Below are 72,089 nucleotides of genomic sequence, written 5' to 3' on the forward strand. Positions count from 1 at the left end.
GTACACAGGTACTCAACCTTTTCTCACTCCCAGTGCATCAAATACTAAAGCACTAGCAGAAGCCTATAGTGTCATTGCATACATGGTGAACAGCAGCTTTGGCTTATCAATGAAAGCCCATTTCCTTCTGCTCTCCAAAGCAAAAGGCAAACGCAATTAATGGCTTTGTGAATTTGGTGCTTCAAAGATATGATGTAAAAACCAAGCACAGTTCATAATAAAGGATATGGAAGTCTCTTCAAGTCTTTTAATTATACTTTGTGCACAATCATGTTGGCTGATCAAAACCCAAAAAGTTATGTGTCTACCTAAATGATATCATCTGATCCTATATTTTCAAACGTACATATTTTTCTTGCTTTATTATGTCTACTGATAAAAAAATACTCTTTTTCCCACCAAACCAGCATCACAAATAAACTTTTTTCAACCAATTTTTGGTCCCCTGCCTGATCTGAATCACTCATGCACGGTGCAAATTGGGCAGGAAATATATTGTAGAACCCTGGAGCTCCGGGCTCACGTTTATTCAGCTCACGCTTTTCGGCGTACGTTCAACACACTTAAAAAAAATCAAAACAATGAACATTGGTCTGTCCTGGACTTGCAGCTTTCGCGCCATCAGGTTCATGTTCACGTTGTTGTGTGTATCTCCCAACCTCCGCCAGCCATCTTGCACTCTCTTTTCTCTCTCGTCGGTTACGGGAGTCACTGCCGGTTTGACCCGCCTCAACCATGCCCACAACGCCACTTACCCCCACAGCCTGACTCAGGCCACGGAGTTGTCTGGCCTGCAGCTGACTATCTCCGTGGATGGACAGGTAATCCGCCACCACCATCTGTGTCCCCGGTCTGTGGACCACCTCGAATTTGAATGGCTGAAGTGCCAGATACCAATGAGTGATCCACGCATTGGCATGCAGTGGAGCCATGGGAGCGGGGCATGATAGGAACTGAGGGTAAAAGCGCTCCCCAGTAGGTAGTCTCAGAGGGTGAGCACAACCCACTTGATGTCCAGACACTCCTTCTTGATTGTGCTGTGCTTGGTCTCCCTTACCGAGAACTTCCGCCTGCTGTTCAGCATGGGTCGCTCCTCCCCCTCCACCACCTGGGATAAAAAGTCCCCGAGCATTTTGTCCGATGCGTCAGTCTGCAACACAAAATGTAGATAAAAGCCAAGAAAATGCAACAGCGGGCCCCCCCACAAAACCGCATTTACCTGGCAGAAAGCCCACTCGCACAGCTCAGTCCACTGGACTGGATTTGGTACTCCCTTTTTAGTGAGGTCAGTCGGCAGGCTGGTGATGTCTGAAAAATTAGGTACAAACCTCCTATAATAGCCCCAGGAACTGCCTCACCTTTTCGGTCTTGGGTCTTGGGCAGGCCGCAATTGCTGCTTTGTTATCAATTTGGGGACACATCTGCCCATGGCCCAAGTGGAAGCCCAGATACTGTACTTCCATCTGCCCATTTGCACACTGGTCAGGCCTGCCTGTCTCAATGATCTCAAGACAGCCCTCATATGTTGTAAATGCTGATGTCAATCACTACTATAAATGATTATGCGATCTAAATAAACAGCGGCACATGCATTGTGCGGGCAGAGGATTCTGTCCATGGGGTTTTTAAACATTGCTGGGGCTCCAAACAACCCAAACAGAAGGGGGATAAATTGGTGTAACCCAAAAGGAGTCGGAAAGGCCATTTTCTCTCCCATTTTCTCTCCCATTTTCTCTGCCAATACCCCTTGGTTAAGTCCACCAGGCCATCAGTTTGTGGATGGTAAACACTGATGCGAATCAGTTTAATCCCTAATAATTTGTAGAGCTCACATAGTGTCCATGACATACATGTAGTACCTTGGTCAGTCAGGATCTCTTTCGGGATCCCGACTCAGGAGATAACATGGAAGAGTGTCTCCGCAACACTGCATGCTGAGATTTAGTGCAGAGGCATGGCTTCTGGACATTGTGTTATATAATCATACAGGACTAACACAAAGCGTTATCCTCACGTAATGGCCTGACGAGGTCCATGCCAATTCTTTCAAAGGGGACCTTGATTAAGGGTAAAGCATTTTAAGAGCGAGGGAAATGAGAGATGCCTGGACCAGTGATCACTTCCAAGTGATCCTCCTTCAGCTGCATGGCGTGCATCTTCTGGATCCACTCTGCTGTTCCTGTCGGGAGTTGAGCGATGAACGGCTCCTGTACCACCAGCTCGATGATACATTCTGTGTCCTGCTCCTCTGCCATCAACCACTGGTGAAAGGAGTCCTTCAGCTGCTGTGCGTAGGTGAAAGGCCGGGTGCACTTGGGGAACTGCAGCAAAAGGAAGTGTTGGCAGTGCTCCTCCGGTGTCCGGCTGATGCACTGCAGAATACCACACTGGAATACTCCAGCTGTGTCCATGATGGCAGCTGCTGGCAGTGAGCTGGGCTTCCTCTGATAGCAAGAGGAGGAGTTGCAGAGCCCATTCCTCATTTGGCCATCCCCATGCAGCTGCCACATGCTCGAAGAGCTCCAGGAAGGCCTCCAGATTGTCCATGGAGGCCATCTTCATAAGTGTCACATGTGGCACGGTGGCAGGGGACACAGCTGGAGATGTGCTGGGCTGCAGCAGCTTCTGGAGTACGCAACAATCTCGGCTAGTGGGGAGGCTTCCATGGTGGTGTCGGAATCTACTTTAAATCCTGGTCTTAGGCACCACTGTAGAACCCCGGTGTGGGATAGTGTAGAGGAAGACCCGACACGCCTCCTGTTTGTCCACAGCGGATGCTTGACCACACCCACGCCACCACACATATCCTCTGTATCCATATCCTCTGTCACACCATCCTTTGTTTGTATCCATGTCTAAAATATTTCTGTTAACAGGGTAAAAAACTGCTGGTAATAAAGATTTCCACACATTTTTCTATAACCATGCAGATTAAATCACTGTCAGGAATGCAGCATTTCTCTAAAGGCTACAGAGTTTAAAGAAATACCTCACATATTGGATGCTACCATTGTAAAACAGTAACTGTATAAAGGTCATAATCAAATGACTTATGGCTCAAACAGCTGTTATATAGAGCTTTTATAGTATACAAATTGATCACACCCCACTAGTTAGCGTGATAAATGTGGTGTCATGCCTAGTAGTTACTGGCTAGAGAATTAAACCTTTTATTACGCAAACTTTTATGTAGCAAAGCTTAAACAAAGTATCAACACAAAGTGCTTATGCTTAGCCCTGCCCTGTGTAAAAAAAATAACTGTGAAAAAGAGTGATGGAAACATATTTTCACAGTAAGTCATTATGCCATAGTGAATGAGTCCTTGTGACTTCATGGCTACCATATATGATACTATTTCATATTGTTGTGTGAAATAGTATTAAAAAAAGTACTCAACTTACAGTAGAGTGATTTGTGTATCACAGGCCATCTGTAATGATAAAGGAATTTCAACACTGTTTGCGTATCACACATAGTGTTACGTTGCTAATTCCTAATTTCAGTTGCTTGCCCTAACATGGACAGAGTGCAAAAGGTATGGCATTCAAAATCTCACAGCACTGTGGTATTTTCTGATGTTAAATGAAATAGTATTGTCCCATTTCTTGTTAATTGTGGAGGTTGTTAATTGTCCAGGTGTCCCTGCCCCATTCCTCCATCTCATGTGCTCTTGACTCGACTGATGGTACTTGTGGCATGCCTTTGCTTTCTGTCAAGGTAAACGGAGAATGTTTTGAGTTCATTAAAATAAAATCAAATCCTTCAATGCATGTTCAGCATAGTTAACATTAGACAAGTATATAGTTAACATCAGTTAATTATATTTATTAGGAATGCCACCAAAAAAACTCCACCCAGAATGGTCAGAAACAGAAAAGGAAAGAAGCACAAAAGTTTGACCTAAAAAGATTAAATTAGGCCTACACAGTAGTGCCAAATCTAATGTGACAAGTACAATTAATGGTGAGGATAATTAGAAAATGAATACACATGCCATTTTTTCCTGCGCTGGTCAGTGGTCAGACAGGTTGTGGACGTGCGGGTGGGGTCAAGCGTTGTTTAGTGAATGGAGGGTGGAGCTGGGAAAAGTGAGTGATAAAAATCTACACCTGTGCAGGATTGCTCTAACTTGTTCTGTGTTTCAGTGAGGGGCAGCAAATATAAAGTTGGGAGAGACGAGAGGCATGGGGGAGAGAGAGAAGAACAGCACAGAGCTGAGTGTGTATGTGTGTAATGTGCTTTAAATCAAATCACTGAAAAGTGAAGAAAATAGTAAATGGAAATAAAGAGCCCCTATTGAGCCTGCCACCTGTCTCCTCATTTCCGGACCAACCCAGGAGATTGTCCCACTCGTGACGAAAGCCAGGAAATTGAGGAAGAGGAGTCGTCGTACCCCACATGGGCCCCATGTAGTTTAGCCCCTACAAGGGCTTTCTGCGGGCAAGCAAACTGTAGAAACCCACTGTGTTCTTGTCCACAGAAAGCCCACTTGGGCCCCCTTGTGGGTTAGCCTGTGCAGGCCCCGCTGCAGTTTTGCCCCTTGGCGCCCCAATGAGGGTTTTCTGTCGGCAAGCATACAGTGGATTGCCCATAGAAAACTGCCCATGTGGGGCCCACGGCAGTTTTGCCCTTTGGGGCCACCATGAGGGTTTACTGTGGGCAACCCCTTGTGTCAACAGCACAGGACAGTTAAAATGTTGTTTTAAGAATTATGCTCTATGGCCAGGGGTACTCTATTAGAACTATTTTATTTACGGTTCATATGAGAATGTTGAACTCAGAAGTCTGCAACAATGACAGTAAAATGTAAGCAATAAGTCCATGGCATAACAAAAACGTCATACATTCAACAGCCCATCACACTTCACAATTCATATAGCAACCATCAAGTAAAGAGGGCCTATTTTGGGTATGGGTAAATGATTCTACAACATAAAATATACACTGTATATTGTTCCAACAGTACTTCTGATGTATGTTGTATGTACAATTCTTCAGAATATTCTACTTTGGGCAGACCTTAAGGTAACTTTAAATTACACCTGATTAATCTGTCATTCAGCTGTGGTTCTGAATTAATTAATTAATTATATTAATTTCAAAGTTACAGCCTGTTTAGTATGAAATTCCCTCTTTTTGTTTCATTTGTGGATCCAGGCGCGGGGCCAGAGGAGCACTGGCCTGCTCCTCTGGCCCCAGCTGTAACCTGATTGGCCCCTGATGTGCCCCTGTTCTGTCACTCATTGTTGATCTACATCAGAAAACTTGCACACAGGAAAACCAGGAACTAGGACACAGGGAGCTATGCTAAAACTTAAAAAAACAAATACTACGCACAGGGCTAACAGTAACAGAAATCTCCCCGCAGATGTGAACACAGGCATGAACAAATATTTACACATATAATGCTTCAGCAACTAAGGGAAGAAAACATGGGAATTAAGCTAAATAATCAAGAAAATAAACACATGAGTATGACAAACACAGGAAATAAGCTAGACAACATAACAAATTTCTACACAGAAGGTCAGGGTGCCCTCTAGTGGCCCAAGGTTGAACTACCTGTGGGGGCCGTGACAGAGCCCCCCCTTAAGGCGCAACTCCTGAAAAGCCAACAGTCAGTTCCCGGAGCAGTAACCATGGTGAGGCCAAAGGGCAGAGCAATGACCACGGCAAGGCGAGGGGGGAGCGACAACCACGGTGAAGCCAGAGGGGGGTGTGCGACTACGTTGGTGAAACAAGGAGGTTGAACGACGTCCTCAGCAGGGGTGGATGGGGGGGCAAACTCACCAGCTGGGCAGGGCGGGGGGGGGGGGGGCACATCTTCAGAGAGGCAGGGGCACAGCGTGACATCCTCAGCAGAACACGAAAGTGGAGCGACGTTCTTGGTGGAACACGAAAGCCAAGCAATGTCCCCAGCGGAACACAGAAGCTGAGTGACGTCTCTCGCAGATCATGGAAGCCGAGCGATGTCCTCTACGGAACATGGAAGGGGGGTGACGTCCTTGGGAGGGTAGGGTTGATGGGGCGGCGTTCTCTTTGGGGCAGAGTGGGAGGGCAACGAAGAGTGTCCTGCTCTGGGCTCATGCTGTCTCCTCATCCTGTCTATCCCACTCAGCTTCTCAAGGTGGCATTGTCTCTCCTCGAGAGCCAGGACCCACTCCTGCCACAGCTCTGCCAGCTCTGCTGCATCCATGAATGGCTGGAGCATTCGGTCATAAGGAAGTGCATGGAGATGGATGCAAGTGCAGAACTTCTTTAATGAAAAAGCAAGAAACAAAGAAACAAACCAGGGACACATAGTGAAACCAGGACACAGGTAGCTAGGTTAAAACAAACAAACAAACAAACAAAAAAAAACAAATACTATGCACAGCGCTAACAGTAACAGACATCTCCCCCACATGTGAACACAGGCACTAACAAAAACTTACAAATATAATGCTCCAGCAACTAAAGGATGAAAACATAGGTCTTAAATAAGGTAACTAATCAAGTAATTAACAAACACATGAGCATGATAAACACAGGAAATAAGCCAGACAACAGAAGAAGTTCTACATGAAAGATTAGGGTGCTCTCTAGTGGTCCAAGGTTGAACAATGGGAGCCATGACAGCTAGTGCCAGCAGCAATGGAGAGAGCTAAAATGTATGTATAATCAAATAAGGCAGTTGGAAGAAGGACTCAGAGTCTTTACTTAAGTAAAATAATAAAATAAAAACATAAAAAAAAACAAGTGACAAGTTAAAGTCCTGCATTCAAAATTATATTATTGGATTATTATTACTGTTGCATCAATGTAACCAATACACATACCGGCTACATCCTTTGGCCAGCAGAACCCGCATCCTAGGACAAAAGGAGAGATGAGAGGAGGAAGAGGGAAGAGACGAGTGAGCAGGAGACACAGAGCAAGAGGGAGACAGTAGAGAGAGAGAAAAGAAAAAAGCTGGTTCCCCGGTCCCCAGACACGCTGTCATATGGTCCTCGGCCAGCCAGGAAGCTATGTCCCACAATGCCGGGTGCTGGAACTGGACATCCTGGTGGACAGCTACGGTTCCTCCCCTTTTCAGGTGGACGGCAGCTGCACCTCCGCCTCCTGGCGGACTGCAGCGGGTCCTCCGTCCCTAAGCAGACAGCAGCCACTCCTCCTCTTTACAGGCTGACAGCAGTGACTCCTCCCCTTTTCAGGCTGACAGCAGTGACTTCCCTGTCCTCCAGGAACTGCTCCAGCACCACACTTCCTTGGTGCCGCTATCCTCTCGCAGCGGCGAGGGCTCGCGGACAGCGCGTCCCTCCTCCCACCCGGGTTTCGGCGCCAGTGTAACAAACTTCAAAAGTGGGCAAGGAGGAGGTGAGAACCGAAACTTCAACATAAAATGTAACAATAAACAGAACTCAAACATAACAGAAACCACAAACGTAGCACAAACATAAAACCTATGTGCATCTCTCTCTCTCCCCTCAGGCGTATCCAGCCGCTCCTTTATCACTCTCTACCACTGATTAGACAACTCAGTGCCAGGCGTGCATCCTTACAGCCTGGCCTCTCCTTCCTCCTCATCACGCAGTTTTTCTGCATTGTGTAGTGACGTTATATTTCTTGTCTTAGCAATATTTCTGAGATGAAAGAAGTAATATCCTAGTAATATTATCTACATGAGCTTCAAATGAAAGACTGGAGTCAATAATCACACCATGGTCTTTTACTGCTGCACATAATGAAAGGGACATGTGGGACACCAAACTTTACCATAGTATGCCTGTCTCTGTGCTATGATGAGGACTAAATCCTGACTGATCCATTTCAAGAATGTTATTCCTATGTAGGTATGAGCATAACTCCTGTGCTACAATCTTTTCTAGGATCTTGGAGATAAAGGGGAGGTGTGATATTGGCCTATAGTTGGACATCTGACAGGGGTCGAGGTCAGGTTTTTTAATCGGGAGTTTGATAACAGCTAGTTTAAAAGATTTAGGTACATAGCCAGTGCTAAGGGATGAATTGATTATTTTCAGAAGAGGTTTGTTTCTGGAATTATCTGTTGAAAGAAACATGTAGGTAAGCGATCTAATATACAAGTTGATGATTTTGATGAGGAAATTATTGAATTTAGTTCGGTCTCTCAAAGGGGAGTAATTCTAATCGTTGATCTGTCATAATTGTATTATTATCTACAGGGTTAGTTGTCATGGTGTCTATCAAACATCCTGCACTCAACACATTGAATAAGCTGAATGTTTGACATGTTGAGTGTTTAATGTACCTTAGTCTAAGATTAGTTGAGGTTATGTTAGACAGATCTGGCATGCATGGCCTCCACTTGCTGTCTTTAGACATTAAAAAAAGCGTTCTTTGAGAAAATGAAAATGCAGCAGAAGGGAAAAGTGAAAGATACAACTGAAAACAATAGCACAAAATTATCCATGGAAAAGAAAAATCTGTATAATTTAAACGCTGACCCAGGCAAGAAACTCACAGCAAAAGATTCAAAAACAGGAACTACGTCACAGGAACTCACTGTGTATTCCTGAGATACCAGTGATCCTGACCCCTTCTGCTCTCTGGACCTGGATGATTCAGCCTAATGACCTAGTACTTGTTGGAGTTCTCATCACTTGGAAACCAATCACTGCTGCTGAGGATGAGATTATTGAGATTATTGTGGATGGTACCACTGAGAAACCATAAAGATGGCTAAGGACTGCAATTGCCACGAATAGTTTTGCACTCAAGTCTCCATCTGGTTGATAACTTTAAGAAAATAAACTTCATGTCCATGTGCAAAAGTGCAGTTGTGTAACCAGGAAATTCGTTATGGTTTTAACATGAAGTCTATTTTCTTAATTGCTGTGCATTCCATAAATTGCATAAAGAGAGAGGGACTAGTTTCATCCTGACTTCTACTACTTCAAGAAGTTTCATGCATTTCCAGTGTACCTCTCCTGTATACACTTTATCTTGTTTAATATCAAGGTTATATCGCTGCCTAACCATGCTTTCATTCCTAAAGTCAGTGATTTATCTTACACTTTCACTGTTTTAGAGCTGATGGCGTTTCTTCTCCCTTCTGTTCACACAAACCTGTGTTTCTGAGTATTACAGATTTACACAAATGGACTGAAAGCTTTCAAGAAAAGCAGTTCACTTTTGGAGTTCATGGCTATTTATCATAAGAAGATAATACAGTTTAAAATGAAATGCTTGAAACATTTTAGGAATTGCTCTAATATGCTGCCTGGTGAATAATTCCCTATGAAAATGTACACTGTGGAAATAGTTAATTTATCAAGAATGTATTTAAATGTAAAAAGTAAACCCAAACTTACTCTAATGACCTGTAGCCAATACCCAAAGTTATCTGTGATTATGCTACTTAAAGGCTTCTGTATATAAATTGCATCTCTATAATATTCTGAGTTAAAGTAATATTCCTGTGAAGATTTCATGGCAGTTTACAATGCTGAGTACTGCCAATGATATATGCTTTTGCACAGTGCATAACCTAAAAATATTTCTATATATCTAGTCTGGCCTAGCACCCTCAGTTTATCAGTGTGCTAGACTAGTTTAACTTTGCCAAACATTCTGGTGGTGATGCAAGGGCTAGTTGTACCCCATTCATACTTTCTCATCATATTTTAAGGTCATGCTCCTATTACAGCCCTTATATGAAGGTCTTAATAACATGCAAAATGCATTGTTAATTCAGTATCAGACAAGCAGAGTGAGTTAATCACTCAACCTGTGCTTTAAAAAGGTGCGATAAACCTCGATATCTAAACAAGACTGTGGCTGTGTCAATTTACAGAGATGAAATGTGTCTGTGCATTTGATTGCTGTTCATTTTATAGAACAAATATTCACTAGCATTGAAAAATTATTATTATTAGAATAGTGGTCCACATTACAATTTTAAGAACAAATGTTTAAAAACAACCACCATAAAAGTACAAAAGACAGGTTTTTTTGTAAACCTGTTTGTATTTGGCACTTTTTGGTTTGTAGTATGACTGTTTGTAACATTACTGACATTTTCCTCATAGTGCATATTAAATTATTAAATTATGTATCATATAATAGCAATATTTAGTTACATCATCAGAAGACTATTCATGAAAGAACAGTGATTAATGAAGAATCAACTTGGAATATTTGGAGAGTTATAATTAATTTAATGCACCTCCTAAACCACGGGTAAAACAGAGCATAAATAAATGGATTAATGGTGGAATTAAGAGAAAACATTATCATGAGTTTCTGAACAGTTCCTAAATGTGGTTCAATAACATCACCTAATAAATTGTAAATAAAATATGGCAGTAATAACACCATAAACACAGCCACTAAAATGCTGAGGACTTTGGCTGCTTTTCTCTCAGATTTCATTGAGTGTGAGGTGATTTTCTGTGTTTTAGGCCGTGTGTGATTATTAAGCTCTCTGATAGCAGTAGCATGTTTCTTAGCAATCACAAAAACTTGAGTATAGAATATAATTATGACAGAACATGGAAATATAAAAGTTATTACAAGATCAGTTATGAACCACAGGTCATTCGAAGGGAGAAAACACTCTCCAGGACACAGTACAAAACTCATGAAGGTTCCATTGAAATAACAGAATGCTATGATATATGCCAGACATATACACCAGTTCGAATAAACCACAATGCACATAGTCCTCATAGAAATTTTGTTTGTGTAGAAAAATGGGTTTGAGAGAGCCAAATACCGATCCACAGAGATCAGAGCAATATTATAGAAGGATAAGATCAAGAAGAAACCACTAATCAACCAAAAACAGATGCAGAAAGCTGTCCCAAAAATCCAGCAGGACTCGATCGTCCATATCAGCAACGACGGCATAATTAAAGCACCCACGAGAAAATCCAACACAGCCAGAGAGAGCACGAGCGTGTTGGTCGGTGTGTGAAGCTGCTTGAAGTGAAGAACAGAGATGATGACGAGCATATTTCCACACACTGTTAGCAGAACCACAGCAGCTGAACACACGTACAGTAAGATATAAACTGCAGGAGATACAGATTTCTCAGGACAGGAGAAATGCTCACAGAGACCAGACTGGTTAAACTCCGTCAGATTCATGAAGACATGCATTTTTAAAAAAAGTCTGTGTTACATTATGGTCAAATGAATTATAGGTCAGACAGCTCAGATATTTTTATAGTTTAGAAAGTAAGCACACCCCACCCCCAAGTTTGATTGACAGCTTAATGAATATGACGTCATGTCTTGGCGAAAACACCTATTATTATGTGATTCTTCAATTTATAATTAAGAAAACATTAATAGAAAACAAGGAATCAAAAGAAAAACAAAGCAGGAAGGCCACAAAAACTGCATGCACTTCACGTAGTGCGGACAAAGAAAAAAATTGCACATGCAAATTTGCAAAATATTTTGTGCCGAGTGTCTGTTCTCAAACTACGTCACAGACAGACTCACTGTTTAGTACACAGGTACTCAACCTTTTCTCACTCCCAGTGCATCAAATACTAAAGCACTAGCAGAAGCCTATAGTGTCATTGCATACATGGTGAACAGCAGCTTTGGCTTATCAATGAAAGCCCATTTCCTTCTGCTCTCCAAAGCAAAAGGCAAACGCAATTAATGGCTTTGTGGATGAATTTGGTGCTTCAAAGATATGATGTAAAAACCAAGCACAGTTCATAATAAAGGATATGGAAGTCTCTTCAAGTCTTTTAATTATACTTTGTGCACAATCATGTTGGCTGATCAAAACCCAAAAAGTTATGTGTCTACCTAAATGATATCATCTGATGTTCCTATATTTTCAAACGTACATATTTTTCTTGCTTTATTATGTCTACTGATAAAATCCCACCAAACCAGCATCACAAATAAACTTTTTTCAGCCAATTTTTGGTCCCCTGCCCGATCTGAATCACTCATGCACGGTGCAAATTGGGCAGGAAATATATTGTAGAACCCTGGAGCTCCGGGCTCACGTTTATTCAGCTCACGCTTTTCAGCGTACGTTCAACACACTTAAAAAAAATCAAAACAATGAACATTGGTCTGTCCTGGACTTGCAGCTTTCGTGCCATCAGGTTCATGTTCACGTTGTTGTGTGTATCTCCCAACCTCCGCCAGCCATCTTGCACTCTCTTTTCTCTCTCGTCGGTTACGGGAGTCACTGCCGGTTTGACCCGCCTCAACCATGCCCACAACGCCATTTACCCCCACAGCCCAACTCAGGCCACGGAGTTTTCTGGCCTGCAGCTGACTATCTCCCTGGATGGTCAGGTAATCCGCCACCACCATCTGTGTCCCCAGTCTGTGGACCACCTCGAATTTGAATGGCTTGAAGTGCCAGATACCAATGAGTGATCCACGCATTGGCATGCAGTGGAGCCATGGGAGCGGGGCATGATAGGAACTGAGGGTAAAAGCGCTCCCCAGTAGGTAGTCTCAGAAGGTGAGGACAACCCACTTGATGTCCAGACACTCCTTCTTGATTGTGCTGTGCTTGGTCTCCCTTACCGAGAACTTCCGCCTGCTGTTCAGCATGGGTCGCTCCTCCCCCTCCACCACCTGGGATAAAAAGTCCCCCAGCATTCTGTCTGATGCGTCAGTCTCCAACACAGAATGTAGAGAAAGTCAAGAGAATGCAACAGCAGGCCCCCACACAAAACCGCATTTACCTGGCAGAAAGCCCACTCGCACGGCTCAGTCCACTGGACTGGATTTGGTACTCCCTTTTTAGTGAGGTCAGTCGGCAGGCTGGTGATGTCTGAAAAATTAGATACAAACCTCCTATAATAGCCCCAGGAACTGCCTCACCTTTTCGGTCTTGGGTCTTGGGCAGGCCGCAATTGCTGCTGTCTTATCAATTTGGGCACATATCTGCCCATGGCCCAAGTGGAAGCCCAGATACTGTTCTGCCCATTTGCACACTGGTCAGGCCTGCCTGTCTCAACGATCTCAAGACAGCCCTCATATACTGTAAATGCTGATGTCAATCACTGCTATAAATGATTATGCGATCTAAATAAACAGCGGCACATGCATTGTGCAGGCAGAAGATTCTGTCCATGGGGTTTTTAAACATTGCTGGGGCTCCAAACAACCCAAACAGAAGGGGGACAAATTGGTGTAACCCAAATGGAGTTGGAAAGGCCATTTTCTCTCCCATTTTCTCCCCCATTTTCTCTGCCAATACCCCTTGGTTAAGTCCAGTGTCAAATAAAAACAAGCCACACCTAACCGATTGAGCAGTTCATCAATGCAAGGCATCAGATATGCATCAAATTTAGATACCGTGTTGACTTTTCTAAAGTCCACACAAAAATGGACCGACTCCTAGGTCTTGGGCACCAAGACCACTGGGCTGCTCCAGTCACTGTGGGACTCCTCGAATACTCTCATGTCGAGCATAGCCTTGAGTTCATCCCGAACCACATTTTTTTCAGGTAACCGGTATGGGTGTCTGTGTACAACCAGACCTGGAGGAGTCTCAATGTGGTGCTCTATGAGGTCAGGGAGAGGTGAAAACACATTGGAAAATTGTGCTTTCTGGGACAGGTGGTCTTCACAGGAGACTGGGGTGAATTGGGCTGCACTTTTTAGACTTACTGTCGCCAGAGCCACAGGAACCGCCTCTGTTCACAGATCATTTTCAGGAAAATGGGGTGGTATATTTGCAGTGCATTGCCTCTATCTGTTTGCCTGACCTCATAGTCGACTTCTCCATCAGGCCGTGTGACCTCAAAGGGTCCTTGCCACTTTGCAAGTAATTTAGAGCTCGATGTGGGTAACAAAATGAGCACTTCATCTCCCGGTGCAAATTCCCTTAGCCGAGTCCCCCCAATTTTTCCTAATGACATCCAAGACTCCAAGAGGCTTGTGTCTGTACAATAATTCAAATGGGGCAAACCCCGTGGAGGCTTGCGGGACCTCTCATACTGCAAATAACAGGGGCTTGAGTCACTTATCCCAATTCCTTGCATCATCGTGAATGAACTAACGAATCACGTTTTTGGTGTCTGATTAACCCGCTCCACCAGGCCATCAGTTTGTGGATGGTAAACACTGATGCGAATCAGTTTAATCCCTAATAATTTGTAGAGCTCACATAGTGTCCATGACATACATGTAGTACCTTGGTCAATCAGGATCTCTTTCGGGATCCTGACTCAGGAGATAACATGGAAGAGTGTCTCCGCAACATTGCATGCTGAGATTTAGCGCAGAGGCATGGCTTCTGGACATTGTGTTATATAATCATACAGGACTAACATAAAGCGTTATCCTCACGTAATGGCCCGACGAGGTCCATGCCAATTCTTTCAAAGGGGACCTTGATTAAGGGTAATGCATTTTAAGAGCGAGGGAAATGAGAGATGCCTGGACCAGTGATCGCTTCCAAATGATCCTCCTTCAGCTGCATGGCGTGCATCCAGGGACGTGGGCCGGTGTCACTGGACCCACTTTGCTGTTAATTTCGGGAGTTGAGCGATGAACGGCTCCTGTACCACCAGCTCGATGATACATTCTGTGTCCTGCTCCTCTGCCATCAACCACTGGTGAAAGGAGTCCTTCAGCTGCTGTGCGTAGGTGAAAGGCCGGGTGCACTTGGGGAACTGCAGCAAAAGGAAGTGTTGGCAGTGCTCCTCCGGTGTCCGGCTGACGCACTGCAGAATACCACACTGGAATACTCCAGCTGTGTCCATGATGGCAGCTGCTGGCAGTGAGCTGGGCTTCCTCTGATAGCAAGAGGAGGAGTTGCAGAGCCCATTCCTCATTTGGCCATCCCCATGCAGCTGCCACATGCTCGAAGAGCTCCAGGAAGGCCTCCAGATTGTCCATGGAGGCCATCTTCATACGTGTCACATGTGGCACGGTGGCAGGGGATACAGCTGGAGCTTCTGGAGCATGCGACAATCTCAGCTAGTGGGGAGGCTTCCATGGTGGTGTCGGAATCTACCTTAAATCCTGGTCTTAGGCACCACTGTAGAACCCCGGTGTGGGATAGTGTAGAGGAAGACTCGACACGCCTCCTGTTTGTCCACAGCGGATGCTTGACCACACCCACGCCACCACACATATCCTCTGTATCCATATCCTCTGTCACACCATCCTTTGTTTGTATCCATGTCTAAAATATTTCTGTTAACAGGGTAAAAAACTGCTGGTAATAAAGATTTCCACACATTTTTCTATAACCATGCAGATTAAATCACTGTCAGGAATGCAGCATTTCTCTAAAGGCTACAGAGTTTAAAGAAATACCTCATATATTGGATGCTACCGTTGTAAAACAGTGACTGTATAAAGGTAATAATCAAATGACTTATGGCTCAAACAGCTGTTATATAGAGCTTTTATAGTATACAAATTGATCACGCCCCACTAGTTAGCGTGATAAATGTGATGTCATGCCTAGTAGTTACTGGCTAGAGAATTAAAGCTTTTATTATGCAAATTTTTATGTAGCAAAGCTTAAACAAAGTATCAACACAAAGTGCTTATGCTTAGCCCTGCCCTGTGTAAAAAGAATAACTGTGAAAAAGAGTGATGGAAACATATTTTCACAGTAAATCATTATGCCATAGTGAATGAGTCCTTGTGTCTTTATAGTATATATAATACTATTTCATACTGTTGTATGAAATAGTATCAAAAAAGTATTCAATCTACAGTAGAGTGATTTGTGTATCACAGGCCATCTGTAATGATAAAGGAATTTCAACACTGTTTGCGTATCACACATAGTGTTACATTGCTAATTCCTACTTTTAGTCGCTTGCCCTAACATGGATAGATCGCAAGAGGTATGGCATTCAAACTCTCACAGCACTGTGGTGTTTTCTGATGTTAAATGAAATAGTATTGTCCCATTTCTTGTTAATTGTGGAGGTTGTTAATTGTCCAGGTGTCCCTGCCCCATTCCTCCATCTCATGTGCGCTTGACTGGACTGATGGGACTTGTTGCATGCCTTTGCTTTCTGTCAAGGTAAACGGAGAATATTTTGAGTTCATTAATATAAAATCAAATCCTTCAATAAATGTTCAATGTAGTGAATATTAGACAAGAATACAGTTAACATCAGTTAATTATATTTATTAGGAATGCCACCAAAAAAACTAAAATGGTCAAAAACAGAAAGGGAAAGTAGGACAAACTTAAAAAGATTAAAAAGGCCTACGTTGTAGAGCCAAATCTAACTTGACAGGTAGTATTAATGCTGATGATAATTAGAAAATAATTACACATGCCTTTTTTTCCTGGGCCGGTCAGTGGTTAGACATGTTTAAACATTTTGAGCAGTAAAAGAAGAGTGCAAATGTTGTACAGTAGACAGCCAATCACTGATCATCATTGTTGCCAATGACAAATCACTGATCACCATTGTTCCTAACAACAAATCTCTGATCAAAACTGTTCCTGCCAGAAGGTAGTTCCTGCAGTGCTATGTAGAAAGTGCAGAGCATGACAAGGCATGTATGGCATCATGGTCACCTACTGCAGCCAACGAAGTTTCCAGTTGTGATGACTGTCCACACTGCAATTAAACTTTCAAAGCCAAGAGAGTGGGATTGCCCCAGTGCAACGCTTCTCCCAGTCCATCACTCCATCACACACAGGTTCAACCCTTCACACAGAGGTTCTTCCCTTCAACCAAGTCCTGCACCAATGGGGGAGCGGTGAAGCGACAGGTAAAGATGATCCTCTGCTCATAGTCTGGTCAAAACTGCATACTGCGACTGGCAGATCATCCTTCAAGTGATCATACCATGAAGTTTAGTCCAAGATGGCGGCGCGGCAGTAGCACGCAGCAGCCACTCCGGATACAAAATGGTGCTATTTTTGTCTTTAGCCCGACTTTTAACAGCACATGGACATCGGAGCTACCGGTGTTCGTGTATACAACCGCCAGACACTTCTAAACTTCAGAAATAACACTACAGCTACTCTGCATGATGATCTGCTGGAGAAGCTACGCGATATCAGTTTGCTGCGGGGACCAGGCCTCCAGCCCGTGGCATTGCCTGATGCCGTTGGCCGGGGGAGGGGACGTCGCAAGCGGTGCATGAGAAAGCAGAAGCGTGGAAAGAGGGCGGGGGTCCATGCTAGGCTAAAAACAAACCCTAGCTGGCCGGCTCTCCCGTCCATCCTGCTCTCCAATGTCTGCTCCCTGGACAATATACTGGATTACATCCGAATCCAGCAAACTACGCAGCATGAGTTTAGAGACTGCTGCGTCTTTGTTTTCACGGAGACGTGGCTCAGTGACAGAGTTCCGGACGCCGCCATTCAGCTAGACAGGCTAGCCTCGTTTCGTGCCAATAGAAACACAGCTCTGTGCGGTAAGGCTCGCGGCGGCAGCTTGAATGTTTACATCAACACGGATTGGTGCAAGAACTCGGTGCTAATTTCTAGTTACTGCTCATCGCTGGTGGAGTTTGTGACTGTTAGATGCAGACCATTTTATTTACCACAGGAATTCACCACTGTCCTCATAATCGGTGTATACATTCCCCCCAGCGCTAATGCTAAAGACGCGGTCTGTGAACTGTATGGGGCTATTAGCGAGCTGCAGAATTCAAACCCTGACGGACTGTTTATTGTTGCCGGAGATTTTAACCACTCAAATCTCAAGTCAGTGCTCCCTAAATTCCATCAGCATGTGGACTTTGCAACAAGAGGGAAGAACACGCTGGACCTTGTTTACACAAACATCCCTGGCGCGTACCGTGCGGAGCCCGCCCCCACCTCGGCTACTCAGACCACATCTCTGTTATGCTAATCCCAGCATACAGACCGCTTCATTCAGAGCGCACACAGACATGCTTTAAAGGCTCAAGCTACATTCTTCTCACATTCATGGTGAACTGAAAGAATTCCAACTAAGACTGTACATTTGAACAGGAAAAGATAGTGTTTACTATTATTTCTTTCAAAGTTTTACCATGTTGAGTAATTTGAAGGTGCAAACCTTTTGTTAAAATCAGCAATCTTTTAAACACAGGGAATTACATGCAAATCTCCTTTTCACTCTTTGATCTTTGCATGTAATCTCACTCTGTGCTTACTAACACGGACACTCAGTCAGTAATCTCCATTTATGTTGAGGAAGATATGTGGCCACATATCTCATGTGGTTCGTTATTCATTTTTATACGCTCAATGTGATCGTGCACATGGACACACAAGCTTTCAAGCAGAGCGAGTGTCCACACACACACAGACAAGCAAGCTCTGCATTAACTTTTTGTCATAGCTACTTCTTCATTACTTGATCTTCTGACCCTCTAAACCACACCCCCATTTTCTCTGTGATCTCAGTGAAATGCTTACATTTGCCTGTGCCATGTCTACTGCTGTAATACTGCTTAATATTCATGCTGACACTTTATTACTATTGCTGATTTGCTGTCTCTCCTAGATTGTTTTGATTTCAAGCAGCATGTTTTTTTCTCCGCACACACAGCCACACTCTTGATCTGATTTGTATTTCTATTTCTTATCATATGCTTATTGGAAAATCCAAAATATCCTACTGTAACCTTAAATCTACCAATACTTAATCCTTCTTAGTCTCCATTTGCACTTTTTCTATTTCTGACATTTCTAAACTTCCCTTTCTCTGTTGAGATTCTGTCCACCTATAACTAAGTCATCTCAAAAGCTTTAGAGGAACATGCACCAATTATGACCATACAGTTTCTCTCTTCCCATTCCTCTCCTTGGTTTACTCAGGAGCTCCGGGCCATGATTTAAGTTAACGCACTTCTTGCATGCTTATCAGCTGTTGGTAGTACTGGTACAGCTCTTTCCTGGTCTACCCCATATCTCATGGATTGGCAACATTTTATTACAACTGGAAATTACAAATCCTTTTCTGCTCCTGTTTATCAAGGTGTCCCTCATCATTGCCACAGCTTTCACTGTTTTGCAGATGATGCACAGCTTTATATTTGCACCACTGCCACTACAGCCCTTCCACCATCTTCGCTGCTAGTTTAAAGCCATGATATCAAGGACTGAATGCACAATATTTACCTCAAACTCAACACAGATAGTTCTTGTAGTTGGTCCTAAAGCTTTAGTCTCTAAACTCTCATATCTATGCTTATCACTGATGGAGTCCTTGTCAAATCATCCATTACCATTAGCAATCTTGGTGTCATCTTTGACCAATCACACTTCCCACATCAGTTCCCTCACTAAAACTGCATTTTTCACCTTTGTAACATTGCTCAACTCTGACCCATAACCACCTTTAAGGATGCTCAAACTCTATCCCATGCCTTTATTACTTCCCACCTTGACTACTGCAATGCTCTTTTTACTGACATCCCTACCAAAATAATCTCCAGATTACAGTACATCCATAATTTGACTGCTAGAGTTCTCACTCACACTAAATGTTCTGCTCACATTTCAACCACTCTAAGTTATACTGGTTACCCATCTCCTACCATATTCAATACAAAACTTCAGCTACAAAGCCTTACACAGCCATGCTCCAGGTTATTTGTCTGAACTGTTTTTTCCCTATACTCCCACCTGCGTGCTAAGGTCATCTGGCTCCAGTTTAATCTCTAGATTCAGACTTTCCTTCATGGTCAGCAGGTCCTTCAGTGTTGTTGTACCCAAATTATGAAATTCCTGAAAGCTCCCCCATCTCCTCCTTCAAAACACAACTGAAAACTCATCTCTTCACTCAGTGCTATCACTCCCTGTTTGAACTGTGTAGCTCCAGCCCTAAATCACCTCATGCTTTACCCATTTTGTTAATTAGCAAATTTTTAGCAAATGTTAATGCACAGAAAAATATTCATTAGCATTAAAAAAAATAAGTATATTTTTAAAAATTAGTATTGCTTCTATTGCCTTATTATCGTATATTACATTTTTACAGGGAAATTACAATTTTAACATCAAATGTTAAAACAATCACTATAAAGGTACAAATGAATCTTTTATTTTCTTGGTAAAAATCTGTTGGTCTTTAACTCACTGCATGTTAATTTGGAAGAAGTGAAAAAAATGTCATGAAAGGACATTGATTAATGCAGAATCAGTTTGAAATATTTGCAGAGTTACAATTATTTTAATGCACCTCCTAAACCACGGGTAAAACAGAGCATAAATAAGTGGATTAATGGTGGAGTTAAGACAAAACAAGATTGAGACTTCTTGAAATGTTTCTGTTTGTAGTTCAATAACATCGCCTAACAAGCTGTAAATAAAATATGGAAGTAAACACACCAAAAACACAGCCACTAAAATGCCGAGGACTTTAGCTGCTTTTCTCTCAGATTTCATCGAGTATGAGGTGATTTTCTGTGTTTTAGGCCATGTGTGATTATTAAGCTCTCTGATAGCAGAGGCATGTTTCTTAGCAATCACAAAAACTCGAGTATACAATATGATAATGACAGAGAGTGGAAATATAAATACTATCACAAGATCAATTACAGTCCAGACCTCATTCAGTGAGAGAAAACACTCTCCAGGACACATTACAGAACTTGTGAAGGTTCCATTGAAATATATGAGTGCTAAGATGTAGGCCCCCAGCAGACACCAGTCAAAAACAATTACAAAATGAGTGATCCTCACAGAGACACTGTTCATGTAGAGAAAGGGGTTTGAGAGAGCCAAATACCGATCCACAGCAATCAAAGCGATATTATAGATTGATAAGATTGTGAGGAATCCACCAATCAACCAAAAGATGGTGCAGAAAACTCTTCCAAAAATCCAGCATGTTTCAATAGTCCAGATTAACATCAGCGGCATTGCAAAAATGCCAACAAGGAAATCCGACACAGCCAGAGAGAGCACGAGCGTGTTGGTCGGTGTGTGAAGCTGCTTGAAGTGTAAAACAGAGATGATGACAAGCAGATTTCCACACATTGTTAGAAGAACCACAGCAGCTGAACACACGTACAGTAAGATATAAACTGCAGGAGATACAGATCTCTCTGGACAGGAGAAATGCTCACAGCGATCAGACTGATTAACCGCCGTCAGATTCATGAATACAGCATTTTTCTAATGAATCAAATGACTTACGGCTCAACCAGCTCTGGTGCTTTTATAGTTTAGACAGTAATCACACCCCACTAATTTGAGTGACAGCACAATAGATATGATGTCATGCCTTGTTGGAACAAAAGGCCTAAACTAAATATCAACAGAATGTTTCCCCGTCTCATGTGTTCTTGAATGGACTGATGGGACTCGTGGTTTCTGGTTCCATACCTCATGTCTCCATTGCTAAGAAGCAAGGGACATGGCAAAATTCAGATGCATGGGTTGCTTTCCTGGAACAAACACAGGATTGGAAACCTATAGGTAAAGGATGATACTCACCAACAACCAGTGCCAGTAGATATCTGTTAAATAAGTCAGTTATTTAAGTAGATCACAGTATTTTGTTAATGCTCCTGGGAACCAGAATCTTACTACTATTCCTCTGCTTTTTAACACTAATGATACCTTTACACAATACCGTTTCCTTGCTGCAGGTCCTCTGTGTCTTTGGGCAAAGGATGAGATTGATATGGATGAAGGAAGCAACACCTCTTGTGAGGCCTCCCCAGTAAACAGCCTGCTACTTCCTGTCTAGAGGTCTTCAGGGATGTTACATTTTGTACAGAATCTGAGGCTAGTAAAAGAACGTTCTTTTACACGTACCCTTATAGTGGCTAACCCATCAAATATATTATTTTCAGTACCGGCAAATGATGCCAGATTTTCAGTTATTTGTCTAGCTAAGGCTTTTTTTCAGCATTTCTGTATACGATGCTTGACAATATTGGTTTGCCTTTACTTTCTGTGGAAAGTAATGACTTGGACCATTATGCCACAAGGCTATGTAGACTCACCCACCATCTTTTCAGAAGCATTAACTACCACATATATTAATGCAGAGTTCAGTGGGAATATTTGCAGAGTTATAACAGCAATATAATATATAATATAACAGCTATATTTAGGCACATTATCAGAAGGTATTAAAAAGCCTTTTCATGAAAGAACATTTATTAATGCAGAGTCTGTTTGGAATATTTGCAGAGTTATAATTAATTTAATGCACCTCCTAAACCACGGGTAAAACAGAGCATAAATAACTGGATTAATCGTTGAATTAAGATAAACCACAATCACAAGTTTCTGAAATGTTTTTGTCTGTATTTCAATAACATCACCTAACAAACTATTAATAAAATATGGAAGTAAACACATCAGAAACACAGCCACTAAAATTCCAAGTACTTTAGCTGCTTTTCGCTCAGATTTCATCGAGTGTGAGGTGATTTTCTGAGTTTTAGGCCGTATGTGATTATTAAGCTCTCTGATAGCAGTGGCATGTTTCTTAGCAATCATAAAAACTCGAGTATACAATATGATAATGACAGAGAGTGGAAATATAAATGAATATATAAGGTCAATTACAGTCCAAACCTCATTCAGAAAGAGAAAACACTCTCCAGGACATATTATAAAACCCTTGAAGTTTCCACTGAAATAAAAGAGTGCCAAATTATAGGCCACCACCACACACCAGTCAAAAACAATTACAATACAAGTGATCCTTACAGACACTCTGTTCATGTAGAGAAAGGGGATTGAGAGAGCCAAATACCGATCCACAGCAATCAAAGCGATATTATAGATGGACGAGGCTGTGAGGAAACCAGTTATCAACCAAAAACTGGAACAGAAACTTCTCCCAAAAATCCAGCATGACTCAATAGTCCAGATTAACATTGGCGACAATAGAAAAGCACCCACGAAGAAATCCGACACAGCCAGAGAGAGCAAGAGCATGTTGGTCGGTGTGTGAAGCTGCTTGAAGTGAAAAACAGAGATGATGACAAGCAGATTTCCACACATTGTTAGCAGAACCACAGCAGCTGAACACATGTACAGTAAGATATAAACTACAGGAGATACAGATCTCTCTGGACAGGAGAAATGCTCACAGCGATCAGACTGATTAAACTCTGTCAGGTTCATGAATACAGCATTTCTCTAATGTATACAAAGTTTTAAGAAATACCTCATATATTGGATGCTAACATTGTAAAACTACAACAAATCACAATCAAATGACTTCTGGCTCAAATGGCTCTGGCGGTTTTATAGTTTAAAAAATACTCACGCCCCCTGAGTTTGAGTGGCAGCATATGAATACATATGATGTCATTCCTTGTTGAAACAAATGGCACAGAAGTGTGTTTGCTCCATCTATTATAAAAAACTATACATATTAATACATATTCTACATATTCTACTATACATATTCTACATATTAACCTGTGCAAAGAAACATAAACATCCCAAAATGTGTTACATTTTTGTTGCAGCAGCATCACTACAAAGACCACTAACAGACTTAATAGCATCATTCAGAGCACAGGTTTCTCTTTAATAAAGAGCCACGACTACTGGGACCTTGAGCAGGGCCCTTAAACCTTGCCGTACTGTTGAACACTGGTCAAACTCACAGCCATCAAACTCAACGAATTCCACCTATTTCATGGCACAATCAGTGCACAGAGGAGGACACTGAGTTACAAGTTTTAGTCAAGCACAGCATTAGCTCCTCCAGCTGAACTTGGATACTGTAACGAATCCGGCCTCTGTGGGTCCCCCTGATCGTCACCAGAGGTCACCATCACCCGAGTATTGACTTTCCCCTCGAAACTACATTTCCCATCACCCCGCACCCAGCACTGATTACGAGCTCACCTGCAGCCTATTACCGGGACTACTTAAGCCTCCGCCTCTCGCTCACTCACTGCGAAGTCTTGTTTTGCCCCGGCTGACATTTCTGAGCGTTTATATCTTCTCTGTTGGATTACCGTGTTTGACCTTGGACTGTTTCTTCTCGTTTCTGATTCCTTGCTGCCTGCCCTGACCATCTGCCTGTTTGATCACTCTGCCTTTGTTTTGCCTCTGATTACCCTGTTTCGCTGTTGCCCGACCACGCCTGTACGACTGTGTCTGCCTTTTATTAAAACGCTGCTAATGGATCCCCATTCTGTTGACTCCTCGTTACAGATACTTGCACTGCTCTGTTTTTCGTCTATATGAATAGTCGCATACACTGTCACTGAACTTGTTTCACAGTAATTACAGTAAAGTTACTGACTCTTGATGAGACATATGCCACATTAAACATAAAATGTAAAAGGTTTCATCCAGAAGGGTTCACTTCTAATTTTCATAAAGGGGAAAAATTCTCGATTTTTGACAGGTTAAATCTGAATGCAGCTAACCATCCGCCCAACATAATCACCGCTATTCAGTGAGTGCTGTATGATAGCAAATGGTGTGCATTCAGTAAACAATGATTCTCAAGCTGCCTGGTGCTCAATCTGCACCATCACCAACTACAAAAGTAGAACCAGCCATGTTCAACCCTTACAACTCCCATACTTGTTTTTGACCTAAACAGATTCTACTGCCAATTTGAACAACAATATCCAATATTCAAATAACAACCCCTTGTCCTCCCTTTCCTTTCTTGGGCCTATTCCCAGCATGTTCAGGTCCCTGTAGTTAGCCCATATCTCTGATATCTCTCTTAGTTCCCCAGATTCACAACCCAGCACCTCTGTGAACGGCCATGACACCTCTCATCTCTCAGGTCCAAGTCTGCAAAATTTTCAAAAAACAAAATGTTTGGAAAGCTGCAAGACCAGGTAGAGTATCACCAGGTATACTAAACACTGTGCCAGCCAACTGGCCCCTGTTTTCACCACCATATTTAACCTTGGGAATATGTACTGTTCCTAATTGCTTTAAGACATCAATAATTGTTCCAGTTCCCAAAAAAGATAACATGTCTATTTAAATGTCAAGAAACTTTTGGTGGAAGCGGGGGTGTGGTCAAGTGCCGATTTGTGAATGGGAAGTCACAACACCTCTTGTGAGGCCTCCCCAGTAAACAGCCTGCTACTTCCTGTCTAGAGGTCTTCAGGGATGTTACATTTTGTACAGAATCTGAGGCTAGTAAAAGAACGTTCTTTTACACGTACCCTTATAGTGGCTAACCCATCAAATATATTATTTTCAGTACCGGCAAATGATGCCAGATTTTCAGTTATTTGTCTAGCTAAGGCTTTTTTTCAGCATTTCTGTATACGATGCTTGACAATATTGGTTTGCCTTTACTTTCTGTGGGAAGTAATGGACTTGGACCATTATGCCACAAGGCTATGTAGACTCACCCACCATCTTTTCAGAAGCATTAACTAGAAAAGTAGAATGTTTCCACCCAAGAAATGGCAGTGTATTGATTATTCGGATGTTCTCTTACTCTGTTCATTCACTAAAAGAGCCTGTAAGGAAGACAAACTGCATTTGCTCTGTTATTCAGCAGATAATGGACACAAGGTGGTGCCACATAAATTGCAGTTGGTTTCTCAAGACGTGAAATACTTTGGCCATATTCTTTCCCCCGTAGGTGGTAGGTGTTTAGGCCTAGATCGAATTGCAGCAATTATTTCATTGCCAAGACCCAAGATGAAGCAACAGATGAGGACTCTATTGGGCATGGCTGGCTACTACCACATGTGGATAGCTGAATATGCTGAAATTATTCAACCATTGTAAGACTTAGCTCATGGACTATTCTGTCAGAACCTCTATCAAGCAGCACTGTTGCACCACAAGGGTGCGTACTCTCTCCGATACTATAATCATTACAGTCCACTGACTCTATTAACTGCTAGAGCAAGGACACAGGGCCAAAAAATTGTTATTGAAAACTCATCTGGGTAGCCACCTGTTTCAGAAGCTGCGAATAGGTAGGCACTACTGAACCAAGAGAACTCATCACCACAACAGCTTCTTCCCATTTACTATCAACCTCAATTTTTTGAGTTCATTAATACAAAATCAAATCTATAAATGTATGTTCAACATAATGAACATTTGAGAAATACATATATAGGCAACATCAGTGAATTATATTTATTAGGAATGCCACTGAAAAAAAAAAAATCTACCCAAAATGATCAAAAACAGAAAGAGAAAGAAGGATACACACGTTGACCTAAAAAGGTTAAATAGACCTACAGTGTAGTGCCAATCCTAGCATGTAGTACTAATGGTGAAGATAATTAGAAAATTAATAAACATGCCCTTTTTGCTGCTCTGGTCAGTTGTCAGACACGTTTAAACACTTTGACCAGTAAGAGAACAGTGAAAATATTGGCCATGTGGACTCTAGACAGTGGCTTTTTAAAAGACTATATAGAAAGTATCAAGTCACAACAGAGTTGTGAATTTTTAGACCACTTTATACAAATTTTTTGTGATTTTATTAAAAAAAAAAAAAAAAAGAGCCGAGTGCCAAATTTACCTGTTAGCAACTGTCCTGTACTCAGTAAGGCTATCCATCTCACATTACACATTATCCTAAACCACAGGTAAAACAGAGCATAAATAAACAGATTAATAGTGGAATTAGGATAAAGCATGATAAATATGTAAGTATTATTTTTCTTGTGCAAAGGTGAGCAAAGCCGATTTTGTGTATGTAATTAATATACACTAATCTTTACATATCAAATATCCTGCTCTATTTTGTACAATTAAGGGATGTAGTAAACTATGTGACACTATGTGTTCCTGGGGATTAACCAATCACTATTCAAAACAAGCAAGTTGGTTTAAGCTTTTTTTAAGCATTTGATGATATTTATTTGGATGTATTAAATAAGCATGCTGGTAATGAAAGAGGTTAGTATTAGTTATGTTGCTAATTGAATTTAAAGTAATTAAGCCTTTTACGCAGTATTATCTTTCTTGTGCAAACCATGTACTAACACATAGTCTGCTAATAAATAGTGCTACCAGCTGATGCAATCTAAACTCCCTGGTCCTTCCATTCTATAATCCCTCAAAACCAGTCACACAATGCAGAGCCTTGCTAGGGAGCCAGTCGTTGGAAAGAACAAGGGTTACAAATAATTTATGAATAGTTTCTAGCTTTAGTCTTTAGCTGCTTTTCTCTCACATTTCAAGTGTGAAGTGATTTTCTGTGTTTTAGGTCATGTGTGATTATTAAGCCCTCAGATAGCAGTGGCATGTTTTTTTTTTATTAATCAAAACATGAGTATGCAAAACCTCATTCAGAAAGTAAAAACACTCTCCAGGACACGTTACAAAATGCATGAAGTTTCCGTTGAACTAGAAGTGTATGACATACACCATTAACTAGAAACCTCAAGTGTTTCTACCCCAAAAATGGCAGTGTTGATTATCTCTTACTGTGTTCATTCACTAAAAAAGAGCCTATGAGGAGGACAAACTGCATTTGCTCTGTTATACAGCAGATAATGGTCACAAGGTGGTGCCAAATAAATTGCATTTGGTTTCTCAAGAGTTGAAAAACTTTGGGCATATTCTCTCCCCCAGGGTAGGTGTTTAGGCTTAGATCGAATTCCAGCAATTATTTCATTACTAAGACCCAAATGAAGCAACAGATGATGACTTTATTGGGCATGGCATCTACTAAGCAAGTGAGCAAGCTTCAAGTGTTATCTGTGTAACCCTTCTGTACACACTTTATCTTGGGTCACACTAAAGATACACTGCCACCTAACCATGTTTTCCTTCTTAAAGTCAGTGACGTATCTTACAGTTTCACTATTTTGGAGTTGAAGAAGATAATACAGTTTAAAATCATGTAATTGTTACATTTTTCAGGAGCAGCTCAAACACACTGCCTGGCGAATAAATCCCTCATGCAAATATTCACTATAAAAGTATTTAAAAATCTATCCAGAAGCTATATAATCTTTTGAAAACTAATTGACTGTATCTATGTTAGGCAATACTGATGTTATTTTTTTTTCAAAATTCATACTTTATCTTTTTATTTTAATGTCACATGTACATTAGTCATATTTATGATTTAAATTAGGCCTAAGGTTTTTTTTCCCCCATTCATACTTTTAATGTCACATGCACACCGCAGTCATAATATGAACGTTTCAAGACTTAATAACATGCAAACTGTATTTGTAATGCAGTGTCAGAAATCACAGGCATTCACTCAGCATTCTCATCAGCCATTAAAATGCCTTAATATGCCTAAATATCTGTACAACACTATAGATTTGATGATATACAAAGAAGAGATTTGTCTTTGCATGTGAATGCAGTATGGAAAATTATTTATTAGCATTGAAAAATAAATATAATTTTACTATTGCTTAATAAAATAAAATTGAAAATAAGAAATAAAATTGTAATTTACAAAATTCTAAATTAGAATAGTGATTCTTTTGTCAACATCAAATATTTATAAAAATCACAATGAAAGCACAATTTTATCTTTTTCTTTTGAAAACCTGTTTGTCTTTGGCCTATATATGTTAATATTCACAGTATGTTATTATGTTATTATCACTGTCATGCACCAGGAGGAACCCAGGGCCCACTGCAGCAGTGTAAGGTCTGACAATGGCTCTGAGGATTTCATTCCGGTACCTAACAGCAGTAAGGGTACCGTTGGCTAGCACGTGGAGGTCTGTGCGACCCTTCAAGGATATTCCTCCCCAGACCATCACTGACCCACCCCCAAACCGGTCATGCTGGATGATGTCGCAGGCAGCATAACATTCCCCACAGCATCTCCAGACGCTTTCATTTCTGTCACATATGCTCAGTGTGAACCTGCTCTCATCCATGAAGAGAACAGGGCGCCATTGGCGGACCTGCCAATTCTGGTGTTCTCTGGTAAATGCCAGTCGAGCTGCACGGTGCTGGGCTGTGAGCACAGGTCCTACTAGAGGACACTGGGCCCTCATTCCACCCTCATGGTGTCTGTTTCTGTCAGTTTGGTCAGAAACGTGCACACCAGTAGCTTGCTGGAGGTCATTTTGGAGGGCTGTGGCAGTGCTCCTACTGTTCCTCCACACGTCCAGCTCTCCTTGTGTAATGGCCCGTCTCCTGGTATCTCCTCCATGCTCATGAAACTGTGCTGGGAGACACACCAAACCTTGCGACGGCACGTATGGATGTGCCATTCTGGAGGAACCGGACTACCTGTGCAACCTGACTGGGTTGCAGGTACTGCCTTATGCTACAAGTAGTGACAAGGACCCTAACAAAACACAAAACTAGAGACAAATCATTCAGGAAGGATAAGGAGAGAGCAATTATCTGTGGCCACCACCTGCAAAACCATTTCCTTTTTGGGGGTTGTCTTGCTGTTGCCTCTCCAGTGCACCTGTTGTCACTTTCATTTGCACCAAAGCAGGTGAAACTGATTCACAATCACTTATGCTTCCTAACTGGACAGATCGATATCCCTAAAGTTTAATTGACTTGGTGTTAAACTGTAATGATTAAGCGTTCCCTTATTTTTTTTTAAGCAGTAAAATATACTGGTGGGGGGGATTTGATTTTTTCAGAAGTTAATTTATATATAATATAATAGCAATATTTGGCCATATCAACAGAAGTAGTAAAAAAAAGTTTATTAATGCAAAGTTCAGTTGGAATATTTGCAGAATTATAATTAATTTAATGCACCTCCTAAACCCTCAGTAAAACAGAGTCTGAATAAATAGATTTTGGTGGAATTAAGACAAAACCTGTTTAGAAATTCTGTAATGTTTCTGTTGTAGTGTGATGACGTCATGTAATAAACTAAATAAAAGATAGAAAAAACACACAAAAAACCTACACCCAGAACACATTACAAAACTTATGAATTTTCCCTTAATATAAAGAATGCTGTGTTTATACACCAGACACACACCATTTAAAGAAAATGACAGTACGCATAGTCCTCCTATAGATTGAGTTTGTTTACAGAAATGGGATTGAGAGAGTGAATTATTATTATTGAAATTCTTGAGACTTTTGTATTTTTGTTTGTTATCCAGTTTTGACCTTGCTATGACTAATGGATTTTTGGACTCTTGAGATTTTTGTTCCTTTGTTATCTTGTGTTTTTGTTGCCCATTATACCTGCGTGGATTTACTTTTGGATTTTTTGGAACACTCTGGTTCTATCTGGCATTTTGAAGATGCTCCCCCCTAGCCCCTGGGCCCGTGTGGCACAAGGGTAGAGCATCAGCCTCTCACCCCAGAGACCCAAGCTCAAGTCCCACCCCTGATACAAAATACCAAAGAAACCTCTCCCCAAATATCCAGACCATATAATAAGTAAAATGATGCTCTTATATTATATAAAATAATACAATACAGTCCATATTTTATTATGTTTATGGTGGGAATTGGATTTGTTTTAGAAGCTTAAATTATATCTAATATAAACGCAGTATTTGGGCACAGCATCAAAAAAAGTGAAAAAAAAGACTATTTATGAAAGAACATTTATTAATGCAGAGTCTGTTTGGAATATTTGCAGAGTTATAATTAATTTAACGCACCTCCTAAACCACGGGTAAAACAGAGCATAAATAACTGGATTAATGGTTGAATTAAGATAAACCACAATCACAAGTTTCTGAAATGTTTCTGTCTGTATTTCAATAATATCACCTAACAAACTATTAATAAAATATGGAAGTAAACACAGCAGAAACACAGCCACTAAAATGCCAAGTACTTTAGCTGCTTTTCGCTCAGATTTCATCGAGTGTGAGGTGATTTTCTGTGTTTTAGGCCATGTGTGATTATTAAGCTCTCTGATAGCAGTGGCATGTTTCTTAGCAATCATAAAAACTTGAGTATACAATATGATAATGACAGAGAGTGGAAATATAAATGAATATACAAGATCAATTACAGACCAAACCTCATTCAGCAAGAGAAAACACTCTCCAGGACATATTATAAAACCCTTGAAGTTTCCATTGAAATACAAGAGTGCCAAATTATAGGCCACCACCACACACCAGTCAAAAACAATTACAATACAAGTGATCCTTACAGACACTCTGTTCATGTAGAGAAAGGGGTTTGAGAGAGCCAAATACCGATCCACAGCAATCAAAGCGATATTATAGATGGACGAGATTGTAAAACCACAAATCAACCAAAAACTGGTACAGAAACTTCTCCCAAAAATCCAGCATGACTCAATAGTCCAGATTAACATCGGCGGCAATAGAAAAGCACCCACGAAGAAATCCGACACAGCCAGAGAGAGCAAGAGCATGTTTGTTGGTGTGTGAAGCTGCTTGAAGTGAAAAACAGAGATGATGACGAGCATATTTCCACACAGTGTTAGAAGAACCACAGCAGCTGAGCACACGTACAGTAAGATATAAACTGCAGGAGATACAGATCTCTCTGGACAGGAGAAATGCTCACAGCGATCAGACTGATTAAACTCTGTCTGGTTCATGAATACAGCATTTCTCTAATGTATACAAAGTTTTAAGAAATATCTCATATATTGGATGCTAACATTGTAAAACGACAACAAATCACAATCAAATGACTTCTGGCTCAAATGGCTCTGGCGGTTTTATAGTATAAAAATTACTCACGCCCCCTGAGTTTGAGTGGCAGCATATGAATACATATGATGTCATTCCTTGTTGGAACAAATAGCACAGAAGTGTGTTTGCTCCTTCTATTATAAAAAAAACCTAAAAGTTCTACATATTAACCTGTGCAAAGAAACATAAACATCCCAAAATGTGTTACATTTTTGTTGCAGCAGCATCACTACAAAGACCACTAACAGACTTAATAGCATCATTCAGAGCACAGGTTTCTCTTTAATAAAGAGCCACGACTACTGGGACCTTGAGCAGGGCCCTTAAACCTTGCAGTACTGTTGAATAAACACATCAGCCAAATGGGTAAAAGTAAATGTACTGCAGGGTCAGACTGGACATGCTGGATAGCAGAACACTGGTCAAACTCACAGCCATTTCATGGCACAATCAGTGCACAGAGGAGAACACTGAGTTACAAGTTTTAGTCAAGCACAGCATTAGCTCCTCCAGCTGAACTTGGATACTTGCACTGCTCTGTTTTTCGTCTATATGAATAGTCGCATACACTGTCACTGAACTTGTTTCACAGTAATTACAGTAAAGTTACTGACTCGTGATGAGACATATGCCACATTAAACATAAAATTTAAAAGGTTGTCATCCAGAAGGGTTCACTTCTAATTTTCATAAAGGGGAGAAATTCTCGAATCTTGACAGGTTAAATCTGAATGCAGCTAACCATCTGCCCAACATAATCACCACAATTCAGTGAGTGCTGTATGATAGCAAATGGTGTGCATTCAGTAAACAATGATTCTCAAGCTGCCTGGTGCTCAATCTGCACCATCACCAACTACAAAAGTAGAACTAGCCATGTTCAACCCTTACAACTCCCATATTTGTTTTTGACCTAAACAGATTCTACTGCCAATTTGAACGACAATATCCAATATTCAAATAACAACCCCTTGTCCTCCCTTTCCTTTCTTGGGCCTGTTCCCGGCACCTTCAGGTCCCTGTAGTTAGCCCATATCTCTGATATCTCTCTTAGATCCCCAGATTCACAACCCAGCACCTCTGTGAACGGCCATGACACCTCTCATCTCTCAGGTCCAAGTCTGCAAAATTTTCAAAAAACAAAATGTTTGGAAAGCTGCAAGACCAGATAGAGTATCCCCAGGTATACTAAACACTGTGCCAACCAACTGGCCACCACCACTTGCTGACATCATCTCCTCTCTCGCCAGCCTCCACCAGACCCCGCATCAGCTGCACCAAGACCAGGAGCAGTGAATCATGGAGCTGTTCGACGCGGAGGCAACGGATCGGCAGGTGCTCCAGGGCCTGGTCCGGCAGGATGATCGGGAGGCAATTTTGGAACTGTACGAGCTCTCTGCGGTGGCGTGGGGCTGGCCCGAGGATCAGTGGGCGGCCCGCCTGTTGCCGCTCCTGACGGGTGAAGCCCAACTCGCAGCCCAGCAGCTGCCAGTCGCCAACATGCTGGTCTACTTGGACCTGAAACGGGAGGTTTTGCAACGGGTTGGCTGCACCCCAGAACATCACCATCAGCGCTTCCGGATGCTGACTTTCCGTGAGCTCAGCCACCTATTTGAGTTCATCCAGAAGCTCCGGGACACCTGCTGCAGGTGGCTGCCGAGGATGTGATCGACCTCGTGGTACTGGAGCAGTTTGTCGCCCAACTTCCAGAAGGGACGGCGGAGTGGGTCCAGTGCCACTGACCGGTGTCGCTCGAAGAGGCTGTCCAGCTGGCAGAGAACCACATGGTGGCATATCTGGGGGCAGGTGAGCCCCTTCCTTCTCCCTCTCCCTCTCTCTCACTCTCGTGTCTCTCTCCCACCTTCTCGCCCTTTACCTGTGCCTGCTCCACGAAAATGGGGGCCAACTCGTGCTTTCCCTACCCCTTCCTCTCCCCCTGTGTCTGTCTCCTCTCTCCCCCAGGTGGATGAATCTGGGGCCACAGGTGTGGGAGTAAGATCCGGGCCGGTGTGCTGACGCTGCGGGAAGCCCAGGCATACCCAAGACCACTGCCCCGTGATGGAGGTGGGGGCACTGGTCGGGATCCCCGATGCGCCGCAGGCCACCCCAAGTCGGGTGAGTCGGGACGTACCGCATACCGTTGAGTGTTCAAGGGGGTACATATCACGCACTGGTGGATTTGGGATGTAATCAGACCTCAATCCACCAATGCACAGTTCAACGTGAGGCATTGGTAAAGGCACGTTTGGTGAAGGTGAGGTGTGTGCACGGGATGTTCACAAATATCCGCTAGTGCCGGTCATTATGCACTTCTGGGAGCAAAAATATAGAGTAGAGGTGGCGGGTTAATCCTTGCCTTACCCATCCACTAATCCTGGCGACTAATTGGCCAGGGTTCCGAGAATTAGCAAAAGAAATTTTGTGGATGGGTCCTGCAGTAGTGGGAAACGGTGTTGGATGCGTTCAGCATTGGCTGGGGAGGCGGTGCCGGGGCCGTCGACATCAGCTCCATGTCAGGGGGACATAGAGAGCAGGTAGCTCTGCTCCTCCTTTGTTGGTGGGGATTTCCCTTGAGGATTTCCTCTTGGAGCAGTTTGCGATGAGATCCTCAGGCGTGCCTTCGACCAAGAGAGAGTAGTTGATGGTCAGCAAATTCAGCCTAATGCTGCGCTGTCCCACCCCTATTTTTCGACTATTAAAGACAGGTTTTATCAAGTGACGCAGGACATTCAAACACAAGAGGAGTTGACCTGGTCGTTGGTTCCTTTTCCACTCAGATTGGGTTACACCAGTTCCTGAACCTTCCTTTTAGGTTGTTTTGGGCCCCTGACGTTCCAGCGACTCATGGACAGAATCCTCTGCACTCACGCTGCTTATGCTGCTGCTTATTTGGATGACATTATTATCTACAGTAATGATTGGCAGCGGCACATGCACCACCTGAGGGCAGTCGGTGGCAAGCCGCATGGCTCCCCGGCCTGAGTTGGCCGGTGGGGGTATGTGGAAGCGAGGGCGTGGATGAGCACCGATTTGTGAATGGAGGGCAGAGCCGGAGAAGGTGAGGCAAGGCATGCACACCTGCGGGGAATTTGACTAACGAGTATTCTGTGTTGCAGTGAGCAGGGGCGAGGATAAGAGAGAGAGAGATGAGCGCCTTGAGAGAGAGAGAGCGCATGAACCAGCACTGAGCCATGTGTGTGCGGGTGTATGCGTGTGTGGAACTTAAATAGACCACTGAAACCGGACGAAAAAAATTGAGAATAAATTGCCTCTGAGTTGTTCTAAGCCCGTCTCCTGCTTCCTAATTTCTGCCCGAACCCGTGAGATTGTTACACTATTACAACAAGTAATCTGTACTGCTGAGAAGCTCATCAGCTATCTGCTCAGTCCCATCAACTGCCAGAAGTAGTAGCAAAATTATATTTATTTTTCAATGCTAATGAATAATTTTCTGTACAGCATTCACATGTGAAGACACATCTCATCTTTGTAAATCAAATCTACAGTGTTGTACAGTGTCTCTCCGTCCCAAATCACGGACGTTACAAAATTGCAAGTGGAGTTTTCTGATGTGTTCTTGCCTCTCCTCGGTCACAATGATTTCATAGAGCACCACGTAGAGACAACTCCAGGGTATTAGTATGCAGCTGCCCCTATTGTCTGCCCGAACACAAGAAAAATGTGGTTCAGGAGGAACTCAAAGCTATGCTCGACATGGGAGTACTCGAGGAGTCCCACAGTGACTGGAGCAGCTCAGTGGTTTTGGTGCCCAAGGCTGATGGGACTGTCTGTTTTTGTGTGGACTTTAGAAAAGTCAACGCTCTGTCTATGTTTGATGCATACCCAATGCATCGCATTGACGAACTGCTTCATTGGTTAGGTGCGGCTTGCTTTTATTTGACACTGGATTTGACAAAGGGATATTGGCAGATCCCCTTGACTCCAATATCTCATGAAAAAAAACAGCCTTTTCCACTCCGATTGGGTTACACCAAGTCGTGACCCTTCCGCGACATTCTAGTGACTCATGGACAGAATCCTCTGCCAGCATGCTGCTTATGCCGCTGCTTGTTTGGATGATATTATTATCTACAGTAATGATTGGCAGTGGCACATGCAGCACCTGAGGGCTGTCCTAAGATCGCTGAGATGAGCAGGACTCACGGTGAACCCAAAGAAGTGTGCGATTGGATGGGTGGAAGTACGGTATTTGGGCTTCCACTTGGGTCGTGTGCAGGTGCGTCCCCAAATTGATAAGACAGCAGCGATTGCAGCCTTCCCGAGACCCAAGACCAAAATGGAGGTGAGACAGTTTCTGGGGCTGGCTGGCTATTATTGTAGGCTTGTGCCTACCAGCCCGCTCACTGATCTCACTAAAAAGGGGGCACCAAATCCGGTCCGGTGGACAGAGCCGTGCCAGCAGGCTTTCACTCAGGTAAAAGCTGCACTGTGTTGTGGACCACTGTTGCATTCTCCTGACTTCTCTCTCTCCCTTTTATTTTGCAGATGGATGCATCGGACAGAGGGTTGGGGCCTGTGTTGTCCCAGGTGGTGGAGGGAGAGGAGTGCCCCGTGCTGTACATCAGCCGCAAGCTCTTCACGCGAGACATGAAGTACAGCATGATAGAGAAGGAGTGTCTGGCCATCAAGTGGGCAGTCCTCACCCTCTGATACTATCTGTTGGGATGGGCCTTCACCCTCTGTTCGGACCATGCTTCGCTCCAGTGGCTCTCCTGCATGAAGGATGCCAACGTCTGGATCACTCGTTGGTATCTGGCACTTCAGCCATTTAAGTTCGAGGTGGTCCACAGGCCTGGGGGGTGCAGATGGCTGTGGTGGATTTCCTCTCTCTGCGGGGGGGAGTCAGCGGCAAGCCGCATGGCTCCCCGGCCTGAGTTGTGCACCGATTTGTGAATGGAGGGCGTAGCCGTAGAAAGTGAGTGACAAGGAATGCACACCTGCGGGGAATTTGACTAACGAGTATTCTGTGTTTCAGTGAGTGAGGGCGAGGATAAAAGAGAGACAGATGAGCGCCTTGAGAGAGAGAGAGCACGAACCAGCACAGAGCCATGTGCGTGCAGGTGTATGTGTGTGTGGAACTTAAATACACCACTGAAACCGGACAAAAAAATGAGATTAAATCGCCTCTGAGTTGTTCTAAGCCTGCCTCCTGCTTCCTCATTTCTGCCCGAACCCGTGAGATTGTTACACTATTACAACAAGTAATCTGTACTGCTAAGAAGCTCATCAGCTACCTGCTCAGTCCCATCAACTGCCAGAGCAAGGACACAGAGCCAGAAAATTTCTGGCTCGTGAATAATTTTCTGTACAGCATTCACATGTGAAGACACATCTCATCTTTGTAAATCAAATCTACAGTGTTGTACAGATATTTAATCATGTTAAGGCATTTTAAGGAATGTTAAGGCAACTCTGGTGGTTGATGGGACTGAGCAGGTAGCTGATGAACTTCTCAGCAGTACAGATTACTTGTAATAATTTCTTGACATTTAAATAGACATGTTATCTTTTTGGGAACTGGAACAATTATTAATGTCTTAAAGCAATTAGGAACAGTACATATTCCCAAGGTTAAATATGGTGGTGAAAACAGGGGCCAGTTGGCTGGCACAGTGTGTAGTATACCTGGTGATACTCTGTCTGGTCTTGCAGCTTTCCAAACATTTTGTTTTTGAAAATTTTGCAGACCTGGACCTGAGAGATGAGAGGTGTCATGGCCATTCACAGAGGTGCTGGGTTGTGAATCTGGGGAACTAAGAGAGATATCAGAGATATGGGGTAATTACAGGGACCTGAAGATGCTGGGAACAGGCCTAAGAAAGGAAAGGGGGGGACAAGGGGTTGTTATTTGAATACTGGATATTGTTGTTCAGATTGGCAGTAGAATCTGTTTAGGTCATTAGCAAGTATGGGAGTTGTAAGGGTTGAACATGGCTGGTTCTACTTTTGTAGTTGGTGATATCTGTAAAGCTGCTTTGTGACAATGTCCATTGTTAAAAGCGCTATACAAATAAAATTGAATTGAATTGAATTGAATTAACCTGTCAAGATTCGAGAATTTCTCCCCTTTATGAAAATTAGAAGTGAACCCTTCTGGATGAAACCTTTTACATTTTATGTTTAATGTGGCATATGTCTCATCACGAGTAACTTTACTGTAATTACTGTGAAACAAGTTCAGTGACAGTGTATGCGACTATTCATATAGATGAAATACAGAGCAGTGCAAGTATCCAATTACTTACACCGTGAATTTGTACAAAGTTGTTTCATTAAACTCTAGACGTAAATGCTGGATTCATGAACCTGATGCAGTTAAACCAATCTGATCATTGTGTGCCTTTCTCCAATCCAGAGAGATCTTTATCTCCTACAGTTTATATCTTACTGTATGTGTGTGCACCAGAAATATACCAGTGTTGTTATATCTGCAATCTTGCAACACTGCTTGACCAATCAAATTGGTGGAACAGTAACTGTTGTATAATGTTATCTATGTACTTATCTAATGTTAGCTAGGTCGACCATACATTGATAGATTTTATTTAATATTAGGGAACTCAAAACTTTCCCCACATACCTTGACAGAAAGCAAGGGCACTCCATGAGTCCAGTGAAGAGAATGTAAGCTAGGGGAAGGGGCAGGGCTTTCAGGAAGTGTTAGTTAATATTAGATAGTTCGTAACACCTGTACAAGTCATAAGAAATGGGACACGACTTTTTAAGTTTCCCTAAAGTCAGACAATACAACTGTGTTGTGAGATGTTGAATGACACACCCCTACTTGCACTTTTTCCATGTTAGTAAGTGACTAAAAGACAACTTTAGCTTGACAGAATAAAACACAACATCCTTATCAAGAGCAATTTACATTTATATAACTGAGCAGTTGAGGGTTAAGGGCCTTGCTTAACAGCCCACCAGTAGCAGCTTGGTAGTGCTGGGATTTGAACTCACAACCTTCCAATCAATAGGCCAAGGTCTTAACTGCTGAACTACCAACAACAAATAGGGTTGAGAGTATATCCCATCAACAGTTCCTATTTATGATAATCATACTGTGTCTTATAGTGTCAACATGTAACAATATGTTCCTTTACTGTAGCTGGAGAAATTTTTTTGGGTCCAAGCCATGAAGAGACAGGGACACACAATCAATATGGAATTATGATTTATTCTGAAAATGTTTTGTTACCCATTCCTACACATATTCTTTATCCAGAGGGCAGGTTCTCAGTATGAAAACTTTGTGCTGATATTTAATTGAGACTTTGTTACACACAAGTTTGCATAATGACAGGTTTAACTCTCTCACTAGTAAATACTAGGCCTTTTGTTCCAACATGGCATGACATCATATGTATTCATATTCTGCCACTCAAACTCAGGGGGCGTGACTAATTTTTAAACTATAAAACCACCAGAGCCATTTCAGCCATAAGTCATTTGATTGTGACTTGTTGCAGTTATTGTTTTACAATGTTAGCATCCAATATATGAGGTATTTCTTTAAAAACTGTAGTAAGTATGAACCTGACCAAGTTTAACCAATCTGATCGCTGTGTGCATTTCTCCTGTCCAGAGAGATTTGTATCTCCTGCAGTTTATATCTTACTGTACGTGTGCTCAGCTGCTGTGGTTCTTCTAACAATGTGTGGAAATCTGGTTGTCATCATCTCTGTTTTTCACTTCAAGCAGCTTCACACACCAACAAACATGCTCGTGCTCTCTCTGGCTGTGTCGGATTTCTTCGTTGGTGCGTTTGTAATGCCACCAGTGTTAATCTGGACTATTGAGTCATGCTGGATTTTGGGGAGAGGTTTCTGTACCAGTTTTTGGTTGATTACTGGTTTCCTCACAATCTCGTCCATCTATAATATCGCTCTGATTGCTGTGGATCGGTATTTGGCTCTCTCAAACCCCTTTCTCTACATGAACAGAGTGTCTGTAAGGATCACTTGTATTGTAATTGTTTTTGACTGGTGTGTGGTGGTGGCCTATAATTTAGCACTCACATATTTCAATGGAAACGTTATGAGTTTTTTAATGTGTCCTGGAGAGTGTTTTCTCTTTTTCAATGACTTTTGGGCTGTAACTAACCTTATATATTCATTTATATTTCCATTTTCTGTCATTATCATATTGTATACTCTAGTTTTTGTGATTGCTAAGAAACATGCCACTGCTATTAGAGAGCTTAATAATCACACACGGCCTAAAACACAGAAAATCACTTCACACTTGATAAAATCTGAGAGAAAAGCAGCTAAAGTCCTTGGCATTTTAGTGTCTGTGTTTCTGATGTGTTTACTTCCACATTTTCTTTACAGTTTGTTAGGTGATGTTATTGAAATACAGACAGAAACATTTCAGAAACTTCTGATTGTGGGTTGTCTTAATTCCACCATTAACCCGGTTATTTATGCTTTGTTTTACCCGTGGTTTAGGAGGTGCATTAAATTAATTATGACTTTGCAAATATTCCAAACAGACTCTGTATTAATAAATGTTCTTTCATAAATAGCCTTTTTTCACTTCTTTTGATGATGTGCCTAAATATTTTTTTTTTTTTGAGATAAAGAAGTAGTAGTAAAATTATATTTATTTTTTAATGCTAGTGAATAATTTTCTGTACAGCATTCACATGTGAAGCACATCTCATCTTTATAATGTTAAGTCATGTTAAGGCATTTTAAAGGAAGATGAGAATGCTGAGTGAATGCCTGTGTTTTCTGACACTGCATTACAAATACAGTTTGCATGTTTTATAAATGTCTTAAAACTTTCAAATTATGACTGCAATGTGCATGTGACATTAAGAGTATGAATGGGGGAAAAACCCTTTGGCCTAATTTAAATCATAAATATGACAAATGTGCAAGTGACATTAAAATAAAAAAGATAAAGTATGAATTCAGAAAAGTTAGAAAAATAACCTTTGACTCAAAATCAGTATGGCCTAACTTAGATAGAGTCAATTAGTTTCCAAAAGATTTAAATAGATTTTTTAATACTTCTGTAGTGAATATTTGCATGAGGGATTTATTCTCCAGGCAGTGTGTTTGAGCTGCTTAGGAAAAATGTAACAATTACATGATTTTAAACTGTATTATCTTCTTCAACACAAAAACAGTGAAACTGTAAGACAAGTCACTGACTTTAAGAAGGAAAGCATGGTTAGGTGGCAATGAAACCTTGGTGTGACCCAAGATAAAGTGTGTACAGAAGGGACACAGCAATAATACTTGAACCTTGTTCACTTTCTTAGTAGCATCACTTCAACTCTGGAATTGAGCTCAGCTACCTGTTGCTAATCACTCACCATTACATAAATAGGACTCACACACACGCACTTCGCGAAGTAGCGCTCAGTGTTTGCTCACCTGACATTACCAACCCTTTATCCTGTGCATTGTTGTTCTGGTTTTGATCTTGCTTGATTTTTGGATTTGCCCTGTTTATGTGGACATGTTTATGTTTGCTGATCACCTGACTATTGCCTGTTTTCTGATTACATCTTTGCCTCACAATTTGGATTTGGTTGCCAGTTCTATAATAATTGCTAACTGTACTTGAATCTGCTTCAGTCTACTCTTCCTGACAAGTAGATATCAGGATAAGTATGAGAACAATTTTTGTTTCACTAAATATTTATCAAAATCAGTGCCAGAACTTTTTTCACAAATACCAATTTGTGAATGGAGGACGCAGCCGGAGAAGCTGAGTGGTAAGGAATGCACACCTGCGGGGAATTTGACTAAGGAGTATTCTGTGTTTCAGTGAGCAGGGGTTAGGACAAGAGAGAGAGCACGAACCAGCACAGAGCCATGTGCGTGTGGGTGGCTCTGTGTGTGTGGAACTTAAATACACCGCTGAAAGCGCAAGAAAAAATAGAGAATAAATCACCTCTGAGTTGTTCTAAGCCTGCCTCCTGCTTCCTCATTTCCTCCTGAACCCGTGAGATTGTTACACTGGTGCTGAAACCCGGGACACTTGAGGAAGACGCCGTCATAGCGCCCTCACCACTGGCTGACATCATCTCCTCTCTCACCAGCCTCCACCAGACCCCGCATCAGGCCCTTCTCCAGCTGCACCAAGACCAGGAGCAGTGAATCACGGAGCTGCTCAATGCAGAGGCAGGAGATCGGCAGGTGCTCCAGGGCCTGGTCCGGCAGGCTGGCACCGCAGCTGTGGAGCCGCGTCGCTCTCACCAAGATGGGACCGCAGGATAATCGGGAAGTGTTTTGGAACTGTATGATCAGTGGCCCTAGGATCAGTGGGCTGCCCTCCTGTTGCTGCTCCTGATGGGCGAAGCCCAACTCTCAGCACAGCAGCTGCCAGTCGCCAACATGCTGGTCTACTCGGACCTGAAACGGGCGGTTTTGCAACGGGCTGGCTGCGCCCCAGAACATCACCATCAGCGCTTCCGGATGCTGACTTTCCGTGAGCTCGGCCACCCGATCACGTTCACCCAGAAGCTCCGGGACACCTGCTGGAGATGTGTTCGACCTCGTGGTACTGGAGCAGTTTGTCGCCCGACTTCTGGAAGGGACGGCTTAGTGGGTCCAGGCCACTGAATGGCGTCGCTGGCAGAGGACCACATTGTGGCATATCTGGGGCAGGTGAGCCCCTCCCTTCTCTCTCTCTCACTCTCTCGTGTCTCTCTCCCACCTTCTCACCCTTTACCTGTGCCTGCTCTATGAAAATGGGGGCCAATTCCCCCGAAACCCATTCCCCGGTGCTTTCCCTCCCCCTTCCTCTCCCCCTGTGTCTGTCTCCTCTCTCCCCCAATCCGGGGCCGCAGGTGTAACCAGACCTCAATCCACCAACACTTGGTTCAAGGTGAGGTATTGGGAAAGGCACTTTGATGAAGGTGAGGTGTGTGCACTGGGATGTTCACGAATATCCGCTAGTGCCGGTCATTATTCATTCTGGGAGCAAAAATATAGAGTAGAGGCAGCGGGTTAGTCTTCACCTCACCCATCCACTAATGCTGGCGACTAATTGGCCGGGGTTCCGAGCATTAGCGAAAGAAATGTCATGGCCCGCTTCTATATGTCAGCTGGTGAATCTGCCGGCCACCCCAGAAGCGCCCTTGCACCCACTCCCATTAATCGAGGTCCCCTTCAAAAGAATTATCATGGACGTCATCAGACCATTGTTGCTTTATATTGGTTCTAGTGGACTATGCAAAGGGATACCCGGAAGCAGTGCCTCTGCGCAACATCTCTGCGCGTAATATTGTGGAGGCACTCTTCCGTGTTATCTCCCAAGTCGCGATCCCGAAAGAGATCCTGACTGATCAGGGCACGTCGTTTATTCAAGATTCAAGATTCAAAGCGTTTATTGTCATGTGCACAGTGAGGAAACCAAGTTTCCCTGAACAATGAAATTCTTTCTTTGCTGTCCACATTGAATGCCAAGATAAACACAAACTATGTAGAAATAAAAATAAAAAGACATACACATACATACAAACAAACATAATAAAGTGTAGCTATGTTACAGAAGTAGAAATATAGATTAAGTATATAGAAATATAGACTATGTACATCTGTATGTGTGAGTGTGCAATGTTGACTTGTGCAAAACAATAGTACAGTAACATGTGCAATATTGACTTGTGCAAAACAATATTACAGTACATGTAATAACAGTAATGTGTTCACATGTAGCAGTAATATGAAGTATATCTCTATGTGCAATATTGACTTATGTACAAAACAATACAATACAAATACAACAACAATAGTACAGTAGTCTGTAGCAAATTGAGTGCAAGTTTGCGGTCCCTCACTGTAGTGCTGCCATACCACACAGTGATGCAGCTGGTCAAGACGCTCTCAACAACACAGCTGTAGCAGTTGTTGAGGATCTTAGGCGACATGCCAAACTTCCTCAGCCTCCTTAGGAAGTACAGCCGCTGTTGTGCTTTCTTAACCAGCTGGGTGGTGTTGAGTGTCCAGTGAGGTATTCGCTGATGTGGACCCCCAAATATTTAAAGCTGCTTACCAACACTATGTGAGCTTTACGAGTTGTTGGGGATTAAATCAATTTGTGCCAGCGTTTATCGTCTGGAGACGGATGGGCTTGCAGAACGATTCAATCAAACGTTGAAAAACATGATTCCTAAGTTCGTTCATGACAATATGCAAAATTGGGATAAGTGGCTAGAGCCCCTGTTATTTGCAGTATGAGAGGTCCCACAAGCCTCCACAGGGTTTTCCCCATCGAGTTATTCTATGGGCAGAAGCCTCGCAGTGTGCTTGACGTGATTCGGGAAAACTGGGAAGGGGGACACACTTTAAGCCACATAACACGGGAGAATTTGCTACAGGCGCAAGAATGTTAATCTCGGGTGCATAACAGGGGTACTTGGCTACGAGAGGTTGCACCAGGAGTTAATGTGCTCGTTTCACTACCCACATTGAGCTCGAAATTACTTGCCAAGTGGCAAGGGCCCTTTGAGGTAACATGATGGGTTGGGGATGTTGACTATGAGGTAAGGCGAATGGATAGAGGTGAGGCGCGGCAGGTGCACCACCTTAACCTCCTTAGACCGTGGAGGGAGGCGGTTCCTATGGCTTTGGCGATGGTTGTTTTGGAGAGGGAGGAGCTAGGATCAGAAGTAACTCTAAAAACCACGGCTCAATCCACCCTGGTCCCTTATGGAGACCACCCCTCTCTGTACTGAATCACGGACGTTACAAAATTGCAAGCTAAGTTTTCCGATGTGTTCTCGCCTCTCCTCTATCACAGTGATCTCACAGAGCACCACATAGAGACAACTCCAGGGGTAGTAGTACGCAGCTGCCCCTATCGTCTGCCCGAACACAAGAAAAATGTGGTTCGGGAGGAACTCAAGGCTATGCTCGACATGGGAGTAATCAAGGAGTTCCACAGTGACTGGAGCAGCCCAGTTCTTTTGGTGCCCAAGGCTGATGGGACTGTCTGTTTTTGTGTGGACTTTAGAAAAGTCAATGCTGTCTATGTTTGATGCATACCCAATGCATCGCATTGACGAACTGCTTGATTGGTTAGGTGCGGTTCGCTTTTATTTGACACTGGATTTGACAAAGGGATATTGGCAGATCCCCTCGACTCCAATATCTCGTGAAAAAACAGCCTGTTCCACTCCGATTTTCGTGACCCTTCCTTTTGGGTTGTTTCGGGCCCCCGCGATGTTCCAGCGACTCATGGACAGAATCCTCTGCCCGCACGATACTTATGCCGCTGCTTATTTGGATGACATTATTATCTACAGTAATGGCAGTGGCACATGCAGCACCTGAGGGCTGTCCTGAGATCGCTGAGACAAGCGGGACTCATGGCGAACCCAAAGAAGTGTGCAATTGGATGGGTGGAAGTACGGTATCTTCCACTTGGGTCATGTGCAGGTGCGTCCTCAAATTGATAAGACAGCAGCGATTGCGGCCTGCCCGAGACCCAAGACCAAAATGGAGGTGAGACAGTTTATGGGGCTGGCTGGCAATTATTGTAGATTTGTGCCTAACTATTCAGATGTCACCAGTCTGCTGACTGATCTCACTAAAAAGGGAGCACCAAATCCGTGCCAGCAGGCTTTCACCCAGGTTAAAAACTCTGCCCGAACCCGTGAGATTGTTACACTATTACAACAAGTAATCTGTACTGATGAGAAGCTCATCAGCTACCTGCTCAGTTCCATCAACTGCCAGAGCAAGGACACAGAGCCAGAAAATTTCTAATCATGCCACCCATCCAGGATACCATCTGTTTCAGAAGGTGTCAACAGGCAGGCACTAATAAACCAAAGACCCCCAAGAGAACTTGCCACAACAACAGCTTCTTCCTGTGTGCGATCAACCTCATCCACCAAGACCAATGATGTTTTAGATAGATAGATAGATAGATATAATTTTTTGATCCCATGAGGGAAATTCTTGTGTTACAGCAGCATGGTCAGTAGCAAGATACAACACGTACACATACAAAATATAAAATATAAAATACAATAAGTTAAATAAAATGTAGTAGTGCATATATGGAACACAGTTGTAGATTTAACCAGATTTACATCAGTATTTACATAAGTACACTTGTGAAAACTGGCAGTGAATAATGAATATGAAGAACCTTGAGAATGTAGAATATAATGACCGCTTTCAAAATGATCGCTTCCTTATAGTAGTGTAATGTGAAAGTGTGATCATCTGTCACACACAGGTGAGCTGTTGTACAATGTTATTGCGAATGGTAAGAATGAACTCCTGTAACGTTCTCTGTGACAACGAATTTGAATGAGTCTTTTGGAGAATGAGCTCCGCTGACTCTGTAGTGTGTTGTAGAGTGGGTGAGATGGATTGTCCATGATGGAGAGCAGTTTGTTCAGTGACCTCCTGTTCCTCACTGACTCAAACGTCTCCAGTTTGTGTCCAATGATAGATCCAGCCTTGCAAATAAGCTTGTTAATCCTGCTGGTATCCCTGGCACTGATGCTGCCCCCCCAGCAGACAACAGCACAGTAAATGGCACTGACCACCACAGACTGGAAAAAGATCTCCAGCATCTTGTTGCATACATTGAAAGATCTGAGCTTCCTCAGAAAGAAGAGTCTGCTCATTCCCTTCTTGTACACAGCGTCAGTGTTGGTCCTCCAGTCCAGTCTGTCATTTAAGTGTACACCCAAATACTTGTAGTTATTAACAATTCCAACTTCCTCACCCATGATGGTTATGGGCTTAATCCAAGTTTTAGTTCTCTTAAAGTCCACCACCATCTCCTTGGTCTTTGTCACATTTAGGAATAGGTCATTCTTAGTGCACCAGTCCACAAACTTATCCGGTAGTCCCCTGTACTCCGACTCCTGTCTGTCCCTAATACACCCCACCACTGCAGAGTCATCAGAAAACTTCTGCAGGTGGCATGATTCAGAGTTGTACTGAAAGTCTGAGGTGTACAAAGTGAACAAAAATGGAGACAGGACAGTCCCCTGAGGTGCTCCTCTGTTACTGACCACCATGTCAGACAGAGAGGCCCCCAATCGCACAACCTGGGGCCTATCTGACAGGTAGTCAGCAATCCAGGAGATGGTGGATGTGCTGACACTCATTCTGAGCAGCTTCTCACTCAGCATGAATGGTTGGATGGTGTTGAAGGCACTGGAAAAGTCAAAAAACATGATCCTCACAGTACCACCATCCAGGTAAAAGTGAGTACGCTGCAGCAGATAGATGACCGCATCATCCACACCCACATGACGCTTGAGGAGTGGTGTGGCACCAGTTTGGCTAAAATTAGTCTCTCCAACACTTTCATGACATTTGACGTCAGGGCAACCGGTCTGAAGTCATTGAGGCCAGATGGGGTGGCTTTCTTAGGTATCAGTACTAGACAAGATGTTTTCCATAGCACCAGTACTCTTTCCTGCATCAGACTTAGATTGTAGATGTGCTTCAGGATACCAGACAGCTGAGTAGCACAGGATCTAAGAACCATGGGACTAATACCATCAGAGTCTGCAGCCTTGCCTTGATCAAGTCTCTCCTGCTGTCTTCTCACCTGGTTGGTCGTCACAGTAAAGTGAGAGGGTGTGGTCGGTCCAGTTGAGGAAGGCAGTGGGAGGTTGTGTTCAGGGACACTCAGCAGGATGTGGTGTTGCTGTAGATGTGTACTTGGTGTCTGCAAGGGTGTCAGGACTGTTCCTGTGTGGGATGGCCCAGCAGGGGGTCCTGTGCTGAACCTGTTAAAAAACACATTCAGTTCGTTGGCACTGTCCAAGCTGCCCCCCTGCTGACGGTCTTTCATGCTAAATCCTGTGATCTGCTTCGTGCCCATCCACACGTCCTTGATGTTATTTTGCTGAAGATTTCTCTCCAGCTTCTGCCGGTACGAGTCTTTACACTCCCTCAATCTCATTTTTAGTTGCCGCTGTATCCTTTTTAGTTCTTCCTTGTCACCAGACCTGAAGGCCCTCTTCTTCTTGTTCAGCAGATCTTTCAGGTCACTGGTGATCCAAGGTTTATTGTTCGGATAACAGTGTATGGTCCGAGTAGGGATAATGGTATCGTGGCAAAAGTTAATATAGTCTGTGACACAGTCAGTGATACTATTAATGTTATCCCCATGTGGTTCACAAAGCACATTCCAGTCTGTGGTCTCAAAGCAGTCTTGCAGGGTCTCACTGGCTTCCTGTGTCCACCCCCCCTCACTGTCCTTGTGGATTCAGGCTGCCTTTGAACTGCAGGAACATACTGAGGTGTTAAAGAGACGAGATTGTGATCTGAATTACCGAATGGGGATAGTGCAGTGGCTCTGTAAGCATCTCTGATATTTGCATACAGACAGTGCAGTGTTCTATTTTCCTGCGTGAAACAGTCAACAAACTGGTGAAAATTTGGGAGAGTAGAATCCAGATTCACATGGTTAAAATCTCCGGTTATGGTCACAAATGCCTCAGGATGTTGACACTGTAGTCTAGCAACAATGCTGTGTATGGCGTCGCACGCTGCTGACTGATCAGCTGACGGTGGGATGTAAACACCGATTATCATGGTGCAGGAGAATTCACGTGGTACATAATATGGGCGCATACTCATGGCTAAAAGTTCAATGTCCGGGGAGCAGAGACGTTCCTTCACAGTAACATGCCTGGAATTGCACCACCTTTCATTTATGAAAACAGCAATCCCTCCACCTTTCCTCTTACCACTGAGCGTCGCATCTCTGTCCACATCTCTGTGAGCTTAAAGCCGGGTACGGAGGCACTGTGATCAGGGAAGTCATTATGCAGCCAAGTTTCCGCCATGTTTCAGCCATGTTTTCTGGTTTCTTGACTCATACTTATTTAAGTTGGGCAGTTTATCACCTAACTTATTAACACTATATTTATTAGATTCAACAATAATGGCTGGACTACAATAACTAGTGCAATACCAATGCCTGCACTGAATGAACAACACATACTATTTGGACACTACCTCAAAGAATGTACCTACATATTGTTTTTCACTCATAAAGTCTGATCTGTCTCACGCTGTGTTGTACTTTAGATGTCTACAGCACCAATCACAAGAGAAGAATTCGGTTAGATATCTTTGCATGTGTGAACATATAAAGTATTTGTGAAAAAAGTATGTTCTGATACTGATTTTCATAAATATTTAGTGAAAAAAAAAAATTGTTCTCATACTTATCCTGATATCTACTTGTCAGGAAGAGTAGACTGAAGCAGATTCAAGTACAGTTAGCAATTATTATAGAACTGGCAACCAAATCCAAATTGTGAGGCAAAGACGTAATCAGAAAACAGGCAATAGTCAGGCGATCAGCAAACATAAACATGTCCACATAAACAGCAAATCCAAAAATCCAAAAACCAAGAATCAAGCAAGATCAAAACCAGAATAACAATGCACAGGATAAAGGCTTAGTAATGTCAGGTGAGCAAACACTGAGCGCTACTTCGTGAAGTGTGTGTGTGTGTTTGTGTGAGTCCTATTTATGTGATGGTGAGTGATTAGCAACAGGTAGCTGAGCTCAATTCCAGAGTTGAAGTGACGTCACTAAGAAAGTGAACAAGGTTCAAGTATTATTGCTGTACCCCTTCTGTACACACTTTATCTTGGGTCACACCAAGGTTTCATTGCCACCTAACCATGCTTTCCTTCTTAAAGTCAGTAACTTGTCTTACAGTTTCACTGTTTTGGTGTTGAAGAAGATAATACAGTTTAAATTCATGTAATTGTTACATTTTTCCTGAGCAGCTCAAACACACTGCCTGGAGAATAAATCCCTGATGCAAATATTCACAATAGAAGTATTCAAAAATCCAGAAGCTATTTAAATCTTTGGAAACTAATTGACTGTATCTAAGTTAGGCCATACTGATTTTGAGTCAAAGGTTATTTTTCTAAGTTTTCTGAATTCATACTTTATCTTTTTTATTTTAATGTCACTTGCACATTTGTCATATTTATGATTTAAATTAGTCCAAAGGTTTTTTTCCCCATTCATACTTTTAATGTCACATGCACATTGCATTCATAATATGAAAGTTTTCAGACTTTTATAAAACGTACAAGCTGTATTTGTAATGCAATGTCAGAAAACATAGGCATTCATTCAGCATTCTCATCTGCCTTTAAAATGCCTTAATATGCCTAAATATGTGCACAACACAGTAGATTTGATGATATACAAAGATGAGATTTGTCTTTTCATGTAAATGCAGTATGGAAAATTATTCACTAGCACTGAAAAATAAATATAATTTTAGCACTGCTTCTTTGTTTTCTCAAAAAAAAAAGAAGAAATATTTAGGCACATCATCAGAAGGAGTGAAGAAAGGCTATTTATGAAAGAACATTTATTAATGCAGAGTCTGTTTGGAATATTTGCAGAGTTATAATTAATTTAACGCACCTCCTAAACCACGGGTAAAACAAAGCATAAATTACTGGATTAATGATGGAATTAAGACAACCCACAATCAGAAGTTTCTGAAATGTTTCTGTCTGTATTTCAATAACATCACCTAACAAATTATAAATAAAATATGGAAGCAAACACATCAGAAACACAGACACTAAAATGCTGAGGACTTTAGCTGCTTTTCTCTCAGATTTCATTGAGTGTGAGGTGATTTTCTGTGTTTTAGGCTGTGTGTGATTATTAAGCTCTCTGATAGCAGTGGCATGTTTCTTAGCAATCACAAAGACTAGAGTATACAATATGATTATGACAGAGAGTGGAAATATAAATGAATATATAAGGTCAATTACAGACCAAACCTCATTCAGAAAGAGAAAACACTCTCCAGGACACATTACAAAACTCTTGAAGTTTCCGTTGAAATAAAAGAGTGCCAGGTTATAGGCCACCACCACACACCAGTCAAAAACAATTACAATACAAGTGATCCTTACAGACACTCTGTTCATGTAGAGAAAGGGGTTTGAGAGAGCCAAATACCGATCCACAGCAATCAGAGCGATATTATAGCTGGACGAGATTGTGAGGAAACCAGTAATCAACCAAAAACTGGTACAGAAACTTCTCCCAAAAATCCAGCATGACTCAATAGTCCAGATTAACATTAGTGGGATTACAAAAGCACCAACGAAGAAATCCGACACAGCCAGAGAGAGCACGAGCATGTTTGTTGGTGTGTGAAGCAGCTTGAAGTGAAAAACAGAGATGATGACAAGCATATTTCCACACATTGTTAGAAGAACCACAGCAGCTGAACACACGTACAGTAAGATATAAACTGCAGGAGATACAGATCTCACTGGACAGGAGAAATGCTCACAGCGATCAGATTGGTTAAACTCTGTCAGGTTCATGAATACAGCATTTCTCTACTGTCTACAGAGTTTAAAGAAATACCTCATATATTGAATGCTAACATTGTAAAACGATAACTGCAACAAGTCACAATCAAATGACTTATGGCTCAAATGGCTCTGGTGGTTTTATAGTTTAAAAATTAGTCACGCCCCCTGAGTTTGAGTGGCAGAATATGAATACATATGATGTCATGCTATGTTGGAACAAAAGGCCTAGTATTTACTAGTGAGACTTAAACCTGTCATTATGCAAACTTGTGTGTAGCAAAGTCTCAATTAAATATCAACACAAAGTGTTTATGTTGAGAACCTGCCCTCTGGATAAAGAATAAGTGTAAAAATGGGTAAAAAAACATTTTCAGAATAAATTATAATTCCTTATTGATTGTGTGTCCCTGTCTCTTCATGACTTGGACCCAAAAAAATTCTCCAGCTACAGTAAAGGAACATGTTGTTACATGTTGACACTATATGACACAGTATGATTATCATAAATAAGAACTGTTGATGGGATATAATCTCAACCCTATTTGTTGCTGGTAGCTCATCAGTTAAGACCTTGGCCTATTGATTGGACGGTTGTGAGTTCAAATCCCAGCACTACCAAGATGCTACTGGTGGGCCCTTAATCCTCAACTGCTCAATTATATAAATGTAAACTGCTCTGGATAAGGATGTTGGCCAAATGTTGTGTTCTATTCTGTCAAGCTAAAGTTGTCTTTTAGTCAGTTAGTAACATGGACAAAGTCGAAGTAGGAGTGTGTCATTCAACATCTTACAACACAGTGGTATTGTCTGGCTTTAGGGAAACTTAAAATGTCCTGTCCCATTTCTTATGACTTGTACAGGTGTTATGAACTATCTACTATTAACTAAGACTTCCTGAAAGCCCTGCCCCTTCCCCTAGCTTACATTCTCTTCACTTGACTCGTGGAGTGCCCTTGCTTTCTGTCAAGCTAAGTGGGGAATGTTTTGAGTTCCCTAATATTAAATAAAATCTATCAATGTATGGTCGACCTAGCTAACATTAGATAAGTACCTAGATAACATTATACAACAGGGACCGGCGCACCAATTTGATTGGACAAGCAGTGTTCCAAGAGTGCAGATATAACAACACTGGTATATTTCTGGTGCACACACATACAGTAAGATATAAACTGCAGGAGATAAAGATCTCTCTGGATTGGAGAAAGGCACACAGTGATCAGATTGGTTTAACTCCATCAGGTTCGTGAATCCAGTGTTTACAACTACAGTTTAATGAAACAACTTTGTACAAATTAATGGTCCAAGTAGTTAACATTGGAATTTCTCTGATGTTTTTATAGAAATTGATCACAGCCTCAATTTTCATTGATGCCTTAATACATATGATATCATTCCTTGTTGGAACAAATGACACAGAAGTGTGTTTGCTCTTTCTATTATAAAAAACTTTTTCTACATATTAATCTGTGCAAAGAAACATAAACATCCCAAAATGTGTTACATTTTTGTTGCAGCAGCATCACTACAAAGACCACAAACAGATGTAATAGCATCACTCAGAGCACAGGTTTCTCTTTAATAAAGAGAGAATGCACTATGGAAAATTATTCACTAGCATTGAAAAATAAATATAATTTTAGTACTGCTTCTTTGTTTTCTCAAAAAAAAAAAAAAAGAAATATTTAGGCACATCATCAGAAGGAGTGAAGAAAGGCTATTTATGAAAGAACATTTATTAATGCAGAGCCTGTTTGGAATATTTGCAGAGTTATAATTAATTTAACGCACCTCCTAAACCACGGGTAAAACAAAGCATAAATTACTGGATTAATGGTGGAATTAAGAAAACACACAGTCACAAGTTTCTGAAACGTTTCTGTCTGTATTTCAATAACATCACCTAATAAACTATAAATAAAATATGGAAGTAAACACATCAGAAACACAGAGACTAAAATGCTGAGGACTTTAGCTGCTTTTCTCTCAGATTTCATCGAGTGTGAGGTGATTTTCTGTGTTTTAGACTGTGTGTGATTATTAAGCTCTCTAATAGCAGTGGCATGTTTCTTAGCAATCACAAAAACTAGAGTATACAATATAATAATGACAGAGAGTGGAAATATAAATGAATATATAAGGTCAATTACAGCCCAAACCTCATTCAGAAAGAGAAAACACTCTCCAGGACACATTACAAAACTCTTGAAGTTTCCGTTGAAATAAAAGAGTGCCAGGTTATAGGCCACCACCACACACCAGTCAAAAACAATTACAATACAAGTGATCCTTACAGACACTCTGTTCATGTAGAGAAAGGGGTTTGAGAGAGCCAAATACCGATCCACAGCAATCAGAGCGATATTATAGCCGGACGAGATTGTGAGGAAACCACAAATCAACCAAAAACTGGTACAGAAACTTGTCCCAAAAATCCAGCATGACTCAATAGTCCAGATTAACATCGGCGGCATTACAAAAGCACCAATGAAGAAATCCGACACAGCCAGAGAGAGCACGAGCATGTTTGTTGGTGTGTGAAGCTGCTTGAAGTGAAAAACAGAGATGATGACAACCATATTTCCACACATTGTAAGTAGAATCACAGCAGCTGAACACACATACAGTAAGATATAAACTGCAGGAGATACAGATCTCTCTGGACAGGAGAAATGCTCACAGCGATCAGATTGGTTAAACTCTGTCAGGTTCATGAATACAGCATTTCTCTAATGTCTACAGAGTTTAAAGAAATACCTCATATATTGGATGCTAACATTGTAAAACGATAACTGCAACAAGTCACAATCAAATGACTTATGGCTGAAATGGCTCTGGTGGTTTTATAGTTTAAAAATTACTCACGCCCCCTGAGTTTGAGTGGCAGCATATGAATACATATGATGTCATGCCATGTTGGAACAAAAGGCCTAGTACTTACTAGTGAGACTTAAACCTGTCATTATGCAAACTTGCGTGTAACAAAGTCTCAATTAAACATCAACACAAAGTTTTTATGTTGAGAACCTGCCCTCTGGATAAAGAATAAGTGTAAAAATGGGTAAAAAACCATTTTCAGAATAAATTATAATTCCATATTGATTGTGTGTCCCTGTCTCTTCATGGCTTGGAAAAAAAATTTCTCCAGCTACAGTAAAGGAACATGTTGTTACATGTTGACACTATATGACGCAGTATGATTATCATAAATAGGAACTGTTTATGGGATATAATCTCAACCCTATTTGTTGTTGGTAGCTCATCAGTTAAGACTTGAAGTGAGTTCAAATCCCAGCACTACCAAGCTGCTACTGGTGGGCCCTTAAGCAAGGCCCTTAACCCTCAACTGCACAGTTATATAATTTGTAAACTGCTCTGGATAAGGATGTTGGCCAAATGTTGTGTTCTATTCTGTCAAGCTAAAGTTGTCTTTTAGTCAGTTAGTAACATGAACAAAGTCAAAGTAGGAGTGTGCCATTCAACATCTCACAACACAGTGGTATTGTCTGGCTTTAGGGAAACTTAAAATGTCCTGTCCCATTTCTTATGACTTGTACAGGTGTTATGAACTATCTAATATTAACTAACACTTCCTGAAAGCCCTGTCCCTTCCCCTAGCTTACATTCTCTTCACTTGACTCGTGGAGTGCCCTTGCTTTCTGTCAAGGTAAGTGGGGAATGTTTTGAGTTCCCTAATATTAAATAAAATCGTCTCCAGGTTACGTATGTAACCATGGTTCCCTGAGGGAACGAGACGCTCCGTCACGAAACGCTATGGGAACGCCCCCGCGTGACCGCGCTCTGAATCACATGTCTAATCCGTCCAATGGATGGGCGAGACGTCACGGGTGGGGTGACGTAGCGACCCGGAAGCATAAAAGCCCGAGCGGCGAGCCCCGCGTTAGCTTACTGGAAAATGAAGCAAGCGCCGCAGGGACGCCGGAAGTGTGGCACCGAGACGCAGTGTCTCGTTCCCTCGGGGAACCATGGTTACATACGTAACCTGGAGACGTTCCCCTTCAGGAACTCGAGCTGCGTCACGAAACGCTATGGGAACGAGTATACCCACGCCGCCAGACTTACAAGTCCCTGCCTCCAGGAGGAGGCAAGCCTAAGGCACAAGGACAGAGGAGCCGGGAGTGGCTCGGGTATCTAGGTCATAAAACCTGGCAAAGGTCAGGGGCGTCCCACCGTGTTGCAGATGTCCTGTCAGGACACACCTGCCAGATAGGCCTTAGAGGCCGCCACTGCTCGGGTAGAGTGAGCCTTGACCCCCAGGGGACTGGGGAGACCAGAGGACTCGAAAGCCAGAGAAATGGATTCTACAATCCACCGGCTGAGGGTCTGCTTAGAAGCAGGAAAACCCCTTTTAGGGGGACCAAAGCAAACAAGCAACTGGTCCGCCTTTCTCCACAGGGCAGTTCTGTGGACGTACGCGTCCAGTGCTCGCACTGGACACGTACAATTGAGCTTCCGATGGTCGGGCTCCCTGAAGGGAGGAGGACAGAAAGCCTGCAGCACGACCGGCCGTGGTGCCGAGGAGGGGACTTTCGGTACGTACCCCGCTCGGGGGTACAAGAATGCTTTGGCCAAACCAGGCGCAAAGTCTAAATAGGAAGGGGCCACCGAGAGGGCCTGAAGATCCCCCACTCTCCTAAGAGAGGAAATTGCCAAGAGAAAGGCAGTTTTCAACATCAGAAGACGGTCCGAAATCTCCTCTATGGGCTCGAAGGGGGGTTTGCAGAGAGCCTCTAAAACCACGGCCAGGTCCCACGAGGGGACCCGAGATCGAGCTGGAGGTCTGATCCTCAGCGCACCGCGGAGGAAACGTGTCACCCAGGGGTGCCTGCCCACTGACTGGCCATCGAGAGGGGCGTGGCAGGCCACAATAGCCGCCACGTACACCTTCAGGGTGGAGTGGGTCAGTCCCGCGGAGAGGCGGGCCTGCAAGAACTCCAGCACTGTACCAACTGGGCAGTGAACAGGGTCAAGCCGGCGGTCTCCGCACCAGGAAGTGAAAAGTTTCCAGTTCAGGGCATACAGTTTCCTCGTAGAGGGAGCTCTGGACTGGAGGATGGTCTCCACAACCTCGGTTGAGAGACCGGAAGCGCGGAGTTGTGCCCCCTCAGAGGCCACACCCACAGCTTCCACAGCTCCGGGCGGGGGTGAAGATGGCCCCCCGCCTGTGAGAGGAGATCCCTCCTGATCGGAATCTCCCATGGGGAGCCATCTAGGAGGGAAATCAGGTCCGAGAACCATACTCGGCCCGGCCAGAACGGGGCTACTAACAGTAGACGAATTCCGTCCCGGCGCACTCTCTCCAGACCTCCCGGGAGCAGAGCGACCGGAGGAAAGGCGTACAGACGCAGCCTCGGCCACGGCTGTACCATGGCATCCAGTCCAAGAGGAGCTGGATGAATCAGAGAGAACCAAAGGGGACAGTGCGACGTCTCCTCCGTCGCAAACAGATCCACCTGGGCTCTGCCGAACATACGCCATATGAGCTCCACCACCTCGGGGTTGAGTCTCCATTCCCCGGGCACCGGCCCCTGCCTCGACAGGGCGTCCGCTCCCACGTTGAGATGACCAGGGATGTAGGCCGCTCTCAATGAGAGGAGGTTCCCTTGGGACCACACAAGGATCTGGAGCGCCAGCCTGTAAAGGGGGCGCGAACGCAGACCGCCCTGGCGGTTGATGTAAGAGACCACCGTCGTTTTGTCAGTGCGCACCAACACGTGGTGGCCTCTTAGGTCTGGGAGAAAGTGTTTCAGAGCTAGAAACACAGCCAGCATCTCCAGGCGGTTGATGTGCCAAGTGAGATGGTGGCCGCTCCACAGACCACGGGCAGGACGGCCACTCATGACCGCTCCCCATCTGGTGAGGGACGCATCCATCGCTAGCACTACGCGGCGACCAGGAGCGACCAGGACCGGGCCCTGAGACAAGAACCCAGGTTCTCTCCACACAGCTAAGGCACGGCGGCATCGCCACGTGACCTTGATCATGCGGAGCGGGTTTCCTCTGTTTCGGAAAAACCCCCTGGTCTTGAGCCACCACTGTAGGGGTCTCATGTGCAGCAGGCCAAACGGTATCACGTTGGACGCAGCTGCCAATAGGCCCAGCAGTCTCTGAAACTGCTTTACAGTGAGTGACCGACCTACTTTCGCTCTCGCGACCGCTGTGAGGACCGACTCGATCCGAGCAGCAGACAAACGTGCCTGCATCGTGGTCGAATCCCACACGACGCCTAGATAAGCGGTTCTCTGAGCTGGAGAAAGCACGCTTTTCTCGGCGTTTAGTCTTAACCCCAGTTCCTTCATATGGGCGAGAACGGCATCTCGATGCCGAGCTGCCATCTGCTCTGAATGAGCTAAAATCAACCAGTCGTCGATATAGTTCAGTATGCGGATGCCCTGTAGTCGCATAGGACCCAGGGCAGCATCCACGCACTTCGTGAAGGTGCGGGGTGAGAGTGCTAGGCCGAAGGGAAGAACCCGATACTGGTAAGCTTCGCCCCCGAAAGCGAACCTCAGGAACTTCCTGTGCGGGGGAAGGATGGAGATGTGGAAATACGCATCTTTTAGGTCGATCGTGACGAACCAGTCCTCGGACCTGATCTGAGACACGACCTGAGTGACCGTAAGCATCCTGAACTTCAGTCGAGTGACTAAGAGGTTCAATTGCCGCAAGTCCAAAATGGGACGCAGCCCTCCCCCCTTCTTGGGAACAATGAAGTACCGGCTGTAGAACCCTGACTCTCTGTCGTGAGGAGGGACCACCTCGATGGCCTCCTTCCTCAGGAGAGTACGTACTTCCTGCTCCAATACCAGAGCCTGCTCGGGACCCACCACAGTGGGAAGAACCCCAGAAAAACGAGGTGGAGGCGAGCCGAACTGAATTCGGTAGCCTCTTTCTACAGTACGCAGGACCCAATGAGACACATTCGGCAGAAGTTTCCACGCTTCGAGACTGACCTCTGGTGTAATAGAAGCGGTTAGCTGGGTGCCCTGAGGCGGCGAACCGACATAGGGGAAATGAGCTAACCGCTGCGCAGGCCTCAGGAGAGGCCGCGAGCCTCCCAGACCCGCTACGTTGCCGGGCGAGAACTGGGAGAGGCGCTTGCCGGAGACCGCTGCGCCCTGAAGCACCATAGGTGGCAGGGTTGGCAGATCGACCTCCTGAGGGCACTGGGGGGACCCGGGCACCGTAAGATGAGGTGTACGCCGCGTCGCCCCAGAGGGGCCCGCCCTCGAAAGCCCTGGGCCAAAACCATCAGGGCTTCTTAGCCGCGGCCCTTCTGGACATGAGGATGGTCCTCAGATCCGCCGTAGTGCCCGAAGGGCCGGGCCCAGAGCGTCGTCGCGCCTCCTGCTCCCGCCTCGGGGGAGCACGGGAGGCGACGCTCTGCTTTTGGGCCTCCCTGTAGGAGGGGGCCGTACACGGAGGGGGCTGCCCCCGCCCGGCAGCCCCACGAGCTAGAGAGCGACGGGGGAGGAACCGCTGGAACGCCGCCGCCTGAGCATGGGCCTGCTGGTATCTCTCGACGACGGAGTCTACCGCGTCGCCAAACAGGCCCGAGGGAGTAAGCGGGGCGTCCATGAGCACGACCCTGTCCTTCTCTTTCATATCGGACAGGGTCAGCCAGAGATGCCTCTCCGCCACCACCAGGACTGCCATAGACCGACCGATAGCACGGGCGGTCTCCTTGGTGGCGCGGAGGGACAGATCAGCGGCCCGCCTGAGCTCAGCTACCTGCTCAGACGTACTCTCCCCCTGCTCATCCAGATCTTTAAGCAGGTCAGCCTGGTACGCCTGCAACACCGCCATGGTGTGCAGACACGCACCGGCCTGACCTGCTGCCGTGTACGCCTTGCCTACCAGCGCTGAGGTGGTCCGCAGAGGCTTGGTAGGCAACGCCTGAGCCTTCAGGGACGATGCAGCAGCAGGGGACAAATAGCTGGCTAGCGTCTGTTCAACCCTGGGCATCGCCCTGTAGCCGGAGTAGTCCAGCCCCGCCACATTAGCGTAATGGGAAGAAGTGGGGCTGAACAACCGGGCTGAAAATGGCCTATTCCAGGACCTCGACACCTCAGTGTGGAGGTCCGGAAAAAAGGGCAGGCTCCGGGGCGGAGGTGGCGGCCTACTGCGCAAAAAACGCTCCTCCAGTCTAGAGCCCTGAGGCTCAGGCCGTGACTCAGCGGGCCAGTCAATGCTAAGCTTAGCGACTGCCCGCGCAACCACCTCGAGCAGCTCCCCGTATTGAGGAGACTGCGGCTCAGGGTCGATGCTCTCCACATCGACCTCCTCGGACGACGATAGGTGGAGCACCGAGTCCGCTCCCCAGGGGGGAAGAAACCACAGAGCGTGCTTCCGAGCCCAGGGAGGGGACAGAGGACCTGGAGGGTGAGGAAGGAGAAAGGGACGGGCCCGTCTCCATTCCCTCCGCCAGGTCCATCTGCGAGCCCCATGAGCGCAACCGCCGCTCTGCCTCGGCAGAAGCGGGGCCGGCACCGCGAGGCACGCTAGTGAGGGCTCCCTCCTCAAAGAGAGCCCAGCGGGAGCGGAGAGTGCGCAGCGGTAAACGCTCGCAATGTGCGCAGCCGGCTCCCTCGAGAGCCGACTGAACATGCTCCGCTCCCAAACAGGCAACGCACAGACTGTGTGTATCCCCGCCCGTAATAAATCGCGGACAGGGAGGAACACACGGCCTGAAGCGCTGCCCGCTCTCGCCCTTCGTCTTATCCTTGGCTTTAGGCATGCCAACGATAAAACACCAACCAGACAGAAAATAGACAGACAATAAACACAGAGCGCTTGCTGAAAACAGGAAGCTAACGCGGGGCTCGCCGCTCGGGCTTTTATGCTTCCGGGTTGCTACGTCACCCCGCCCGTGACGTCTCGCCCATCCATTGGACGGATTAGACACGTGATTCAGAGCGCGGTCACGCGGGGGCGTTCCCATAGCGTTTCGTGACGCAGCTCGAGTTCCTGAAGGGTAACTATCAATGTATGGTCGACCTAGCTAACATTAGATAAGTACCTAGATAACATTATACAACAGTTTCCGGTCCACCAATTTGATTGGACAAGCAGTGTTCCAAGATATATGCAGATATAACAACACTGGTATATTTCTGGTGCACACACGTACAGTAAGATATAAACTGCAGGAAATACAGATTTCTCTGGATTGGAGAAAGGCACACAGTGATCAGATTGGTTTAACTCCATCAGGTTCGTGAATCCAGTGTTTACAACTACAGTTTAATGAAACAACTTAGTACAAATTAATGGTCCAAGTAGTTAACATTGGAATTTCTCTGATGTTTTTATAGAAATTGATCACAGCCTCAATTTTGATTGATGCCTTAATACATATGATGTCATTCCTTGTTGGAACAAATGGCACAGAAGTGTGTTTGCTCCTTCTATTATAAAAAACTTTTTCTACATATTAACCTGTGCAAAGAAACAAACATACCAAAATTTGTTACATTTTTGTTGCAGCAGCATCACTACAAAGACCACAAACAGATGTAATAGCATCACTCAGAGCAGAGCTTTCTCTTTAATAAAGATCCACAACTACTGGGACCTTGAGCAGGGCCCTTAAACCTTGCAGTAGTGTTGAATAAATACATCAGCCAAATGGGTAAAAGTAAATGTAATGAAGGGTCAGACTGGACATGCTGGATAGCAGAACACTGGTCAAACTCACAGCCATCATACTCAACCAATCCCACCCATTTCATGGCACAATCAGTGCACAGAGGAGGACACTGAGTTACAAGTTTTAGTCAAGCACAGCATTAGCTCCTCCAGCTGAACTTGGATACTTGCACTGCTCTGTATTTCCCGTATATGAATAGTCGCATACACTGTCACTGAACTTGTTTCACAGTAATTACAGTAAAGTTACTGACTCTTGATGAGACATATGCCACAATAAACATAAAGTGTAAAAGGTTATCATCCAGAAGGGTTCACTTCTAATTTTCTTAAAGGGGAAAAATTCTTGACTCTTGACAGGTTAAATCTGAATGCAGTTAACCATCTGCCCAACATAATCACCACAATTCAGTGAGTGATGTATAATAGCAAATGGTGTGCATTCAGTAAACAATGATTCTCAAGCGCAATCACCAACCACAAAAGTAGAACCAGCCATGTTCAACCCTTACAACTCCCATACTTGTTTTTGACCTAAACAGATTCTACTGCCAATTTGAACAACAATATCCAATATTCAAACAACAACCCCTTGTCCTCCCTTTCGTTTCTTCAGCCTGTTCCCTGCATCTTCAGGTCCCTGTAGTTACCCCATATCTCTGATATCTCTCTTGGTGCTCCTCTGTGAACGGCCATGACATCTCTCATCTCTGAGGTCCAAGTCTGCAAAATTTTCAAAAAACAAAATGTTAGGAAAGCTGCAAGACCAGATAGAGTATCACCAGGTATACTAAACACTGTGCCAGCCAACTGGCCCCTGTTTTGACCATAACAGGGGCCAGTTATTTAAGCAAGCCTCACCTAACCAATCAAGGAGTTCGTCAATGCGAGGCATTGGGTATGCATCAAACATAGACACAGCGATGACTTTTCTAAAGTCCACACAAAAACAGACAGTCCCATCAGCCTTGGGCACCAAAACCACTGAGCTGCTCCAGTCACTGTGGGACTCCTCGAGTACTCCCATGTCGAGCATAGCTTTGAGTTCCTCCTGAACCACATTTTTCTTGTGTTCGGGCAGACAATAGGGGCAGCTGCGTACTAATACCCTGGAGTTGTCTCTACGTGGTGCTCTATGAAATCACTGTGACCGAGGAGAGGCAAGAACACATCGGAAAACTCCACTTGCAATTTTGTAACGTCCGTGATTTGGGACGGAGAGAGGTGGTCTCCGTAAGGGACCAGGGTGGATTGAGCTGCCGTTTTTAGAGTTACTTCTGGTCCTAGCTCCTTCCTCTCCAAAACAACCATCACCAAAGCCATGGGAACCGCCTCTCTCCACGGTCTAAGGGCTTAAGGTGGTACACCTGCCACGCATCGTCTCTATCCATTCGCCTTACTTCATAGTCGACATCCACAACCAGTCATGTGACCTCAAAGGGCCTTTGCCACTTGGCAAGTAATTTCGAACTCAACACGGGTAGTAAAACGAGCTCTTTATCTCCTGGTGCAACCTCCCATAGCCGAGTACCCCTGTTATACAGATTAACGTTCTTAATTAACGGTGTAGCAAATTCTCCTGTGTTATATGACTTAAAGTGTGGAGTTTTGCTCTCAGGTCAAGAACATACTGAATTTCATTTTTACTGCTGGATTGTCTCTCTTCCCAGTTTTCCCGAATCACGTCGAGCACGCCGTGAGGCTTCTGCCCTTAGAATAACTCGCCGGGTAAAACCCCATGGAGGTTTGGGGGGCCTCTCGTTCTGCAAATAACAGGGGGTCTAGCCACTTATCCCAGTTTCGCACATCATCGTGAATAAACTTACAAATCATGTTTTTCAACGTTTGATTGAAACATGAATTACATGCAGAGATGTTCCGCAGAGGCCTTGCTTCCGGGTATCGCATTGCATAGTCCACTAGAACCAATACAAAGCAATTCCCTTGTGTAGTTCACTCTAATGGCCTGATGAGGTCTATGCCAATTGTTTTGAAGGGGACCTAAATTAATGGGAGCGGGCGCAAGGGTGGATGGCCGGCGGATTCCCCAGCTGACATTCGCAACATGCCATGCACCACCTGCAAACATTGCCGCGAATGCCCAGCCAATAGAAGCAGGTCATGAGACGGTCCAGCGTTTTATCCTGTCCTAAGTGCCCCACCATCGGATTATGGTGAGCTGCCTGGAATAATAATCCCTGATGGCTCTTTGGAACCAACCACTAGGTAAACTCCTCTTGTGTTTGAGTGTCCTGTGTCACTCGATATAACCTGTCTTTAATAGACGAAAAATAGGGGTGGGAGAGCGCAGCATTAGACTGAATTTGCTGACCATGGATTACTCTCCCTTGGTCGAAGGTTTGCCTGAGGCTCCCAGAAGTGAATAATGACTTACACTAGCGGATATTCAAACCTCACCTTCACCAAATGTGCCTTTCCCAATGCCTCACCTTGAACCAAGCATTGATGGATTGAGGTCTGGTTACAGCCTGAATCCACCAATGCGTGATATGTACCCCCTTGAACACTCACCGGTATGCGGTACGTCCCGGCTCGATCACGGGGCAGAGGTCTTGGTTTTGCCCGGGCTCCCTGCAGCGGCAGCACACAGGCCCAGACCTTTATCCCACACCTGCGGCCCTGGATTCACCCACCTGGGGAGAGAGGAGACAGACACAGGGGGAGAGGAAGGGGAATCGGTTCCGGGGGAATTAGCCCCCATTTTCGTGGAGCTGGCACAGAGAAAGGGCGAGAAGGTGGGAGAGAGACACGAGAGCGAGAGAGAGAGACGGAGGAGGGAGGGACTCACCTGCTCCTGGATACGCTGCCATGTGGTTCTCTGCCAGCTGGATGGCCTCTTCGAGAGATGCCAGTCAGTGGCACTGGACCCACTACGCCATCCCTTCCGGAAGTTGGGTGACAAACTGCTCCAGCACCACGAGGTCGATCCCATCCCCCCAGCAGGTGTCCCGGAGTTTCTGGGTGAACGCGAATGGGTGGCAGATCTCACGAAAGGTCAGCATCCGGAAGCGCTGATGGTGATGTTCTGGGGTGCAGCCGACCCGTTGCAACAGCATGTTTCAGGTCCGAGTAGACCAGCATGTTGGCAACTGGCAGCTGCTGGGCCGTGAGTTGGGCTTCACCCGTCAGGAGCGGCAACAGACGGGCTGCACACTGATCCTCGGGCCAGCCCCACGCCACTGCGGAGCACTCATACAGTTCCAAAAACACTTCCTGATTGTCCTGTGGTCCCATCTTGGTCAGGGCGGCGTGGCTCCACAGCTGCGGTGCCAAGCTGCCGGACCAGGCCCTGGAGCACCTGCCGATCCACTGCCTTGATGTTGAGCAGCTCCGTGAGTCACTGCTCCTGGTCTCGGTGCAGCTGGAGAACGGCCTGATGCTGGGTCTGGTGGAGTCTGGCGAGAGAGGAGATGATGTCGGCCAGTGGTGAGGGTGCCATGATAGCATCTTCCTCAAGTATCCCGGGTTTCAGCACCAGCGTAACAATCTCACGGGTTCGGGAGGAAATGAGGAAGCAGGAGGCAGGCTTAGAACAACTGATTTATTCTCAATTTTTTCTTGCGCTTTCAGCAGTCTATTTAAGTTCCACATGCACACATACACCCACATGCACATGGCTCTGTGTTGGTTCGTGCTCTCTCTCTCTCTCGAAGCACTCATCTCTCTCTCTTATCCTCGCCCCCGCTCACTGCAACACAGAATACTTGCTGGTCAAATTCCCCACAGATGTGCATTCTTCACCACTCACCTTCTCCGGCTCCGCCCTCCATTCACAAATCGACAATTGACCACACCCCTGCTTGTCAACAGGCAGGTACTAACAAACCAAAGATCCCCAAGAGAACTTGCCACAACAACAGCTTCTTCCTGTGTGCTATCAACCTCATCAACCAAGACCAATGATGTTTTCTGGGTTATCGACTTATACTTATTTAAGCTGGGCAGTTTATCACCTAACTTATTAATACTATATTTATTAGATACAACAATAATGGGTGGGCTACAATAACTAGTGCAATACCAATGCCTGCGCTGAATGCACAGCACATACTATTTGGACACTATCACAAAGAATGTACCTACAGATTGTTTTTCACTCATAAAATCTGATCTCGCTAAAATCTGTCTCACGCTATGTTGTACTTTACAATCAAGCAAGATCAAAACCAGAATAACAATGCACAGGAGAAAGGCTTGGTAATGTCATTTGAGCAAACGCTGAGCGCTACTTTGTGAAGTGTGTGTGTGTGTTTGTGTGAGTCCTATTTATGTGATGGTGAGTGATTAGCAACAGGTAGCTTAGCAGTGATGCTACTAAGAAAGTGAACAAGGTTCAAGTATTATTGCTGTACCCTTTCTGTACACACTTTATCTTGGGTCACACCAAGGTTTCATTGCCACCCAACCATGCTTTCTTTCTTAAAGTCAGTAACTTGTCTTACAGTTTTGCTGTTTTGGTGTTGAAGAAGATAATACAGTTTAAAATCATGTAATTGTTACATTTTTCCTGAGCAGCTCAAACACACTGCCTGGTGAATAAATCCCTGATGCAAATATTCACAATAGAAGTATTCAAAAATCTATCCAGAAGCTATTTAAATCTATTTAAATATTTTGGAAACTAATTGACTGTATCTAAGTTAGGCCATACTGATTTTAAGTCAAAGGTTATTTTTCTAACTTTTCTGAATTCATACTTTATCATTTTTATTTTAATGTCACTTGCACATTTGTCATATTTATGCCAAAGGGTTTTTCCCCCATTCATACTTTTAATGTCACATGCACACTGCAGTCATAATATGAAAGTTTTAAAACTTTTATAAAACGTGCAACCTGTATTTGTAATGCAGTGTCAGGAAACACAGGCATTCACTAAGCATTCTCATCTGCCTTTAAAATGCCTTAATATGCCTAAATATCTGTACAACACAGTAGATTTGATGATATACAAAGATGAGATTTGTCTTTGCATGTGAATGCAGTAGTAAAATTATTCACTAGCACTGAAAAATAAATATAATTTTACTACTGCTTCTTTGTTATCTAAAAAAAAGAAACATTTAGGCACATCATCAAAAGGAGCGAAAAAAGGCTATTTATGAAAGAACATTTATTAATGCAGAGTCTGTTTGGAATATTTGCAGAGTTATAATTAATTTAATGCACCTCCTAAACCACGGGTAAAACAGAGCATAAATAAGCGGATTAATGGTGGAATTCAGAAAAGACACAATCAGAAGTTTCTGAAATGTTTCTGTCTGTATTTCAATAACATCACCTAACAAACTGTAAATAAAATGTGGAAGTAAACACATCAGAAACACAGACACTAAAATGCTGAGGACTTTAGCTGCTTTTCTCTCGGATTTCATCGAGTGTGAGGTGATTTTCTGTGTTTTAGACTGTGTGTGATTATTAAGCTCTCTGATAGCAGTGGCATGTTTCTTAGCAATCACAAAAACTAGAGTATACAATATGATAATGACAGAAAGTGGAAATATAAATGTATATATAAGGTTAGTTACAGCCCAAAAGTCATTGAAAAAGAGAAAACACTCTCCAGGGCACATTACAAAACCCATGAAGTTTCCATTGAAATATGTGAGCGCTAAGATATAGGCCACCACCACACACCAGTCAAAAACAATTACAATACAAATGATCCTTACAGACACTCTGTTCATGTAGAGAAAGGGGTTTGAGAGAGCCAAATACCGATCCACAGCAATCAGAGCGATATTATAGATGGACGAGATTGTGAGGAAACCAGTAATCAACCAAAAACTGGTACAGAAGCCTCTCCCAAAAATCCAGCATGACTCAATAGTCCAGATTAACACTGGTGGCATTACAAAAGCACCAACGAAGAAATCCGACACAGCCAGAGAGAGCACGAGCATGTTTGTTGGTGTGTGAAGCTGCTTGTAGTGAAAAACAGAGATGATGACAAGCATATTTCCACACATTGTTAGAAGAACCACAGCAGCTGAACACACATACAGTAAGATATAAACTGCAGGAGATACAGATCTCTCTGGACAGGAGAAATGCTCACAGCGATCAGACTGGTTAAACTCTGTCAGGTTCATACTGTCTACAGTTTTTAAAGAATTATCTCATATATTGGATGCTAACATTGTAAAACGATAACTGCAACAAATCACAATCAAATGACTTATGGCTCAAATGGCTCTGGTGGTTTTATAGTTTAAAAATTACTCACGCCCCCTGAGTTTGAGTGGCAGAATATGAATACATATGATGTAATGACATGTTGGAACAAAAGGACTAGTACTTACTAGTGAAAGAGTTAAACCTGTCATTATGCAAACTTGTGTGTAGCAAAGTCTCAATCAAATATCAACACAAAGTGTTTATGTTGAGAACCTGCCCTCTGGATAAAGAATAAGTGTAAAAATGGGTAATAAAACATTTTCAGAATAAATCATAATTCCGTTTTGAGTATGTGTCCCTGTCTCTTCATGGATTTGTCCCAACAAATTTCTCCAGCTACAGTAAAGTAACATGTTATATTTAGACACACTATAAGACACAGTATGATTATAATAAATAGGAACTGTTGATGGGATATAATCTCAATAGTATTCATTGTTGGTAGCTGAGCGGTTAAGACCTTGGCCTATTGATTAGAGAGGCCATCTGTAATGATACAGAATTTCCAACACTGCTTGGGTATTACATGTAGTTACATGTAGTTTTATTCTGTCAAGCTAAATTCTTCTTTGAGTCACTTGCCCTACCCTACTCACCTTAGTACTGGCGAGTATCCTATCTCTGGAATAAGAAGGAGACCACCTGATAGAGATATTTGGTACCAGAGCCCAAATGGCATTGCACCTGCCTGCTACCATTTATTTTGTAGGTGGTGAGTTCACAGCATGACCCGACTGGGTTGTGTGGGTGGCTAGGTCACCAGTGCCTAAACCCAACAAAAAGGGGGGGTGGTCTCCAGGATGGACACACAAATTTTATCCAATTGTTCAGCACTTTTTCCCGTTTCTCCATAGTTTTCATGTCAGACAGAGGGTTCAGAAGCGGACGCCGCCGACTCGGGAGGTTCTGCAGTGGAAACTGCCACCTCGGGAGGAGCTGGAGCGGACGCTGCTGATTTGAGAGGTTCTGCAGTGGGATCTGCCACCTCAGGAGAAGCTGGAGCAGACGCCGACGACTTGGAAGGTTCTGCAGTGGGAGCTGCCACCTCAGGAGCTGATGCAGAGGCTGACGACCTGGGAGGTTCTGCAGTAGGAGCTGCCACCTCAGGAGCTGGAGCGGGTTCTGGAGTGGGCTCAGGAACAGATTCACGGACTGGAGCAGACTCAGGGGTAGATTCACAGACTGGAGCAAGAACAGAGCAATATGTAGCCCAAACACACAGGATGGCAACTACCATTACAGGGAGCACTGAGGAAAGGGGAAGTGTCTCTGTGACGACCAGTGCTGAAGCTTTTGGAATGCCTGCTGCAGCACCGACATCAACGGTGGGCCCGCCAGACTGGACACCAGCCTCAAACGCCCTTGAAACGCCTTGGTGTCTTCAAACACAACATCCACGATGCTCGGGAATACTGGAGTGGCATCCGTGATGGCTGAAGACTGACGCTTGACATCCATAGTCGCTGGAGGCTCTGGTCTGACAGGGATCTTGGGAAGAAGCTCTGGGCAGGCGGCCATCTTGGAAAGAGGCTCTGAACTGGCGGCCATCTTGGGAAGAGACTCTGGGCAGGCGGCCATCTTTGAAAGAGGCTCTGGACTGGGGATCACAGAACAAGAAGGTGCAGAAAACACAGGAGTGGCGACCATAATCACAGGACCTGCTGGTCGCCATGATGGGTCAAGCTCCGCTGCTGCCGGAGCTTGCCGCTGTTGGCCCCCCCAAAAAAAATTCTTTAGGTTTCAAAGTCCTCTGCCTCTCCCACAGTAAAAGGAGAGCCACATGACAACAAAGCATAGTCCATAAAGTCTCTTAAACTACAATTAAACTCGCCTCCAGGTAACAATGACTTTGTTGGCTCATTGAGTCCAAAACGGAACAAGTCCTTAAACAAAATCTCATCATAAATCGGTACTCAATATGACAACTCAGAGAACAGATGAACATATTCCTCAATGGATAGGTTCTTTTGCCAAAGGTGCAGTAGTTGATCGACTGGGTCCATGATTGGCCTGGAATGCTCAAAAAGCCGCTGGATCTGGGTGTGGCTGATTGTTCTGTAACGTGGGGGTCAACAACAGAGTTGGGGATCCAAATGCAAGGCTTTATTAATGAACGTGGTCAAAACAGGCAGGGTCGAGCACCAGAAAACGGTACAATCCAAGGCAGAGACTAAAGAGTAATCAGTACACAGGCGATGGTCAGGGCAGGCAGCAAACAATCAAAAACAAGGAAAACAGTCCACAGATCAAAAATACAGGGAAACACAGAAACACGGGAACTCGGAAACTAGGAATCGCTATAAACACAAACAATCAGCAACTCTTATACAGGACAACAACCAATGAAAACAAGACACATGAAACCATGGAACCAATCAGAACATGAAACACAAACAAGGGTAGCACATGACACAGGTGGGGCAAGGAACACATGGGGAATGGAGTCCTGAGAACAATGGCAAGAGTCCGAGGTGGAGTGCCCTCTAGTGGAGTCCATGGGCACTCCAGCTGGTGATCGTTACACTGATAAGTAGTGTGAGCAAAGGGGAAGTGTTTTTTTTTCTCCCAACACTCTGTCTCTTTTGGTTGGATGAGGACTAAGCTTTTTCCATGGTATGGTATTGTATGGCTGTAATTTCTGTCTGCCATGTGGGGTTTGAAAAGACATCTGTCATTTAGCACTCTGTTATTTGGTTGATTTTTTTTAAGGGCACACGTCATTTAAAGCATTTGGCAATCATGGAATCTAGCCATAGTTCTAAATTCGCTTTCACCATTACCCTTTGAACCTTTGGAGGTTTTAGCCCTCTGTCGTTAAAATAAATCTGTTCTGATACTCATGCTGACATCTACTAAGCAAGTAAGCAAGTGTTAAGTGTTATCTGTGTACCCCTTCTATACACACTTTATTTTGGGTCACACCAAGGTTACACTGCCACCTTACCATGCTTTCCTTCCTAAAGTTAGTGATTCGTCCATACTAATTCTGTGTCAGTGGTTATTTTTAAAATTTTTCCTAACTCATACTTTATCTTTTTATTTTAATGTAACATGCATATTAGTCATATTTATGATTTAAATTAGGCCAAAGGGGTTTTCCTCTATACATACTTTTAATGTCATATTATAACATATGTCATATGTTATAAAATGTGCAAACTGTATTTGTAATGCAATGTCAGAAAACACATGCATTCACTCAGCATTCTCATCTGCCTTTAAAATGCCTTAATATGCCTAAATATCTGTACAACACTATAGATTTGATTTATGAAGATGAGGTATCTTCGCATGTGAATGCATTAGTAAAATTATTTACCAGCATTGAAAAATAAATATATTTTTACTATTGCTTCTTTGTTATCTCATAACTGTGTCTACAGGAGAGATTACATGTTAAGAGAGAAAAGAAATTGTAAATTTCAAAACCCTTAAATTATAATAGTAATCTATTTTCCAATTTTAACAAAAATTTAAAAAAGAAATCACAATAAAAGAATAAGTTATAAGTCTTTTTCTTTTGAAAACCTGTTTGTATTTGGCCTATATATGTTAATCGGTACAATTCTTGACATTCACTGTACGTTATTATGTAATATAATACAGTATAATATATATATATATATATATATATATATATATATATATATATATATATATATATATATATATATATATATATTAAGGGAGATTTGATTTGTTAAAGAAGGTTAAATTATATATAATATAATAGCAGTATTGGGCCATGTGATCAGAAGAAGAAAAAAAGTTTATCAATGAAAGAACATTTATTAATGCAGAGTTCAGTGGATATATTTGCTGAGTTATAACAGCAATATAATATATAATATTACAGCAATATTTAGGCACATTATCAGAAGGTATGAAAAAAGGCTTTTCATGAAAGAACATTTATTAATGCAGAGTCTGTTTGGAATATTTGCCGAGTTATAATTAATTTAATGCACCTCCTAAACCACGGGTAAAACAGAGCATAAATAACCGGATTAATGGTGGAATTAAGACAACCCACAATCACAAGTTTCTGAAATGTTTCTGTCTGTATTTCCATAACATTACCTAACAAACCGTAAATAACATATGGAAGTAAACACATCAGAAACACAGCCACTAAAATGCCGAGGACTTTAGCTGCTTTTCTCTCAGATTTCATTGAGTGTGAGGTGATTTTCTGTGTTTTGGGCCGTGTGTGATTATTAAGCTCTCTGATAGCAGTGGCATGTTTCTTAGCAATCACAAAAACTCGAGTATACAATATGATTATGACAGAGAGTGGAAATATAAATGATACAACATAATCAATTACAGTCCAAACCTCATTTAGAAAGAGAAAACACTCTCCAGGACACATTACAGAACTTGTGAAGTTTCCATTGAAATATATGAGTGCCAAGATGTAGGCCCCCAGCAGAGACCAGTCAAAAACAATTACAATACAAGTGATCCTCACAGAGACACTGTTCATGTAGAGAAAGGGGTTTGAGAGAGCCAAATACCGATCCACAGCAATCAGAGCGATATTATAGATCGATATGTTCATCAGGAAACCACTAATCAACCAAAAGATGGCGCAGAAACCTCTCCCAAAAATCCAGCATGTTTCAATAGTCCAGATTAACACTGGTGGCATTACAAAAACGCCAACAAGGAAATCCGACACAGCCAGAGAGAGCACGAGCGTGTTGGTCGGTGTGTGAAGCTGCTTGAAGTGTAAAACAGAGATGATGACAAGCAGATTTCCACACACTGTTAGAAGAACCACAGCAGCTGAGCACACGTACAATAAGATATAAACTGCAGGAGATACAGATCTCTCTGGACAGGAGAAATGCACACAGCGATCAGTCTGATTAAACTCGATCAGGTTCATGAATACAGCATTTCTCTAATGTCTACAGAGTATAAAGTAAACCAGTAACAGTAAAAAGTCATAATCAAATGATGTGTGGCTCAAACAGCAGTGGTGCTTTTATAGTTCAGAAATTGAACACGCCCCACTAATTTGAGTGACAGCATAATACATATGATGTCATGCCTTGTTGGAACAAAAGGCCTCGTGATGTGCTCTTGACGGGACAGATAGGACACGTGGGATGCCTTTGCTTTGTGTCAGGGTAAATGGAGAATATTTTGAGTTCATTAATACGAAATCAAATCCATCAATAACAAAAAATATGTTAAGTGTAGTGAACATTAGACACGTATATAGATAACATCCGTTAATTATATTTATTAGAATGCCACCAAAAAAAAACTCCTCCCAAAATTATCAAAAAACAGAAAAGGTAAGAAGGATGAAGATGTTGACCTAAAAAGGTTAAATAGACTTACAGTGTAGTGCCAAATCTAACAAGTAGTATTAATGGTGATGATAATTACAAAATGAATAAACATGCCTTTTTTTCCCTACACTGTTCAGT

General features: G+C 43.5%; 8 protein-coding genes across 8 annotated transcripts; 1 reads left to right on the forward strand and 7 right to left on the reverse strand.

The window, feature by feature from the left end:
* Positions 1–20,045: 20,045 nt before the first annotated feature.
* LOC113532349 (trace amine-associated receptor 13c-like) lies at positions 20,046–21,038 on the reverse strand. The gene has a single exon (XM_026923703.2). It carries the CDS (start codon positions 21,036–21,038, stop codon positions 20,046–20,048), a length of 993 nt encoding a protein of 330 aa, XP_026779504.2.
* A 993-nt stretch (positions 21,039–22,031) lies between these two features.
* LOC113532354 (trace amine-associated receptor 13c-like) lies at positions 22,032–23,024 on the reverse strand. Its single transcript, XM_026923718.2, has one exon. The coding sequence runs from the start codon at positions 23,022–23,024 to the stop codon at positions 22,032–22,034; it is 993 nt and encodes a 330-aa protein (XP_026779519.2).
* Positions 23,025–30,357: 7,333 nt separating this feature from the next.
* Positions 30,358–31,347, reverse strand: LOC113532359 (trace amine-associated receptor 13c-like). Its single transcript, XM_026923729.2, has one exon. The coding sequence runs from the start codon at positions 31,345–31,347 to the stop codon at positions 30,358–30,360; it is 990 nt and encodes a 329-aa protein (XP_026779530.2).
* Positions 31,348–38,992: 7,645 nt separating this feature from the next.
* Positions 38,993–39,985, forward strand: LOC128317890 (trace amine-associated receptor 13c-like). Its single transcript, XM_053231881.1, has one exon. The coding sequence runs from the start codon at positions 38,993–38,995 to the stop codon at positions 39,983–39,985; it is 993 nt and encodes a 330-aa protein (XP_053087856.1).
* Positions 39,986–49,797: 9,812 nt separating this feature from the next.
* Positions 49,798–50,790, reverse strand: LOC113536031 (trace amine-associated receptor 13c-like). Its single transcript, XM_026929704.2, has one exon. The coding sequence runs from the start codon at positions 50,788–50,790 to the stop codon at positions 49,798–49,800; it is 993 nt and encodes a 330-aa protein (XP_026785505.2).
* Positions 50,791–52,502: 1,712 nt separating this feature from the next.
* LOC117596634 (trace amine-associated receptor 13c-like) lies at positions 52,503–53,495 on the reverse strand. The gene has a single exon (XM_034302182.1). It carries the CDS (start codon positions 53,493–53,495, stop codon positions 52,503–52,505), a length of 993 nt encoding a protein of 330 aa, XP_034158073.1.
* A 12,075-nt stretch (positions 53,496–65,570) lies between these two features.
* LOC128317889 (trace amine-associated receptor 13c-like) lies at positions 65,571–66,563 on the reverse strand. Its single transcript, XM_053231877.1, has one exon. It carries the CDS (start codon positions 66,561–66,563, stop codon positions 65,571–65,573), a length of 993 nt encoding a protein of 330 aa, XP_053087852.1.
* A 3,983-nt stretch (positions 66,564–70,546) lies between these two features.
* LOC113535110 (trace amine-associated receptor 13c-like) lies at positions 70,547–71,539 on the reverse strand. The gene has a single exon (XM_026928279.3). It carries the CDS (start codon positions 71,537–71,539, stop codon positions 70,547–70,549), a length of 993 nt encoding a protein of 330 aa, XP_026784080.2.
* Between the last annotated feature and the right edge of the window lie 550 nt (positions 71,540–72,089).

The sequence above is a fragment of the Pangasianodon hypophthalmus genome, chromosome 30, assembly GCF_027358585.1.
Source record: "Pangasianodon hypophthalmus isolate fPanHyp1 chromosome 30, fPanHyp1.pri, whole genome shotgun sequence".
Classification (NCBI taxonomy): Eukaryota; Metazoa; Chordata; class Actinopteri; order Siluriformes; family Pangasiidae; genus Pangasianodon; species Pangasianodon hypophthalmus.

Coding starts and splice junctions, on each gene's coding strand:
- LOC113532349 (XM_026923703.2), bottom strand. CDS start 21,038: ATGAATCTGACGGCGGTTAATCAGTCTGATCGCTGTGAGCATTTCTCC.
- LOC113532354 (XM_026923718.2), bottom strand. CDS start 23,024: ATGAACCTGACAGAGTTTAATCAGTCTGATCGCTGTGAGCATTTCTCC.
- LOC113532359 (XM_026923729.2), bottom strand. CDS start 31,347: ATGAACCAGACAGAGTTTAATCAGTCTGATCGCTGTGAGCATTTCTCC.
- LOC128317890 (XM_053231881.1), top strand. CDS start 38,993: ATGAACCTGACCAAGTTTAACCAATCTGATCGCTGTGTGCATTTCTCC.
- LOC113536031 (XM_026929704.2), bottom strand. CDS start 50,790: ATGAACCTGACAGAGTTTAACCAATCTGATCGCTGTGAGCATTTCTCC.
- LOC117596634 (XM_034302182.1), bottom strand. CDS start 53,495: ATGAACCTGACAGAGTTTAACCAATCTGATCGCTGTGAGCATTTCTCC.
- LOC128317889 (XM_053231877.1), bottom strand. CDS start 66,563: ATGAACCTGACAGAGTTTAACCAGTCTGATCGCTGTGAGCATTTCTCC.
- LOC113535110 (XM_026928279.3), bottom strand. CDS start 71,539: ATGAACCTGATCGAGTTTAATCAGACTGATCGCTGTGTGCATTTCTCC.